General features: G+C 35.4%; 4 protein-coding genes and 1 pseudogene across 4 annotated transcripts in view; 2 read left to right on the top strand and 3 right to left on the bottom strand.

Moving 5' to 3' along the window:
• The first annotated feature begins 26,159 nt into the window (after positions 1-26,159).
• Positions 26,160-27,764, top strand: LOC107648487 (protein FAR1-RELATED SEQUENCE 5-like; annotated as a pseudogene).
• A 6,823-nt stretch (positions 27,765-34,587) lies between these two features.
• LOC107647603 (protein FAR1-RELATED SEQUENCE 5-like) lies at positions 34,588-37,105 on the bottom strand. Its single transcript, XM_088491090.1, has 3 exons — positions 37,081-37,105; positions 35,042-35,588; positions 34,588-34,801 (listed from the first exon to the last, which is right to left on the bottom strand). Exons 1-3 carry the CDS (start codon positions 37,103-37,105, stop codon positions 34,588-34,590), a joined length of 786 nt encoding a protein of 261 aa, XP_088347216.1.
• Positions 37,106-49,619: 12,514 nt separating this feature from the next.
• LOC107605308 (hydroquinone glucosyltransferase) lies at positions 49,620-51,274 on the bottom strand. The gene has a single exon (XM_016307148.3). It carries the CDS (start codon positions 51,174-51,176, stop codon positions 49,749-49,751), a length of 1,428 nt encoding a protein of 475 aa, XP_016162634.1. The 5' UTR covers positions 51,177-51,274; the 3' UTR covers positions 49,620-49,748.
• Positions 51,275-54,226: 2,952 nt separating this feature from the next.
• Positions 54,227-55,036, bottom strand: LOC107647604 (uncharacterized). Its single transcript, XM_016351672.1, has one exon. The coding sequence runs from the start codon at positions 55,034-55,036 to the stop codon at positions 54,227-54,229; it is 810 nt and encodes a 269-aa protein (XP_016207158.1).
• A 16,298-nt stretch (positions 55,037-71,334) lies between these two features.
• Positions 71,335-72,089, top strand: part of LOC148562958 (uncharacterized) — a 1,108-nt gene continuing 353 nt past the window's right edge. The window contains exons 1-3 of the mRNA XM_088491089.1: positions 71,335-71,705; positions 71,873-71,960; positions 72,056-72,089. The exon at positions 72,056-72,089 is cut by the window's right edge and continues 353 nt beyond it. Of these exons, the coding sequence (XP_088347215.1) occupies positions 71,335-71,705; positions 71,873-71,960; positions 72,056-72,089 (493 nt within the window). The remainder of the gene's footprint in view (positions 71,706-71,872; positions 71,961-72,055) is intronic.

The following is a 72,089-nucleotide window of genomic DNA, read 5'->3' as shown; positions in this document are numbered from 1 at the left end:
CATGAGGATTAAGCTTTGGAAATTTCCGCATGGGCGCGTGCGCGCCCCTTGCGCGCCCGCGCGGATAGGGCAACGTGAAGCCAAAGCCAAGAGCCAAGCCACGAGCCGGCTTGAGAAGCGGCTAAGCCAGGATCTTCATGAGGCGCGCACGCGTACATCACGCCTCCGCGCACATTACAAGACGTCTCAACGGCGCGTGCGCGTACCTTGCGCGTGCGCGCCGATTTGCGAAAATGATTTTTAATGAAGTCACGTGACTTAGGCGTGGAGGCAGTTAAGGATCCCACTTTTGGAGAAGCACCTTGGCGGGAAAAGCTTAAGAAGACCAAAGGAGCAAGGGTTAAGGGACTTTTGGAGTTCATTTCTTCTAGATCTAGATATTTTTCTTTTTTTGGAGAGAAGAGAGAGTTAGTAACACTTTTTGGGAGAAGAAGAGGGAGATTCCAAGCTTCACTAGGGTTCATCCTCTTCTAATTTCTGAATTTTCAATGACCTTTTGGTGAGATCCACTACAATTCTCACTCCACTTTGTTCATGCCATAGATTTTCTTCTCCAATTTCAAGTAGTAGATACAATTGATCAATTCTCATAGATTTAGAATTCAACTTTGTAATTTTGGATTTCATCTCTATTTTGGATTTTCATTGCTACTCTTTGAGACATGTTGTTAGATCTTTGTGTTGCAATACTTTCAATTTGACTTTTCTTCTCATTTTACTATGCCTTTCCTTCTTGCTCATCACATGTTTGATAAAATGACAACACTAGCTATGGAGTAGAATTCTCACACTTGGCATAGGGTTTAGTCTTTGGAAGAAGTTGAATAGTGTATCAATAGTTGGTTTGGAATTAGGGATTGCTAGTTAGCTTGGAGTGCACTAAAGCTAGGTTCCCATAAGGTGAAGCTAGGACTTGTGACTCAAGTTAATTACTTTCATTTGACATTCCTCTATACCTAGGGGATAACTAAATGGAGCAAGGCCTAATTGTTGTCAACATTGAATGGACTATAAGGATAGGATTTCCAACGCCAACCCTAAGCCAAGTCTTTTGATAATTGATTGGTTGTTTCTCATCGCTTTGCTAAAACCTTCAAAGAATTCCAACAAAGTTTACTAAATCAATAAGATGCACACTTTGGCAATTCCAAGGGAGAACGACTCGGGAGACTAGTACTCTCGGATATAGATTGTAGATTTGTTTGATGAAGGATTTGCGTCGGTTTAGACTATACTACGATTGATCAATTGATAATTTCTATACCGGCAAAAATCTATTTGTTAAAATGGCGCCGTTGCCGGGGAGTTGCTTAGTGTGCCATGTTATTGTTTTGGATTAAGTGTGTATATATGTACATAGTTGCACTTCATTGTAAATTGCTCAATTGATTAACTTCTCATCGTTGCAATGAATTCCATTTCCCCTTCATTGCATGACGCGTTCACAACCGAATCCGAGCTTAGCCCCTTTTGATCCGGAAATAGAACGAACTTTGTTTCATATTAGGCAAGCCCGGAGGCGGCTAAGATTTGGAAAGGGTGAAGAGGTCTTCACCACCTCAACCACCTTACTACAAGTGAACATTGAACCGTCACTCAAAGAAGGCATTAATCATACTCCCATCAACCTCACTAACAATTCTTCTTTTGTTTTAGGTACTAATACTATGGATGCTCTAAGGAGAGTTACCATCAAGGAAGCGGGTGCACCGGATTATGTCCTTCAACCCCTCCATGTAACTCACCCCAATTTAAATGCGAATTTTGAATTGAAGACCGCTTTGATTAACCTCCTACCCAAGTTTCACGGGCTTCCCGCACAAGACCCTATTCGACATCTCAAGGACTTTCACCGCATATGCTCAACTACTAGACGGGAAGGTTCCGATGAAGTTGCTATATGGTTGTTTGCTTTCCCTTTCTCTCTTGAGGACAAGGCCAAAGAATGGTTCTACACTCTCTCTAGTGAAGTTACCTCCGATTGGGACCTACTTAGAAGGGGATTCTTGGATAAATTCTTGCCCCCGGAAAAGATGGATAGGCTAAGGAAAGAAATGTCTTGTATTGTGCAAGGTGAGACGGAACCACTATATGAGTATTGGGAACGGTTTCGCAAACTACTAGATGCGTGCCCTAATCACATGCTCGACACTCAAGTATTGCTCGGATACATATGTCAAGGGATGCGAGAGCAAGATAGAACCCTCTTGGACACTTCTAGCAATGGTTCCTTGTCCAAATATAAAACCGCGGAGGAGGCATGGCAACTCATTATTGACTTAGCCGAATCCAATCAACATATGAGGCGAAGAGTCAACCGTCCAAGGACCGTGAACGAAGTATCAACTAGTAGTGAAGCCACCGCTTTAACTCAATCCTTGAATGAAATGACATCCGTTTTGAGGCAACTCCAATTGAATCAACAACAACCTCCACCATCTCAACAACACAACCAACAACAATTGGTCCCTCAAAGAGTATGTGGTATTTGCTCTTGCTACTCTCACTACACGGATGAATGCCCAAACCTTCAAGAAGACAACACTTTGGCGGCCACCCATAATTTCTATGACCGCCCCAATCAAGGGTACTACCAAGGAGGTAATCCTAACCAAGGACACCCTTATCAAGGAGGAGGCTACAACCAAGGTAGTGGACACAATAATCAAAATTGGAAAGACAATCATCAACAAGGGAATAGGGATAACAACAACAATGGAGGAGGTCAAAGATGGAACAACAACTCGCAAAATTTCTCACAAAACCGACCATACAACTTCCAAAATCAACCATACAACCAACAAAATTCACAAAGAAACTACCAAACATACCAACCACCACATCAAAGACCACCACCCAATCAATCACAAGCTCCCCAACTCACATATGCAACCACCCCCTCCAATCAAGACGAAACACTCCGGACCATCATCCAAGGCCAAAAGGAATTACAAAACACACTTGCTTCCGGCCTCACCGGCCTCACCTCTACACTACAAGCTCTTCTTGCACGTATGGACACACCATCGACCCCCATTCCTCAACCCCCAATCCAAAGTGCCATTCCCTCTCAACCTCAACCAAATCCAAAAGGGGGCATCAATGCCATCACCCTTAGATCCGGTACACAACTAAAAGAGAAGGAAGCAAAGGACCCAAGTCCTATCACAACCGCCCAAGGGGAAGAAAGAATAGATATAGAAGAGGTAGTGGGAGAGGAGGTAGTGGAAGAGGAGGTAGTGGAAGAGGAGACACCACAAGCCATAGTTGAGGATGAAGCCCAACCAACAAGGGAGACACCCAAGGCCAAAAGAACCTTGGAAGAAGAAATTGCTCAACCACTTCCATTTCCAACACTTGCAAAGAAAGCTAAAAAGCGCATGGAACTCGACCCCAAAATGGTAGAAATGTTCAAGAAAGTTGAGGTAACCATCCCCCTCTTTGATGCCATCCATCAAGTTCCTAGATATGCTAAATTCCTCAAAGATTTATGCATAAACAAGGATAGAATTCTTGAATTGGAAACCATCCCATTGGGGAGTTCTATTTCCGCTTTGATGGGAACATTACCGGAGAAGTGTGATGACCCGGGCCCTTGTATGGTCACTTGCACCGTCAATGGAGTTCAATTTAGAGATTGTATGTGTGACCTCGGAGCATGTGTTAGCATCATGCCGCTCTCCGTTTATCGGGTATTGAACTTGCCCCCACTAAAAAGGTCGACGGCAAGATTTGTCCTAGCGGATAAGAGCATAATAACCGTAGCGGGTGTTGCGGAAGATGTATTGGTGAATATAAAGGGGTTGGTGTTTTCGATTGACTTCTATGTCCTTGAAATGCCGTCAAGCGAAACCGAGAGAGCATCCTCTATCCTACTTGGAAGGCCCTTCTTGAGAACTTCTAGATTTAAGCTTGATGCTTATTCGGGGAACTACTCATTTGAAATTGATGAAAGAATTGTAAGCTTTAGCCTAGAGGAAGCAATGAAGCATCCACCGGAGAACCATTCTCTATTTCGGTGTGACCCAATCGATAACATAGTAGCCGAAGTGCATCTTGCAAGATTAGATGAGAAGTACATGGTCAAAGAGGCAAATGAAGAGTCAAGCGAACTACATACCACACATCATACAAGCCATCCGGAGACTCAAACTTCAAGGAATGACAAGAAGATGGAATTGAAGCCACTACCACCTCACTTAAGGTATTCATACCTTGATGAAGCCCAAAAGCTACCCGTGATAATTGCACAAGAGTTAACTCCTCAACAAGAAGAAAAATTGCTGAATGTATTGAGGAAAAACAAAAGGGCAATTGGGTGGAGTTTGGCGGATCTAGTGGGAATAAGCCCCCAAGTATGCGAGCACCGCATATTTCTTGAAGAAGGAGCAAGACCGGTCCGACAACCTCAAAGGAGACTTAACCCAACCATTCTTGAGGTGGTAAAGAAAGAAGTCACTAAGCTACTTGAAGCGGACATCATCTATCCTATCTCGGATAGTGAATGGGTAAGCCCGGTCCAAGTAGTGCCAAAGAAATCCGGAGTGACGACAATAAAAAACGAAAGTGGTGAACTTATAGCAACAAGAGTGCAGAATTCTTGGAGAGTATGCATAGACTACCGAAGATTGAATGCGGCCACAAGAAAAGACCATTTTCCACTACCATTTATCGATCAAATGCTTGATCGATTAGCCGGTAAATCATACTATTGTTTTCTTGATGGCTACTCCGGATACTTCCAAATTCATATTGCTCTAGAAGACCAAGAAAAAAACCACATTTACTTGCCCCTTTGGAACGTATGCTTACAAGCGTATGCCATTTGGCCTATGCAATACACCGGCAACGTTTCAAAGATGCATGATGAGCCTATTTGCGGACTTTCTAGAGCAATCGATGGAAGTTTTCATGGATGATTTTAGCGTGTATGGTGAGTCATTTGAGCATTGTTTAGGTAACCTTGAAAAAGTCTTAGAAAGATGCACCAAAACAAACCTTGTTCTAAATTTTGAAAAATGTCATTTCATGGTCAAACAAGGCATTGTTTTGGGACACATAGTATCAAAGGAAGGCATCTCCGTAGATCCGGCAAAGATAAATGTCATATCTAGTTTACCTTACCCCTCCTCCGAGAGGGAAGTCCGCTCTTTTCTTGGACATGCAGGATTCTACCGGAGATTCATTAAGGACTTTAGCAAGGTGGCCTTACCTCTTTCTCGATTACTACAAAAAGACACCGAATTTGAGATGAGCAAGGAATGTATGGAAGCATATGACAAACTCAAGGTAGCATTGACACAAGCCCCTATTGTACGAGGACCCAATTGGACTCAACCCTTTGAAATCATGTGTGATGCTTTGAATTATGCGATAGGAGCCGCGTTAGCACAACGCGAGGGTAAGACCCCCTATGTCATAGCCTATGCTTCCAAAACATTAGACGGAGCCCAATCCAACTACACTACCACCGAAAAGGAACTCCTAGCTATTGTTTTTGCTTTGGACAAGTTCCGAGCCTATCTTCTTGGTTCCAAGGTAGTAGTGTACTCGGATCACGCGGCACTAAAATACTTGTTGGCAAAAAAGGAATCAAAACCGAGATTAATTCGTTGGGTTCTCTTATTACAAGAATTTGACTTGGAAATCAAAGATAGGAGCGGTTCCCAAAACCTAGTGGCGGACCATTTAAGTCGCCTCGAACACACAAACGGCGACACCACTCCTATCAATGATTCCTTTCCTTTAGATGCCTTGCATGCAATCTCGGAAGTGGTTCCTTGGTATGCCCCAATAGCAAACTATTTGGTTTCACACACTTTCCCTCCCAATCTCAACAAACACCAAAAGGATAAGCTGAAAAGCGAATCCAAATACTATATTTGGGATGATCCCTATTTGTGGAGGTGTGGAGCGGACCAAATAGTGCGCCGGTGCATACCTCAAACTGAATTCCAAGCAATCTTGGACGCTTGCCATGCTTCCGAAGGAGGTGGCCACTATGGGCCCCAAAGAACGGCAAGAAAAATCCTTGATTGCGGATTTTGGTGGCCAACTCTTCTCAAAGATGCTTCTCTCTATTGCAAATCTTGTCCCCAATGTATTAGGTTTGGAGATATTTCCAAGAAGGACGAAATTCCCCAACAAAATATGCTTTTTTGCGAAATCTTTGACGTATGGGGAATCGACTTCATGGGACCATTTCCAAATTCCAATGGCTTTCTCTATATCTTGTTAGCCGTCGATTATGTGTCAAAATGGGTTGAGGCAATCCCCACCCGAACGAATGATGCTAATGTTGTGTATTCTTTTGTGAGGAACAACATCATTTGTCGCTTTGGCGCCCCAAGAGCAATCATAAGTGATCAAGGATCCTACTTTTGCAACAAAAGAATAGATGGCCTCATGAGAAAATATGGCATCATCCACAAAGTCGCCACGGCTTACCACCCTCAGACAAACGGCCAAGCCGAAGTCTCTAACCGGGAAATCAAGCATGTGTTGGAAAGAATTGTAAAGCCGAATAGGAAAGATTGGAGCACTAAACTCTCCGATGCCCTGTGAGCCTATCGAACGGCTTACAAGACACCCATTGGCATGAGCCCCTTCCGGCTTGTATATGGCAAAGCATGCCACCTACCGGTAGAGATTGAACATAAAGCTTATTGGGCCGTAAAGGAGTGTAATATGAGCTTGGGTGGGGCCGGAGTAGAGAGAAAGCTTCAATTGGCTGAATTAGAATGTATGAGATTGGAAGCTTATGACAACTCTCGACTCTATAAGGAAAAGTTGAAAGCCATCCATGACAAGAACATTAGGAGAAGAGAATTCCAACCCGGTGACCTAGTCCTTCTCTACAATTCAAGGTTGAGATTACTACCCGGAAAGCTTAGATCAAGGTGGGATGGACCCTACCAAGTGGAGAAAGTAGAACCTTATGGAGTCTATCACTTGCGCCACCCATCAAGCCCGGACATCTTCAAGGTAAACGGGCACCGTCTCAAATTGTATCATGGTGAGCAAAGAAAGAACGTCAAGGAATTTGAAGTGTTCCTCTTGAGGGATGCAACTCTTGAATAAACACTACAAGCTGCTGAAAGTCCAACTTAAGGATATTAAACAAAAGTGCTAGGTGGGAGACACCCCACCATGGTAAGATCTTCCTTTGAGACTTGTACATAGACACTTGACTTCATGTTTGTTAGTTAGATTTTAATGACAACTCCCCTTCATTTTGATTGACTTCATTTGCTATAGTGCTTAAGTGGCTGTATGGAAAAGGGGGGTTTGAAATGTTGAAAATGGTGTAACCACTTGCAAATTTAGAAAAATCCCGCCCCTCTGCGCGTGCGTGCACATGGCGCGTCCGCGCACATGAGCAAAATCTACCAATCGACGCGCAAGCGCATGGCGCGCGTCCGCGCCGATTGCTCTGCTGCCCCCTAGTACATTCTACAGAGAGTTAAGCCTCTCTCAAGCCTACACTAAGCCACCAGCCCAACACCTTTGCCGCGTGCGCGCACCTGGCGCGCACGCGTCCATCCAAAGCAAGCGCGGAATGCGCGCGCGCGCCACAGCCGCGCACGCGCCCTTTCACTCTGCACTCCTCTCTGGGCCATTTCACAGAGAGTTGAGCCCCCTCCAGGCCCCTCTCATGCCTGGGGCACAACTACGAGGACGCGCGCGCGCACTGTGCGCGCGCGCGCCAAAGCACGCTGCAGCCATCTCTGGTACTTCTCCCAGAGAGTTAGGCCACCCCTATGCCTCCCCTGTGCCCCCAGCCCAAGCGTATGGGCACGCACGCGACCTGTGCGCGCGCGCGCCCCTAGCTCACCTCGCTCCCTGCGCGAGCGCGTAGCGCGCGCGCACGCGCCGGTGATCGACGACTTAAAAAAATAAAAGGGACACACTTACCCCTTCATTCTCATTCCACCTCTCTTCTTCTTCCACATCCTTCTCCATCTCACAAGGTATTATACTAAGCTCCCTCTTAGTCCATTCATCTCTTGTAGTTCTCACTCACTTAGTTGCACCACCTTTAGGTAGACTTCCTTCTTCTTTTCTTCCTCTCTCCCTCCCCTCTCTAGTTACTTCCTTCTTTCTTCTTTGCTCTTCATGAGCACTTAGGTCTCAAACTCATTACATGAGTAGATGAATGGTGTTGCTTAATTTTCTTGCAATCAATATGCACTATAATCAATAATAATGGATTGTGGAAAGTTACATTGCTCTCATTTTCACACAATCACATACTACTTGAAGGATGCACACCAAGTGTTCGATGAAAGGCATATTTGAATTTTGGACTCATTGTGACTACCTTGCCTCTCACCAACCACTTTTGAGTGCATCCCCACTTTCCACAAACCATTCTTGCCATTTTCTTGGCTTGCCTCCCATTTATGGTCCCTAAGGGTGTATGCTTCTCATGCTTCTTCCTTGCATGCCTAAACTACCCTTGCACCACATGAAAATTATTTGCCTTGCGCTTCACACATTGTCCTAGTTACATGTTGCAGCTGTCATGTAACTAAGACACCCATATTCTATGGCATAACTTTTCATCACATAGAGCTCATGTATCTCCGCTTCTTTGGGTTTGATATTTTCCTTTCTTGCTTCCACAGGATGGTTATCAAAAAGGACAACGGGAAAGGCCCCAAGAAGCCAGCCTCCAATAAAGCCCGCCAAGAACTAACGGCCAAGCCCCTCCTAAAGAAGACTAAGGGCCCCGTTGACGTTCTAGAGAAGGACAACCCTCCAAAGGATTCGAACAAGTTTTCCAACCGCTACTGCGAACTTGTTTACTCCAGAATTATTGAAAGGAATTACCATCCGGAACCCCTCCTAGTCTTACCGGCTCACCTCAGTCCGATTGTGATGCCACACATTGACCGGAGGCATTGGAGATTCCTATTGAGGCAACCAACGGAGGCCAATCTCTCATGGGTGGTGGAATTCTACTCCAACTTCCACTCACCCCATCTCACATCAATATTTGTGCGCCGAAAACAAGTGTCGGTCACAGTGGAAGCCATCCGAGAAGTCCTTGGAATTGTACCGTCAACGGATGCGTATGACGCCTACCAAGAAGTCTTGGCTGCATGCGTTGACCGCACATTCGATTGGAGCGCGATCCTCCGCGTCATTGCTTTACCCGACGCATATTGGATTCGAGGAACCATAAAGCGAAGACCCAAGGGTCTAGATGTCCGCCACCTCACTCAAGAAGCTACGGCATGGGCCCAAATTCTAGCTCACTACGTGCTCCCAAGCACACATGGGTCATCCATCACCGCCGAGCTTGCCTTATTGATATGGTGCATCTTGACCGAGAAACCGGTCGACGTTCCGCATGCCATCCGCCAATCCATGGGGCGCATTCATGCCAAGGGAAATCTACCATTCCCCGCTTTAGTGACGGCATTAGTTGCGAAAGCCGGTGTCAACCGGGAGACTAAAGATAGGCGAACCTCAATACCGGTCGAGGGTGATATCATTCCGACCAAGAGATGCCTCAAGCCTCCGGAAGTCACCATGGACATTGAACTACCCACACCAACTGGCCACGCTACCACTTCATCTACATCACAAAAACCGGCCGCCCAACGCCTTGAAGACCTTCACAACAAAGTAGACCGTTATGAAAGGCGTAACCAACGCCGCTATGCTCATGTGAAGAGGCTTCTAAGCATGATCACCCCACCAATGGAGGAACCCGATATCTCCACCTCCACCGCAACTTCAAGCGGAGATAGCAATGGCATTGGAGATGTGGCACACTCGGAGCTCCACCACCCACTGCGCCTAACCTCTAGCACGGAGGACCGTGCTAAGTTTTAAGTGTGGGGAGGTCGACCGACCGATCTCCGTAGGTAACACCTAAATAAATCTGAATAAATTAGGATAGGTTGCATGATTAGGTTTTAGTTAGCAACATTCACATGATAAGTCCGCTTGGTTGGAACAATGAAATTCTCTCTTAGGAAAACCAACACTTTGGGGCAACCATGGCATTGCAAAATTTTAAATGCTTTGATGCAAAAGTTGCATGAAGAATTATATTTTGGAACATGGTTTTGAGCTAAGAACACAAGCTTGTGAGATTTGAGCCTAATGGTGTGGTTACATCTTATAACCACTTATTTTTCCTTCTTGTGTGCATTATTCTCTCTCTATGATTGTGATCTTTGATTTGTTTGATTCTTTGTGTCCATTATTTGGCGTATTCATGCATTTATATGATTGAGGCCATCATTTCATTAGCTCACTCACCCAAACGGCCGTACCTTCTATCCTCCGTTGTTAGCCAAACTTGAGCCTACGATTAACCCACTTTGTTCTTAATTTAGCACATTACAAGCCTTAAAGCGGAAAACAATAAAAGTCCTTATTTGGATCTTTGATTAGCTTAGGCTAGTGTGTGTGAGTATCATTCAAGTGTGGGAACCTTGGGGCACTGGGTGAATAGAAGGGTATTTTGTATTATTATTGGAATATTGGGAATTGGGTACATATTCATGAATTGATCGAATGTAAAATCTTATGCATTGACGCTCTCGTATATAGAAGAAAAAAAAATAAGAAAAACAAAAGAACAAAAGAAAACAAAAGAAAAGAAAAGAAAACAATATGGAAAGGAAAAGAAAAAAAATGAAAGTATAATAATATAGAAAAATAATTATTATTTTGGGTTTAACAAGTCCCCTTAATGTATCTAATGATGCGTTTAACAGCCGTAAGATGGGATTATTTTGGGTGAGATTGAAACATTGAGCATTGACAAACCCCAATTTGAGGGTCTATCTTGTGCTGATTTCAGGGGTTTTATCAATGATTCCACACACTTTCTATATGAAAATACAAGATTTTGCATTCCTTTCCTAGTTTTGCCTCATGAATGAAAACATGCTTATTTTGCACTAAAATAGACACATTTCTAATCTTCTCTTGATGCCATTCGATGCCGTGACTTGTGTGTTAAGTGGTTTCAGGATATAGAGTAGGAATGGACCGAAAGAGAGAAGGAAGACGGGTACAAAGGAAGGAAGCATGAGGATTAAGCTTTGGAAATTTCCGCATGGGCGCGTGCGCGCCCCTTGCGCGCCCGCGCGGATAGGGCAACGTGAAGCCAAAGCCAAGAGCCAAGCCACGAGTCGGCTTGAGAAGCGGCTAAGCCAGGATCTTCATGAGGCGCGCACGCGTACATCACGCCTCCGCGCACATTACAAGACATCTCAACGGCGCGTGCGCGTACCTTGCGCGTGCGCGCCGATTTGCGAAAATGATTTTTAATGAAGTCACGTGACTTAGGCGTGGAGGCAGTTAAGGATCCCACTTTTGGAGAAGCACCTTGGCGGGAAAAGCTTAAGAAGACCAAAGGAGCAAGGGTTAAGGGACTTTTGGAGTTCATTTCTTCTAGATCTAGATATTTTTCTTTTTTTGGAGAGAAGAGAGAGTTAGTTACACTTTTTGGGAGAAGAAGAGGGAGATTCCAAGCTTCACTAGGGTTCATCCTCTTCTAATTTCTGAATTTTCAATGACCTTTTGGTGAGATCCACTACAATTCTCACTCCACTTTGTTCATGCCATAGATTTTCTTCTCCAATTTCAAGTAGTAGATACAATTGATCAATTCTCATAGATTTAGAATTCAACTTTGTAATTTTGGATTTCATCTCTATTTTGGATTTTCATTGCTACTCTTTGAGACATGTTGTTAGATCTTTGTGTTGCAATACTTTCAATTTGACTTTTCTTCTCATTTTACTATGCCTTTCCTTCTTGCTCATCACATGTTTGATAAAATGACAACACTAGCTATGGAGTAGAATTCTCACACTTGGCATAGGGTTTAGTCTTTGGAAGAAGTTGAATAGTGTATCAATAGTTGGTTTGGAATTAGGGATTGCTAGTTGGCTTGGAGTGCACTAAAGCTAGGTTCCCATAAGGTGAAGCTAGGACTTGTGACTCAAGTTAATTACTTTCATTTGACCTTCCTCTATACCTAGGGGATAACTAAATGGAGCAAGGCCTAATTGTTGTCAACATTGAATGGACTATAAGGATAGGATTTCCAACGCCAACCCTAAGCCAAGTCTTTTGATAATTGATTGGTTGTTTCTCATCGCTTTGCTAAAACCTTCAAAGAATTCCAACAAAGTTTACTAAATCAATAAGATGCACACTTTGGCAATTCCAAGGGAGAACGACTCGGGAGACTAGTACTCTCGGATATAGATTGTAGATTTGTTTGATGAAGGATTTGCGTCGGTTTAGACTATACTACGATTGATCAATTGATAATTTCTATACCGGCAAAAATCTATTTGTCAAGCATACACCCACACTTTGGACAATATCCGGTCTAGAGGAGGTGATGTACATAAGTGAACCTATCATTCCTCTATACCTTGTTTCATCCACATCTTGGCCATCATCATCCTTTTCAAGTTTTGTGTTAGGATGCATTGGTGTACCCATTGGTTTGGAATTTTCTAGGCCAAACTTTTTGATAAGTTCTTTGGCATACTTTCCTTGGTGAATAAAAGTACCACTAGGAGTTTGTTTGATTTGGAGGCCAAGAAAGAAAGTTAGCTCTCCCATTAAACTCATTTCAAACTCACTAGTCATAAGTTTTCCAAACTCTTCACACAAGGATACATTGGCCGATCCGAATACAATGTCATTAACATAAACTTGAACAAGGAGTATATCATCATTAGATGCTTTAATAAATAAAGTAGTGTCGGTGGTACCCTTTGAAATTGATTTTCCAACAAGAAAGCACTAAGCCTTTCATACCAAGCTCTTGGAGCTTGTCTAAGACCATAAAGAGCCTTAGATAGTTTGAAGACATGATTTGGGAACTCTTTATGTTCAAAACCGGGGGGTTGAGCCACATATACTTCTCTATCAATAAAGCCATTAAGAAAAATACATTTAACATCCATTTGAAACATTTTGAAACCTTTATGGGTAGCATAGGCAAGGAGCAACCTAATTGCTTCCATTCTAGCTACCGGAGCAAAAGACTCATCAAAATCTATACCCTCTTCTTGATCGTAACCTTGGGCCACTAATCTAGCCTTGTTACGAACAACTTGTCCATCCTCACCAAGTTTATTTTTAAACACCCACTTAGTACCCGTAACTTTCTTACCATCCAGATGAGGTACTAGTGTCCAAACCTCATTCTTGTCGAATTGAGCAAGCTCTTCTTGCATTGCTTTGAGCCAAGATGGATCTTCAAGAGCTTGTTTGACATTGTTGGGCTCCATTTGTGACAAGAGGGCAAAATTGCTTGGTTCGGATTGCCTTTTGGTGGAGGATCTTGTTGTTACTCCTTGAGAGGGATCACCAATTATGAAGTCATGAGGATAACCCCTCATAGACTTCCATTCTCTAGGCTTCCTAAGTGGTGTTGAGCTTTGATGAGTTTCTGGTGGTCACACTGTTTCAGTTTCTCGTGTCTACTCAGGAGATAAAATGCAAATGTCTCCTTCAATCTGACGAGACAAAACTGGACTGGCAGATTCTTCATTTTGACCAGATTTGAGATTTTCTTTACTTGTTCCAGCCTTTTCACCATCTGAATCATTATCTATCACAACACTGGGAATTAAATTAGAATCACAAAAAGTAACATGTATGGATTCCTCTATGGTTCTATGCTCTTTAAGACAAACTCTATAGGCCTTGCTTGTGGTGGAATATCCTACAAACATTCCTTCATAGGATTTTGGATCAAACTTTCCAAGGTTTTCTTTATTGTTAAGTACAAAGCATTTGCATCCAAAAACATGAAAGTACTTAAGATTTGGAGGGGTTCCTTTCCATAGCTCATAAGGAGTTTTCTTCAATCCTTTTCTAATGATTGTCCTATTCAAAATGTAACAAGTTGTATTCACAGCTTCAGCCCATAAAAATTTAGGAATCTCATTCTCACAAAGTATAGCCCTAGTAATCTCTTGAAGGCTTCTATTCCTTCTCTCAACCACCCCATTTTGTTGGGGGGTTCTAGGGCATGAAAAGTTATGAGAAATTCCTAAGTCATCACAGAATTTTTCAAAATCTTGGTTTTCAAATTCTCTTCCATGATCACTTCTTAAATGGGCAATTTTTAAATCCTTTTCATTTTGAATTTTCTTGCAAAGAGTGGAAAAGGCATGGAAATCATCATTTTTATGAGCAAGGAAAAGAACCCAACCAAATCTAGAGTAATCATCTACCACCACAAGACCATAGTGTTTACCTCCTAAGCTTTGAGTTCTTGTTGGTCCAAAAAGATCAATATGTAACATCTCTAATGGCCTTTTGGTTGATATTCCATCTTTAGGTTTAAAAGAGGATTTTACTTGTTTGCCCAATTGGCAAGCATCACAAGTAAGATCCTTATCAAATTTGATTTTTGGAATTTCTCTAACTAGATTTTTCTTAACTAGCTTAGAAATTTGGTACATGCTTGCATGACCAAACTTTCTATGCCATAGCCATTTTTCATATTCAAGAGATGTAAAGCATGTCACATTTTGTTCTTTTAGGTCCTCAAGAGTCAATCCATACACATTATTGCATCTTTTAGCTTCAAATAAAATATCCCCAGTTTTCTCACAAACAACTAAACAAACAAACTTCCTAAAAATAACCTCAAAGCCTAAATCACACAATTGACTAACACTAAGTAAATTATGTTTCAAACCATGTACAAGAAGAACATCATTTATACAAGATGAAAAATTTTTACCAACTTTCCCAATAGCCACTATTTTTCCTTTTGCATCATCATCGAAAGTGACAAGTCCTCCATCATATTCATCAAGCTTAATGAAGAAGGTTGTCTTTCCGGTCATATGCCTAGAGCATCCGCTATCCATATACCACATATTTTCTTTCCGTTTGGATGCTAGGCACACCTACAAAACAAGCTTAAGTGACCTTAGGTATCCAAATTTTCTTGGATCCTTTCACGTTAAACCATCTCTTATGTCCTAAGCCATTGTAATAAAAAACAACTTTACAAACTTTATCACCAATCATTCTTTCACCAAAAAAACATTGAATAGGAAAGTGTCCATTTCGATTGCATAGTCTACAAAATCTTGGAGTTGCTGTTTTGTTAAAGTAGGTGGGATCTTGAAATCTTGTATCATTAGAGGATGAGGCAAAATTTTCAAAATGAGATTTTTCAGCAGATTTATAAAACCCCAATCCAGCCTTATCATAAAGAGGTTTTTGACTAGCCAAGATTTGATTCAGATTTTCAGAACTTTGAGTGAACTTGGCTAAGTCTTCCTTAAGCCTTTTAACCTCTTTAAGCAACTCTTCATTTCTTTTAAAACAATCTACATATGCAAGAATAGAATGATCATTTTCACAGCTCTTAATTTGGGCTTTTAACTGCTTATTTTCTTCAACAAGATCACAAGCAGTTTCGGCCTCCCTTACTTTTTCTTTAAGAAAACTGTTTTCGGCTTTAAGAATGGTGATTTGTTGTTCAAGTTCTTGATTTTCCAGCAGGAAGCATCTTATTTTTTCAGAAAGGTGGTCTATCATAAAATGAAGATCTTCAGTGTTAGGGTTATGAAAGACTACCTGATCTATGTGATCTGCCATGAGACAAGGTTGTGACTTGGTCTCGGATTCCTCATCATCATCATCCGAGTCATTTTCCAAATCTTCCCATGAAGCCATCAGTCCCTTCTTCTTTCCTCTTTTTGGCTTCTCTTCATTCTTTAACTTGGGACAATCAGATTTGAAATGCCCCATTTCCTTGCAGTTATAACAAGTTACTTTGCTAAGGTCTTTCTTCACTTTCCTTGAGCTGCTGCCTTTGCCTTTGAGCTTTACCATTTTCTTGAATTTTTTTGCAAACAACACAAATTCATTTTCAGATGAGTTATCACTGGATTCATCATCCAGAGGGTTAGTGACAGATGAAAAAGCTATTCCTTTCTTTTTTGAATCTTTTTTTAAGTAGGTGTTTTCAAAAGCAAGTAAACTTCCTCTCAAATCATCATAAGTCATAGAATCAAGACCACTACTCTCAGAGATAATTAAGGCTTTTGTTTCCCACTCTTTTGTGAGACATCTCAACACTCTTCTCACTAGCACAGATTCAGGATACTTGATTCCCATAGCATCCAAGCCAACAATGATGGTGTTGAAGCGCTCAAACAGCTCATCAATAGATTCTCCTTCCTTCATTGCAAACATTTCGTACTCTCTGTTTAACATATCTATCATGGTCTTTTTCACAATGGTTGTTCCTTCATGGGTAACTAGGAGTTTGTCCCAGATTTCCTTTGCTGTTGTGCAACGTGATACCCGTCGGTACTCCTCAAAGCTGATAGCACAGTTGAGCAGATTGATAGCTTTGGCGTTGAGCTCCACCTTTTTTCTATCTTCATCCGTCCAACTTGCTTCTGGTTTAAGAGAGACAACTTCTTCGGCACTTGTAACAATTGGATATTGAGGGCCTTCCAGGATGATCTTCCAAAGTCTGTAATCCACTGCTTGTACAAATATCTTCATCCTCTCCTTCCAATAGGTATAGCTTTTTCTATTGAAAAGAGGAGGTCTGTTGCTTGATTGACCTTCAGTCAGATTGTAGGACACCACATTTGAGCCACTGTTTTCTGCCATGAGGATCTTTACTCCAAGCTGCAAATCTTGATCTCTTTGAGACCAAGCTCTGATACCAATTGATAGTTTTCAGTGGCTAAGAGAAGGGGGGTTAAATCTTAGCCCCCCTTTTTTGCAAAGTAACACTTGCTGGTCTTTGAAATGACTTCAGGAGACTTTTGATTTTTGTCTCGTCCCTAGCCACGAGACTTTTATTTTTGTCTCGTCACTTGGCACGAGATATTTTTAGTTTTAGCTCCTGTGCAGTAGAAACAGAAATGGGGTAGATAAGAGAGAAAATTACACCCAGATATATCCTGGTTCAGCTGCTAAGTGCAGTGCAGCCTACATCCAGTCTCCATCACAACCATGATGGAATTTCACTATAATCTTCCTGATTACATACTGTAAAGTGCTAACCCAACTTACAAGGGGATCCCCACAGAATCATGAAACACAACATAGATGAACAAAGGAACTCTAAGGACATCTATGGCTTTTTCTTTTAATTTTGCACTCTCTGCCTTTTTCCGCTCTATGGATTTTTCATACAAACCTCACTGTTTGCCTTTTTTTTCCATGAGACTCAAGACATGACAAAATTAAACAGAAAAATTACAAAACAGAATACATTGAAGGAGAAGAAAATCTATTAGTTCAGGTAACTCTAAGAACCCTGTGCCTTGCACTCTCACACTTTCTCCTTGCTCCAAACCATGGCTGTTCTTTCTTTTTATAGAAGAGGGAAGCCTCCACCTTTGAAGTCAAAAACCAAGCCAACTTCTTCTTCTCCAAGAAACAGAACCGGTTTGGCCACAGAGAGAGAAGAGATAACCCATGCAAAATCCAACATGCAATTACCTCTAGTCCTTCCTTGGTCATCACTCTTCATCAATCCGAGCGCTCCATCCTTGGCTTGCTCTCCAAGATGGATTTCTGGCCCTTGATGCTTCATGATGGTGATGGCTTCTTCTGCTCCACTTTTGCTTCCTCTCTCACGTAGCCACTTTAGCTACCTTCTGTGATGAGTGAACCCAAAAGCAGTGACAAGCCATCTCTCCAAGGATCTTCTTCTCTGATGGCCGAATCTCTTTTTCCATTTTTGGTATGGAGAGGCTGAGATCTTATCACCATATCTTTGCTTTCATGGTTACAGATCGTAGCCACTACATTTTTTATGTTTTCTTGCCATCATTGTGATGGTCTTGTAGCTTGCCTTCCCTTCTTTTTGATGGCTCAAAGTCTCCATGGTTTGCTGTGTAAGGACCGAAGAAGAGAAGGAAAGTAATGAGAGAGAAGAAAGAAATTTGAACATCATTGAATTAGGAAAGAAAATAAAATTAATTGAAATGATTCTTCCCTTGTTGAGTAGCGTATAGCATTAGATGCTGCAATCAAATCAGATGTCCCTTTTTTTTCTCATTGTTCCCATGTAATAGATGATAATTGAATGAATTTGGGATCCATCACATGGTAAAAAGCTTAGATCCGTTGGAAGGCATAAGGCAAATAATAATATTTGCTTTCCTGATGAAATATTTTCGGATCATGTATTGGGGCTTATAGCAAAACACAGTTAACTTGGGCTTGTAGCAATTATAGTTCAATTTTGGCCCAAGATAACAACTAGCTTTAGCCAAATCAATTTGGTCATTGTGTTTCAAGGCTGAGCTACAAGTAACAAGTTTGGGCTTGGCAACTTTCTTTTATTTCGGCCCAAATCAATTCAGCCATAGTGATCAATGCTGAATATATTTCATCAAATTGGGCTAGCCAATATTTTTCGACCCAAACAGAACCTGCATTGCCAAAATTAATTCACTCAACATATATGAATTAATATTTTTATAATTAATCACATTAATAATGTTTAGTCATCACAAATATTAATTTAGAGTTTTCTAAACTCTTCAAAGCCCATGAGCATGTTAATGCTCACAAGCTCGGAAGTATTAACTCTTTGGACTTGGATTTTTGGAAATAAAACATTAAAATTCCAATAAAGGTTGAATATTTTTTCGTCTTCTAAAGTCATAAAAAAATGTGTTGTACCCTCCATCCTTTCAATTTTAAAGAACTTGTTTTTGGATCCGTGGTAGGATCCTTAAAAAAGATTGAATATCTTTTTATTTGGGTTACCTCAGAAAGAGTTAAACCCACAGTCTTAGGAGCTAAAAGGCATGGTGAAAGTAAAAAAAATAAAATAAAACTAATGGAGAATTAAAGGTCTAAAAAGAACACAGTAATTTAAAGTTGCGGATGATGGCTCAGCTGTTTGGATGGAGTTGAGAAGAGCACATCCAGTGTGCTTCAAGATGTTCATTTCAAAGTCAAAAAACAAAATTCGGATTTCAAGTCGAGAAAATAGAGTCTCATATATCCACAACCAGTCCAGAATATTCCTGACATGTTCGTTATATGGCATCAGCGGTCATTGAGACCCGAAACCGATAGACAGGACATACAAATTACCTAAGTCAGAGTTGAAAACAACCCCGGCCTTTAGGAGGTTATCTAACTCATCTTGAGTAATGGTGGATGGAGTCAACTTTACTTTCTTGGAAAGAGTAGATATCTGCTTTAAGATCAGTGCGCGAATTGGTTGAGAGCGCGGGGCAGGTCTCAAACGTTTGGAGGTGCTAGCATGTTCACGAATTGCAATCATCTTTTTTCTTGACATCTCGAGAAAATCTATAAGGGTACCACCACTACATTACAAAGAGGAAACCTCAAAATTTGCCTAAAAATTCAAAGAAAATTCACCAACTTCTAGAAAATCTAGAAAGGCAAGGAATAACTCAGAAATGGGGCAAACAAAACCTAAAATCAATACTGTTTGGATTGGAGAAAAAACTAAAATATTGGTATTCCTACTATATTCACAATAAGTGCAAAAGTAAAAGAATTAAAAAATGCAGGAAGAACATTTTCAACATACACACATTAATAGATGAAATTATGAAAAGTAAAGGAGAAAACTTTACTTAGTTTGTTGTTAGGAGACTTGACTGTTAATATTCGCAGAAAGCATCACTCGGCACTCGGAAGAAGGTAGAAAGGAAAATTGAGGGAGAGGAAGAAGAAAACATTTGGGAAGTTTCTCTTTGAGAAGAGGAATTGTTTTAGAAAATTAGGAAAGTGGAAATTAAAAGAGGATTTATTTAATTAATACTTAATGTAGCATTGATTGATAAGAAGAGAAGAATTAGAATAATGAAGTAGTGATTACACGAAATTGCCGAATTAGAGTATTGAGAGCAGTAAACGTTCAGAAAGCCATTATCCTAAAAAAAAGGCATAAAAAGAAAAAGAGCTTAGTAGATAAAGACGACACAAATTTTAACACCAAAAAATACTATTCATTTAAGTTTCAGAATATTTTACAGGTTACTTTTCTGGCCTAATTCTAACTCTACGTGAATTAGGATCTCCAATCTTTTCAATCTCTTAAGCTCGTATCCTTGGTACAAGATACAAACAGATTCATTGTCGTTACTTCTTAGTGACATATTTATTTATGGGAAATACTCACATAATGACATCTTTATATGAATATGACATTATGAACCCTTAGATGATTAACCAAATATCTTTAGTCAAATATATCAACCTATCCAATGGTTCATAATGCTATCTTCATGTGAAGATGTTATCATGGGAGTATCCACCTTTATTTATTCCCGTGAGTGAATTAGAACAGAATAAGAAAAGATGTTAAGGCCACCACCCCATCTAATGGATTGTTCTAACTTTATGATGTAAGTGACAATATTGGAGATATTCTTTCTTAATATTATCTTATCCCCGATTTCAATATTAAAAATATGATTTAATTAATGTGAAGGTTCTTATAGGGTCTTGTCAAATTTACAAATTACTCTTTATATTTTAAAAGTTTACAATTAAATTTTTATAATTAATGAAAACTTGTAATTAAATTTTTATCATTACAAAAACCTTGAAAGAATGGAATATTCTTAGATATAAGTTTATAGATATTTAATTTAAAAATTATATTTAATAAAAATTAGTATTGATCAACAAAATAAAAATTAGCATAAAGTATTATTTAGATTTTCAATATTTTGGTCAAGTCCTAATTCGATGGCTAATGTTTTAAACTCTTATTTTAATCCTAAAAAGTTTTAAACGTTATATTTCAGTCTTAAATTTAATACGAACAATTAAAATATTTAAAAGTCAATAATGTTTGATTTCAGTACGTAAGTAAAATGGACCGACTAATAATCACTAATGTAAAAAATTTTTTCTATGATTTTTGGAGCCTTGATAATTGATCAATAGAATTTGGGGATTTTTTACATGAAAGATATTAAAAAGAGAAAGTGTTACAAGAAGTTTTGATTATGTTTTTTTAACACAAAGAAAAAAATATGACTTAACAGTAATGTTGTTAACGTTCACATCACTCATTCCTTTATCTATTCACATAAATTTAATGATAGAACAATATTAAATCCGAGTTAATATTTAAAATGGCCCCTAAAATTTGACATTTGACGCAATTTAGCCCTTAAACTTTCAATTGATTCAAATTGTACCATGAAATTTTGACTCGTGCCTCAATTTGGCCCTTCCGACGTTTTTTGTCACCAGAAAGCTGACTTGGCAATTTTAAATGGCACATGGCACTGTAACAGTTAGATGACATGGCCAAAATTTTCAAGGCATCAATTTAACCCCTCACAATTTGAACATAAAACCTAGCATAGCCCCAATTCTCCCAAATCGTAGTAGTCTCACCAATCTTGAAGTATGATGCTGGGTTCAAAGTGACATCCCATGATAATTCTAATTGAAGAATGAGTGTAGACTCCCCTTCAAGCTAGGCATCCCATGATAATTCTAATTAATAAATTAGTGCAGACTCCCCTTCAAGCTACACGCATGCACACACACCAAAAAAGAAAATGTTAAAGAAGGTACTTTCGCTTCTCGTTTCTCTAATAAGACAACGAAATAAGATTGTCAAAAATATACAATTATAATGGTAATTTCACATACCTTTGCAACTTTTTCTGTAGTGCAACTTGCACAGACAAGTCCACTTTACCTTTGTTGGCTTTTTCAGAATACTTTATTGACATTCCTCGCATTACTCTGTTGTTTGCTCGGTTTCTTAATCTCCAATGAAACTTTGTTACCACTGGATTGGAAGGTTGCCCCTTTAGCCAAAATAGGCCGCACCAAATTCAAACCATCCAATTCACTCAATGGCTTCTTTTCCGTAGAACCTTCGAATGGAAATTCCTCCACCTCAACGTGTTTCCCCTTCTTATAATACGATTTCTCAATATTAAGAAAAGTAGCATCAAGATTAGCTATTCTTCCCATTATCTGAAACAACAAGTACCACAATGAATATAATTCATCAACAAGTATATACACAGAGCAAAATCAATGAATATAATTTTCTATACAAATCATTTTCTTCACCCAACCACCATACGAACGAGCTCTGCTCGAACTACCTAAGTCTTGGCTACTGCTCCCCAACTCTTGGAGAGACTACTACGATTTGGGAGAATTGGAGTTGCGCTAGGTTTTATGTTCAAATTGTGAGGGATTAAATTGATGCCTTGAAAATTTTGGTCACATCATCTAACCGTTACAGTGCCACGTGTCATTTAAAATTGCTATGTCAGCTTTCCGGTGAGGAAAAACGTCGGAAGGGCCAAATTGAGGCACGGGTCAAAATTTCAGGGTACAATTTGAGTTAATTGAAAGTTTAAGGGCTAAATTGTGTCGGGGTCAAATTTTAGGGGCCATTTTAAGTATTAACTCTATTAAATCCGTTTGAAAATTTTTAGGATAGAAATATGACTTTTAAAACAATTCAACTAGGTATCCTTTAAAAATTGTATAATATTCAGCCTTTTATTACAATAATTTAAAAAAATAAAACAAACACATCTAAAAATTATGAATAGATTTAGTGTCTTTTTAAAATTAAATACACATCCAAAATATAAAATAAATAAAACTGAAATTTAAAATTTAAAACTTAAATTTTAAATTTTTGTTTTAGATTTAGTATATTTAATTATTAATATATTACAATTTAAATACACATCTAAAAATCAAATTAATTAAAATTCAAAATTTTGATTATAAAATTCTAAAATAAACCTTAAACCATCTAATTATTAACTAATACCATACAAAATCCTGAAGGAAGCATAGCAGTCACATTTATCGCACATCATAAACCCAGAGGCGCACGCCGTTTGTGGTTCGTCATCCTCCGCCGCTGTTCATCCACGCCACCTTCCTCCTCGACGCCGACTTTCTCCTCCTCGGAGCTTATCCACAACGTCGCCTTCCTATTTCTCGGCGGTCATCTTCGTCGCCACCTTCCTCCTCCTCGTCGCTGTTCATTCGCATCAGCGTCGCCATTCGTCCGCGTCGAAAACATACCTAAGGTTTGGATGGGACTCTATTCATAGAGTTTTTCTTTGTGCATTCTCTTACACCATTGCTTTTCTTATTATTCTGTATAATATTCTTTTTTTTAATTAAAATGGCTCTATAGTATGTAAACCAACTACCTTATTATATTCCTTCTTATGAAAGAACTCAAGCTTAAGCAAGTCCAGTCCACCTCTTTTTAGCCTGAAGAGATTCTCATATATATTGCAATGTTAAATTATTTTTGCATGTCCAATTTCTGTATTTTAGAAGTGTTTACGTTCTTCACTGAATTTTGGATGTGTTTGTGTAAGTTTTAGTTGTTTACAAGGGAATATTATGTGAGTTTTACTGGTGCCTGATTGTTCTATTTTCATACTTGTGTTGAGGATTAATTTGTTTTTATTGGTGATTTTTGTTGACTATTAGTTATTGGGGGATGCTCCCATAAAGTTGCAGAAAATGTCTTTTTGTAAAGACGCCTACGTGTCGTCATATTATTGGACGTTTTAAGTGAATCGATTTTTTTTTTAATTTTTTAACTAACCAAAATAAAATCGATCTTTAATAACAATAATCAATATTCTAAAAACTGGCTGGACCGGCCAGGCTAACCGGTTCAACCGGAAACCGGCGTGAAAAATGGTTTGGTCTACTTTCCAAACTCACCCATTCCCCTTAACACCCACCCATTCTCCTTAGCACCCACCCACCCCCCAATTCGTGAATCCATATCACTATCCCCTGAACTCTGTACCCAAGTCAAACCCACCCTACCAAAACCCTAAGTTCTCCCTGCAACGGTTCTGCCGCGGTGCCGCCGCCGTCGTTGCTGTCGGCTCCTCTGCTTCCTCTCTTGTAGTTCAGCGTGCTCCTTCCCCCTGTCCCCGTCCTCCTTGGATTCTCTCGAACTTGGAGCAGCTCGTTGCTGTGTCACCACTCGCCGCTGTGTCGCCACTCGCTGTCATCACGCCGGGCGCCGTCCATGTCGCCGTCGAAGGTTAGCGGCAGTGCCTTCACTTCTTCGATTCTTCTCTTCCTTTTATGCTATGTTGTTGATTTTTGAATGTGAAGCTGTGAATGAATTAATGGAAAATCAAATAATTGATTTTGTGCAGTTGCTCTTTTTTTAATTTCTGAAATTTTTGTTGAAATTTTCTTGCTACTGCTAAAAATAGAAATAAAATCATTATTGAAATTTTTGTTTAGCTTTATTGATTTCAGGTTTAGTGTGATTAGGGATTACTTGTTACTGTTTTGTAACGATTGTTGCTGAATGTTAAAAATGGAAATCAAATCAAGTGTTGTTTGTTGCTGAAGGATAATTTTTCTTACTTAATGCTGAATGCTGTTGTTAGTATTAATTTTGCTGCTGTTATTAATTTAGCTGAGTTTTTTCGTTGCCTAATTGCCATGCTATTGTTGTATCTTGCTATGTTATACTTCTAGTTTCTAGTAGTTTTTGTTCAAGTTTTTCCTTATTGATGTATATTGTTTTAAGCAATTGTGAAGTTGAGAGGAAGAAGTTTGGAATCAGTCCTAGAAAATAGGTTGTTAGTTATTTTGGTTGTTGATCAAGATTTTTATGTCACTAAATGATCAATGGGAGAAAGTTGTGGAAGGTCATATTTTAAGTTCTGTTATTTTGACTGAGAATTACTACATCTACATACAATATAGCCAAAGATTAGTGAGTAGTTTTTAGCTGTGTGGATTTCATTTCTCCCCTTTAAAAACTTTAGCAATATAAATATAGTTAAGTATCTAACAACTCTCCAAAAAGAAGAAAGAAGAAAGAAGAAAAAAAGAAGGTAGTTTTAAGTTTTAAGTAGTCAAGTTGCTTAGTTAAATGGTATTCGTTGAGATTGAAGTGAACTAGCAACACTGAAATTTATGACATTATGTTGAATTGAAAACCTTAGGTATGTAGGTCATGAACAGGGAATAAATTCTCGGTCTTGTGCTGAATAAATTAGCACATAGATGGTTAGTTCTAGTGGCAAGGTTGTTTCTAGATTTGTTCTTTCCAATTGTATTAACTTGTGATGTTATAGAACTTCCTACCAAAACTTGTCATAAAATTTGAAAATAAGCATCGAAAAGAACCAAATCCTGAGTCTTGACATATCAATTAGATATGGCACTGAAAACTATACATATTTTGGTATGAGAACTTTTTTTTTCAAATAATCGTTTAGTCTTTATATGAGCTTGATTTCCATAAAAGACTATTTTGTCATAGCATATATGACCATAGAATAAGCCATGGTGAGTTTCAATGAGTTTATATGTTAAATGGTTAAATTTTTTTAACATTTATTTATTTAAGGCGGATAAAATATTAATGCATTTGGCCCAACCTCTTGGAATTTGACATGGCAGAAGGCAGTCTATGCTAGGTATGATAAATGATACAACTAAAATATAGATATGTAAAATAAAAAATTTGTATAAACTATGAAAAGAATTGAATAGTTATATTGAGAATTATAAGTTTTTCTATCACAAAAAGATATAATAACATTTTCTCTTGACAAAGAGAGAATACACTTCTTTCTAAATACACAAGGGAATACCTCTCAAAAGGAAAAATCTCAAAGAAACTAAAATATTTCTGTTGTTCTTGTTGAATTGAATTGATGAAAAATAAAATGAGAAAGTTTAATTTACAAGCGAACTTCTATCAGGTAAACCACCCGTAACATGAGGTTACTAATCTTTCTCTTCTTCCGCCATCAAAATTTGATGGCTATTACTAAAAATTATTTTTCTCTTTTCATTGTTTAGTTTTCTTTTTTTTTTTTCTCTTTTTCATAAAATTAGCTTTACTAAATTTATAATCTTTCATTTAAAGCTAATTTTAGTAAATTTTATAAATCTATATTGATCATGTATCTAATAGACCATAATTGAAATTTTATAAATCATTATTGAAATTTTTGTTTAGCTTTATTGATTTCAAGTTTAGTGTGATTAGGGATTACTTGTAATTATAACAACGAGCATTAGTCAGTCACTTTCAAAGGTTTTAATAAATTAATACTAATAGCATTTAATCGAAAACTGTTATTTATTGCTCTTTGATTAATTCATCTCATTAGGGTACAATGGATGTTGACTCGGAACCACTCAATTCACAAGACAACGTCGAAGATTTCATGATGACTGGTGTGGAAGAAAATGTTAACTGCACTTGTGATTGCGGTGGCAGCAGTAGTAAGTGTGTGTCTATGACGGCCGATGATATTATAAACCAGACCTTTGAAATATCAGATGCAGCTTATAACTTGTATGTACGTTATGTGAGGTGTCCCGGGTTTGGAGTTCGCAAGGGTGATACAGCACATGAAAAAGATGGAACACATCGCAGAAGGAGGTTTTATTGCAGCAAGGAAGGAAAGAGAGTCGAGAAATACATATCTAGTTTGAGTAGGAAGAGGGAGCATAGAGCGCTGCTCGCACTGGTTGTGAAGCCATGCTTGCGGTGTATCTTGACACTAAAACTTCGACTTGGAGGGTTAAAAAATTAGTCAAGAAGCACAACCACGATCTTGTCCCACAATGCTTGGTACACCTAATTCCAAACCACCGAGGGTTGACTGAGCAACAAAAAGCTCAGGCGAATACCATGCATGATCATGGTCTTCCAACCTCTAAAATAATGGGACTAATGGTAGGCCAAGCCGGTGGTTATGCCAATGTCGGATTCACAAAGAAGGACCTAGATAATCACTTTCAAAGTCGTCGTGCAAAGCTCATTGGTGGGGATTCCAATGCGATGATTAGCTATCTACTTGGGAAAGCAGATGTCGACCCAATGGCCATGGCAAGGTACAGTGATATTGATGAAGGTTGGCTAGGAAATTTATTTTGGGCAGATGGCATTTGTAGGTCCGATTATCAGTGCTTTGGAGATGTGCTTGCATTCGATACAACCTACCGGAAGAATAAGTACAGAAGGCCGTTGGTAATCTTCTCAGGTTGTAACCATCACCGCCAAACATGTATATTTGATTTTCCTTTGGTAGAGGACGAACGGACGGCAACATATACGTGGTTGTTGCAAAACTGTCTAGAAGTCATGCTGAACAAGTCTTCCAGTGTTGTGGTCACAGACGGTGACAAAGCAATGAAGGCAGCAATTCGAGAAATCTTCCCAGATGCAACTCACCGATTATGTGGTTGGCACATTCAGAAGAATGTAACGGCAAACATAAAAAATAAAAAATTTTCCAACGACTTCAGAAGATGTTCGTATGCTCCATGGCATCCGGATGAATTTAAAGAATATTGGGAGAATATGATAAAAAAAATATGGGTTGGAGGAAAATGAATGGGTTCTAAATGAATACGAGAAGAGGAAAAGTTGGGCAAGCGCTTACTTGAGCAATAAATTCTGTGCTGGATTTAGAACAACATCAAAGTGTGAGGCGATAAACAACTTCATCAAGAGATTTATTTGCATTCGCCAAAGTCTTCTAGAGTTGGTCTAAAATCTTGAAGATGCTCTTAGGGACTATAGAAACAATGAATTAGTTTCTCAATTTAAGACGCTATATGGGGAGCCCGTTTGAACTACTGGGCTAGAAGCATTGGAGCTTTCTGCTGCCAATTTTTACACAAGGGAGATTCTTGGAGAAGTAAAATAGGAGATTCAAGGAGTGGTCACATTAGATGTAATATGTAATAGCCCAGACCACCCGCTAGCATGATATTGTCCGCTTTGGCACACAAGGCCTCACGGTTTTACCTTTGATGATAGGGATGATAGCCAAAGCCCCCCACACTCACTCGTCAAAACGCGTCATGCTAGGGAGAGGTATCCACACTCTAATAAGGCAAGCTTCGTTCCCCTTTCCAACCGATGTGGAACCTTACAATCCACCCCCCTAAGGGAGTCCAGCACCCTCGCTGGCATATCAATCCGGGCTCCGTTTCTGATACCATCTGTAACAGCTCAGACCACCCGCTAGCACGATATTGTCCGCTTTGGCACACAAGGACTCAAGGTTTTACCTTTGACGATAGGGATGATAGCCAAAACCCCCCACACTCACTCGTCAAAACGCGTCATGCTACGAAGAGGTATCCACACCCTTATAAGGCATGCTTCATTCCCCTCCCCAACTGATGTGGGGCCTTACAATCCACCTGCCTAAGGGAGCCCAGCGCCCTCGCTGACACATTGATCCGAGCTCCGGCTCTGATACCCATCTGTAATAGCACAGACCACCCGCTAGCACGATATTGTCCACTTTGGCACACAAGGCCTCACGGTTTTGCCAATTGTAAGGTCCCACATCGGTTGGAAAGGGGAACGGAGGATGCCTTATAAGGGTGTCGATACCTCTCCCTAGCATGACGCATTTTGACGAGTGAGTGTGGAGGGCTTCGGCTATCATCCTTATCGTAAAAGGTAAAACTGTGAGGCCTTGTGTGCCAAACCAGACAATATCATGCTAGCAGATGGTCTGGACTATTACAGATGGTATCAGAGCTGGAGTCTGGAACGATGTGGCAGCGAGGGCGTTGGGCTCTCTTAGGGGGTGGATTGTAAGGTTGCACATCGGTTGGGGAGGAGAATGAAGCATGCCTTATAAGGGTGTGGATACCTATCCCTAGCATGACGCGTTTTGACGAGTGAGTGTGGGGGGCTTCGGCTATCATCCCTATCGTCAAAGGTAAAACTGTGAGGCCTTGTGTGCCAAACCGGACAATATCGTGCTTGCGGGTGGTTTGGGCTGTTACAGATGGTATCAGAGCCGGAGCTCGGATCAATGTGCTAGCAAGGGCGCAGGGCTCCCTTAGGGGGTGGATTGTAAGGTCTCATATCGGTTGGGGAGGGGAACGAAGCATGCCTTATAAGGGTATAGATACCTCTCCCTAGCATGACGCGTTTTGACGAGTGAGTGTGGTGGACTTTGGCTATCATCCCTATCGTCAAAGGTAAAACCGTGAGGCCTTGTGTGCCAAAGCAGATAATATCGTGCTAGCGGGTGGTCTGGGCTGTTACAAGAACCATCTTGAGCTCCTAAGAATACCATCCACGTAGCTACCACTGACAATGCGCCAAAGCGCATTAAAAACTCTCTTTCTATGTCTTGCGTAGTGCCTCCAGCAGAACTTTCATCCAGATACTTCTTGGCATCCTTCGAACATCTTTTCAAAAGAAGACTATTTGGCAACTTCTGTAAACCTACCCTTTTTATTGCAAAAAATATGTGGCTGCAAGGAATGCCTTCACTACTCCATCGACTACATTCACACTCCATATGCTCAGTATTGCGACCATAAAGTACGTTATAAATATGTTGTCTCCTGTCACACTCCTTAACTTTTAACACAACAGTGGTTGATATGTTTTCCTCATTTATTATGTAAGGTCCCACATTAGTTGGGGAGGGGAACGAAGCATCCCTTATAAGGGTGTGGATACCTCTCTCTAGCATGACGCATTTTGACGAGTGAGTGTGGGGGCTTCGGCTATCATCCCTATCGTCAAAGGTAAAATTGTGAGGCCTTGTGTGCCAAAGTGGACAATATCGTCCTAGCGGGTGGTCTGGGCTGTTACAGATGGTATCAGAACTGGAGCCCGGATCGATGTGCCAGCGAGGGCGCTGGGCTCCCTTAGAGGCGTGGATTGTAAGGTCCCACATCGGTTGGGGAGGGGAACGAAGCATGCCTTACAAGGGTGTGGATACCTCTCCCTAGCATGACGCGTTTTGACGAGTGAGTGTGGAGGGCTTCGGCTATCATCCCTATCGTCAAAGGTAAAACCGTGAGGCCTTGTATGCCAAAGCGGACAATATCGTACTAGCAGATGGTCTGGACTGTTACAGATGGTATCAGAGTCGAAGCCCGGATCGATGTGCCAGCGAGGGCGCTGGGCTCCCTTAGGGATGGATTGTAAGGTCGCACATCGATTTGGGCTCTTACAATCCTTCTTTCTATGACACTATGAATGAAGTCTGTCGTTGGACCCAAACACTAGAAAAAAATCTGGCGTGAAAAGACAAACAAGAGATTCTCCCACGCCAGACTTTGTTGGTGACCCTTCGGTGGTCAAGACAAAAGGAGCACCCAAGGAAAAAAAGGAGAGGGGTAAACGGAGGTGCACTAAATGCAACAGTGCTGGTCATGTAAAGAATGAATGTCCTGTGAGAAATGACGGTGACGATTTGGGGGGATAAGACTGGTAGTGGCACCCAAGCTAGCTTTGGTACCGAAGAGGTCAGTAAGATACAATATTGCATTAGTTGTTACTTGAATTAAAATAAACTGGTAACCTCTATGTTGTAGTTAAACTTGATATAATTTTTGACTCCATGTATTATTTTTTCATAGGAGCTTCCCAAGGACTCTATGGCTTCTCAAGAGACATTAGTAGTGCCAAATACAGAAGTAAATGCACCTGTGCAGCAAGAGTTTGGGCTAGGTGATTCAGGATTGATTAATGGTCATGAGACTCCCATCCCACCGTATGGAAGTCATCAGTGGCTATTACAGGTATAAATAATAAGGGATGAATAATTGCATTGTTGAAACTTATTTTTTAATTTATTCTTTTAATTATTTACGTTATAATAATTCAAAATTTAATTTTGTAACAAATTTAATATAAAGTGTATCTAAAAGAATCACATATATAAAAACTTAAAAATAAATTATATCCGATCTTTTAAATAAAATAATAAAAATAAAATATAATAAAAAATCATGTAAAATAAAAAAGTCATATTCTTTATCATAAGATTAAGGTATATTAAAAATTAAAAAAAAAACAAATGTTGAACGTAACTTAGGGGTTTGTGACTCTTCTTTATATAATTCGAGACAATTATCTTATTTTATCCATCTTATCTATTAGTATAAAAGAAATATTTAATTTCAAATGTTGATTTGACTAAGTATTTATCTTTTAAGATTATTATATAACGAAGATTTAAAAACACAATTTAATTTAAATATTTTAAAATTAATATTAGATATAATTTTTTAAATATCTATCTTTTAGATATAATTTTACTTTTAAAATTTGTTATATGTAGTTACTTTAAAGCTGCTCATTTACTTTGCGCCAAAAATTAAAATCTTATTCAAAATCGCCTTTTAATTTTAGGAAATTTTCAGTTTTGGAGTGTCTTCTCCCTCGTATCACATCTAACTAGGTTACCTTGCCAAAAATTCAACCTTTTTTCAGAACCGCCTTCTGGTCGCCGGGTCACTTCTTGATCTCATTGTCCCACCACAACTTCCTTCTTCTTCTTTTTTTCCCTCTCTCTTTTCTCACCCTCTTTCAGCGATGTTCGCCTTCTCCCTTTCCAACTCGGAGCTCAGCCCAGCTCTTTCTCTTTGGCGTCATTGTCACCACACCTCCAGCAGTGGCAATAACATAGTACCAATGCATTCTTTTTCCCTTTCTCTACTTCAAGAACCCTAGTCATCACCTCAGGTTCTCTCTTTGTTCTGCTTTTCAGTCTATTTTCTTTAATTAGTTAGTTAGTTAGAATTTGCATGTTGTTAGTGGATTTAAGCAGTTAAGATAGGTTAGGATTAGTTTATTAGATCTTTGTTAAATTGCAAGTGTTGGATTATGACTGTTATGGATTGAATACTGCTGAAAATTGCTTGATTATGCGAAATTTCTGCATTGCACACCACATGTTTGATTGAATGTCTATCTGATGCTTTGCATTTGATTTATATGTTGTAGCTACTATAAAGATTAAATTGCTTTTTGTTAGGCACATTGTTCTTGGAAGAGGCACTTTTGGCTATATTTTGATGCTTGTTCAACTTACAATTCATTAGCACATTGATTTTGTTTTGTTTTGTCAACACCTATATGATTTCTATGTTCATAATTCTTGAATTTTGGGTGAATCCTCAATTTGTGTGCATTTAATTTGTTGTTTTCTACAAGTAAAGAACCTTTACCGAGAGAATGTTAACTACTAAAAAAATGAAAATAGCTAACAACTTTGAGTATGCTTTATTTTTGTTCTGGAAAAGAAGGATGGTATTTCAAAATTTATATAGGTTCCAATGAATAACATGTTATATTAGAAAAAGCATAATCCTGAGATAAACCTTTAGGCACTGGCATGACGACCAATGATCATTAAACCTTAAGGCAGTTGTAACAACTCAGACCACCCGCTAGCACGATATTGTCCGCTTTGGCACACAAGGCCTCACGGTTTTACCTTTGACGATAGGGATGATAGCCGAAGTCCCCCACACTCACTCGTCAAAATGCGTCATGCTAGGGAGAGGTATCCATACCCTTATAAGTTATGCTTTGTTCCCCTCCCTAACCGATGTGGGACCTTACAATGTCCCACAATCCACCCCCTAAGGGAGCCCAGCGCTCTTGCTGGCACATCGATCCGGGCTCCGACTCTGATACCATCTGTAACAGCCCAGACCACCCGCTAGCACGATATTGTCTGGTTTGGCACACAAGGCCTCACGGTTTTACCTTTAACGATAGGGATGATAGCCGAAGCCCCCACACTCACTCGACAAAACGCGTCATACTAGGGAGAGGTATCCACACCCTTAAAAGGCATACTTCGTTCTCCTCTCCAACCGATGTGGGACCTTACAGTAGTACTGATGTAAGCATGGTCTGAGTAAATTGGTGCCATCTTCATTTGTCCACTATAGACATTTCAACATAGAGCAATATTTGAGATGCCAAATTTCCAAGGTCCCATCCACGATCTGTAGCTTCTATCTATTTCTTTCCAGTAGCCCACCACTTGGCAATAACTACTGGATGCCCCTCATAATTTTTTGTTCCTGGAGTTTTGAGTTATCACAGATAAAGCACTGTCTTTGTGATGAAAAAAGATAAATTTTAATAACTATATTTATTTATTCCTCTGAGAAACTGCTTTTAGATGGGCTGTCTGCTTTGTTTCTAGTATATTTTATGTGGGTCCTTGTTTTCAAGTTTGGATATGGTCTTGCAGGGAAGATGATAAATGCTGGCTTTTTCCGGTCATCCTTTTTCTGTTCAAGTCGATACAAGCTCGTTTTGTCAATTGGCACATAGCAAATAGAGAAATCCAAGATTTTTCTCTCTTTTGTCCGGATCCAGATGATTTTTGGGCTCATGAACCTGGTTTATGATAGCAAATAGGAGGAACATAATGTGCATCAACCACAACAACCACAATGAATGTGTTCCTCCTCTAATGTGTTATGGTAGACCACAACACCCACCTTATCAATATAGTTACTGTCATCATCAACAGCGTTATCCACCACAACCACAGCCGCAGCAACAGGCTCCTCCTCCTCCTCCTTCTCCATGCTCATATTATGGTGATACTAATGGATGCACCATATCATGAGCTCTGCTACTTATTAATAGTTGCTTCTTAGTTCAATTCTAATTCTTCTAATGTTTTGGCGTATATCCTATGGTTTGCTCATATATCCTATGATTTGATTTTGACCTTTTTTTATGAAGAGAACTACCTAACTATGAATATGACATTATTTTGTATTTAAATTTTAAACTACATTTTAATCTATGACTTCTGCATTGTTTTATGGAAAATTTGTTGTGTGTGTCTGAAGTTTATGGTGACTTTTTGGTATGTACTTTATATATATTATTTTATTTATTTTGTGATATCTATTTGAAAGATAAAATATATTTTATTTGTATTTTTATTTTCTATTACCATTTTCAATGTTTTTTATTTTCAGTACTAAAAATAAAAATACAATCCTAAGATTCCCATAAGACATGGGAGTAAGAAAATAAATAGTAAAAAAATACATATAGAAGTAACGATTATGTAAATAATCAACAAATTCATTCTCATGATAACACCAAAAGAAAAATGAAACTAAAATTCAGAAAGCAAATTTTAGGATTATATACTTGAGATCCACTCTAATGTCTTAACCATTTTTAATAGTAGTAAATCCAGTTAGCAATGGAAGGTTGAACTTTCATTGATTACTTCACTCGTTGCAGCAAAGGAAATCATACATAACAGTTTAGAGCAAATCAATTGATGGAATCTGAGCTAAGGGAGAAAACATGAACATGGATTAGGAGCACAACATGCTCATACAAGTCTCATTATATATACAAAATAGATTAATCATTACTAGACACAAGAGTCAAAGCCTTGGATCATGTTTTACAAACTCAATAAAAAAAATAGAACAATTCAACTCTACCATGGCATTTGAATGCCTCTCTTGAGTAATAATATCATATTTCTGGCATAGCTCCACAAGAATCAACTCAGATAAAACCAGGCATTGACAGTAATTGGCTTTCTTCTTCTACCAATTAAAAGTGTCATTCATTCATAGCATAAATAAGAAAACAATACAATGAATTCCATTGCATGAGAACCCCACCAGACATCTAAAGCAGGAACAGAGAGCAAACACCCTAGGGTCAACAATTAGCAGAATACTACTAACATTGCACTTTGTATGCTTCGCATCGCAGTATTTTTGAATTGACGGTTCGTTTCTGTGTTTCGTCCAGGGAAAAATTATTTAAAGAGTGGCTAATTGAAAGTTCAATTGACTTTGTTCTTCTTTGCTTACCATCTTCTTTACATTGTCTACTATGTGCTGTATTTTCTTTGATAGGCTCTCGTTATACTCGTCAATGTGCTTGAGTATCAATTCAAGATGTCTTTTGTAGGTGGCAGACCTTTTTTTCTCTGCTGTCAACTGCTGATTTAATTCCCGAATTCTATCTCGTTTGCCCCGGAAAATAGTATCAGAAAACAAAGAGGTAAGTGGGGAAAAATAAGCTGAAAACATGTAAAAGAACCAATATTATCCTGAAAAACTTCATTCTGAAATAGCCTGATGCTAATCTCCAACATTTAGCTTAATAGTGACATCATGATCCATCCAATTTGTCATTTCTAATCAATCTGGCATGAAGTAACTGTGAAGATAACTAATTTAGTAATGCATAGCAATGGAAGAAGGAGAACTGACCGGATATTGTTCGTAGATGAAATCCCTTCTGCCACCTCCTGGACCAACAAGAGGGTGTCTGTGTTCCTTTACAAAACGTGTAACAACCCAGCTACCAGATCTTATTTTCCTTACCATTATCATTGCCTTGCAACCAACCCTTGTCTCAGCCCTTTGCCGTATAACATTTTCACGCTTGTCAGTCATCCTGTATCCCTCTTTGTTGCAGACAAAAATCCGCCCAATAGCAGAATTATCGATCCTTGATCGAGAGAGTTTACTAACACGTACAATGAATCCAACACTCGTGGCATATGCATTGTAGAATGCATGAGCCTCTGCTTCTAACTCAAACTCCTGTCCCACATAAGGTTCAACAGGTGAATTACTGTAAATTCTCGACCTTGGGCCTTTAAGATTAGCAGCCACTTTACCTGCTGTAAGTTCCTGTAAATTCTCGAAAGATTGCGACTTTGAATCTGGGAATTGATGAATTGTATTACCAAGAATATCCCTTCTTTCCAGGTTTGAGCATGATCGAGTGAGCTTGGGAGAATCCCAGAAGGCTGCAAATTATTTCACCGTTAGGCTTGAATTTGGGCTTGGACAGGATAAGGGGTTAGGGTTACAATTATTTTTTATAGGGACTTAACTATATTTTTAAATTATTAGGAATTTAAATATTCGCAAAATAAAAAATTAAGGATATATTTGTCTTTTTATAAAAAAATTTAAATATAATTTGGTTTATATTGTGTAAATTGATTGGAACAAACCGGATCTAATAATTATAATACGGACAATTAGATTTATTATTTTTGTTATAATAAATCGATTTTATTCTGGTTTATTAAAAATAGGTTATTAACCAGTTTAATAAAGATGTCCAATAATATTATGACACGTATACACGTCTTTAAAAAAAGAAATTTTTTGTGTTTTTATGTAAGTGGCCTCCTTAGTTATTTGGTGTGCAAGCTTGTGATTTGGGTTGTGTAAACGTATAATTTTGTAGGGGCCTGCTACACATACAAGCAATTAAGGCCTACAAGCCTTACAAGTTGGCCCAGCCCAGAAACAATCCACGCGCACTCAAGCCTTTAGAATGGAGCGTCAATCCCACGCGCCTCACACAACGGTTACGCTCTCCAAAACACGCTGATTATGGCGCACACTTCCTCTTCTCCCTCAAAGAAAACGCAAAGCGTCAAGTTTCAAGGAAGATTCGAAACAAATTACAATTCTGAAGAGATGTTCGAACTCGTCGTGAAGATTAGAAGAAATCAAGAACAAAGGATAGAACTCTCCATCAAAAATCGCCGGAAAAAGCGAAGAAATATTATTCAAGGTAAGTTACTGTTTTACTCATCTTGTAGATTTTCCACATTTTGAAATTGAAGAACTAGATTTTACTGTTCTTCTACGTTCTTCTAGGTTTTACTGTTCTTCTTGTTCTAGCTCTCATTTTACTGTTTTTAATGTTCTTCTTGTTTTAGATTTTACTGTTCTTCTAAGTTCTTCTAGGTTTTACTATTCTTCTAAGTTGTTCTAGGTTTTATTGTTCTTCTTAATCTAGTTCTTCTCGTAACAGATTTTTGGGAGTATATTGCGTAATTTGGTGGGTGTATATGGAGTAATTTGTTGGGTGTATATGGTTGATTGTTGGGTGTATATGGAGTAATTTGTTGGGTGTATATTTCTGAACTGATATAATGTAATATAATCAACTATTGTAACTGTTCTAATATTGCTTGTCCTTGGGTGTATATTGCTTGACCTTGTAATGTTGCTTGACCTTGTATATTTATGCATGTTTGAGTGAATTGAATATCATTTTGAACTGATCTAATTAAATTCTTATGAGAATCCGTATAGGTGTATGTGGTTGATCTATGGATGTATCTGACTGATATCTATGGGTGTATTTTTCATTTCAGAAAAAATGGCAAGCAAAAATCAAGCTGAAAAAATTGTAAGCACAAATATATGTCTTAGATCAAATTAGTTTTTCATAATAGAAATATATCTGACTCTAATTTTACTTTGTTTACAGCAAACCAAAGACCTTAAGTGTACAACCCATTTGTTGACTGAGAAATTCAAAAATATGAGCGAGGAAAAGAAAGCAATTGTTAGGGATTTGGGATTTGGTGACCTTATGCACATCCCGCCGCTAAGGGTGCATCACAAACTGTTAAAGGAGTTGGAAAACTCCTTTAAACTTGGGAAAAACACACTTGAAACCGGCTATGGTTCGTTTAGAGTAAGACCAAGCACAATAGGGGCTGCGCTTGGCCTCAACGCGTCAAGTAACTCATTACAGACATAGGTGTATATGAGCCATATTGGGGTGTTTTTCAAGTGATGTTTGGGTGTATTTCATGTGATTTTCATACTATGTTATTTTTCTTTTTGTAGGAGATCTATTCCCTTAGAAAGTCAATTATAAGAAACTTTCTGAAGACAACAAACACATTTTTAGAAGATTCCAAGGGAAGACTCTAAAAAATCTGACAGATGAGATGATGACTATTGCTGTTGATAATGAACAGGATCGTCTCATGTTCAAGAGGATTTTCATCCTCTATATACAGATGGCGTTCCTGTTACCAACCACAATCAACAGAATCTCCCCTGTGCACCTGGCACTAATTTTCAAGATGAACGGAATAAAAGAGGAAAACTAGAGAGCACATGTTCTGAATTTCATCATCAAGGCCATAAAGATTACAATCTGAAAAAGAAAAAGGCAATTGACGGCTGCCTGTTTGCCCTGATGATAGTTTACTTCCACCTATCAATAAATAAAGACAAGAAAGGAGAAGAGAGACCTCCACAGCCCTGGATTGCCAACTGGACTAGAGAGCAGTTGGTTGAAAGAATGAAAGCAGAAGTAGATGAACATATGATAAGTGAAAAGAATACCTTGGGTGTATTTTATTTACGTGAATGCTGTTAACTAACTTTTCTAATGTTTCAGGGAATTGTAAAAATGGCCGAAACATAGGAGAAATTAAAACAAATGAAGAAAAAAGATAAGAAAGAAAAAAACAAAAAAAAACAAAAAAAGGAAAGCAACTTCATCATCATCAGAGACTGAAACATCTGAAGCTGAAGTCTATTCTTCCTCTGATTCTAAGACAGAAGAAGAGTCAGAGGGACCAACAAGGAAACAACCCATCCGAACATCCAAAAAGTAAGTAATATACTTGGGTGTATTTTGTGTATTCAGTTGGGTGTATTTTGTGTATTCATTTGGGTATATTTGTGTATTCAGTTGGTTGTATTTTGTGTATTCATTTGGGTGTATTTTGTCCCTTTTAGTATGTTTATAAATAATGATTGTTTGCCTTCCAGAATGAAAACCAAAAAAAGAAAGAAGATTCGGGAGGATTCTGATTCAGAATCTGAATCAAATGATGAGTAATGTTCTGAAATTATTACTGCTTTTCTTTGGGTTTATTATCAAGATTTCATGTATTAACAGAGCGTCTCTTATTAACTTTTAGAAGCGAAGAATCATCACTAGTAGAGAAGCAAAAAACAAAGAAAAAGACTCAGAGAACACCATAAAAGTAAGCACTTCCTTGGATAGTATTTTCTGATCAATTTAATTTTGTATTTCTGATTCATACTTGTTTTTTCCCCCCAGGACACAATCCAAAAAGAAAAAGTCATTGTTGAGGATTCATCTCCTGAGTAAACTCAATCTTATCATGGGTACAGTACTTTGTAAGCTATATTACCGTCTATCATCAAAATTATATTTGTTAACATGTTTTTTTTATGCATGTACTATCAGATCTGAAATTGGAATTGAAGAATGAGATGAATTCTTAAGGGAAAAGAATGAAAAATCTGCTGCACAGGGGTATGTCTTGTTGGGGGTGTATATTTCAGATTTTAAGATGTTTTCTTTGCTAATAATTGTTTCTTGTTTGCCAGGGAGAAGGAAGCTGACCTGCGATCGACGGAAGGTCACTATGTCTCATCTGAAATGTAAGAAGCTTTATTTGATAAAATCTTGTTATCCTGATTTAATAGTATGGTATTTTTTATGAATAATATGTACTCTATTATGTTTAGAATACCGGACGTAAACTTAGGAAGTGATGATCCTTCATCTCAAGGACACACAGATCAAAGTAGCGTAAACAAACCGGTAGAGAGCATGTAATTTCTCTTTCTAATAACCATTGCTTTTATTCTTTTATTATCTTCTACTTCTAATTCTGTATATATTTTTTTTAGAAAAAAAAAGCCCTTTAATGTTTTATTCGAGAAAAAAAAGGCAGGAAAAAAAAGCAAAAACTGGAAGTATATAAATTCTCAAAAAACAAAGCATGTCTTTCTTTTGAATGCTTCGGGTGTATTTTTACTTTCTTAGGGTGTATTTTAGGTTGAGTTTGGTTAAAGAGTCAGCCAGTGAGCCAGCTGAAGAGAACATGATGGTTGTGCGGGTAGAGACACAGTCGCAAAGAGAAGCGCTTTCAATGTGAGTTTTTCAAGAAAATTTCAACCTTATAACCATTTTATTTTCGGGGGCTTTGTATGTTAACCTTTTATTTTTCTTCTTGTTTAGAGTTCCGATTCAAGTTTGTCTACCACTGTCCCAAACAACCACTGTGCCAGAAAATAAAGAAATCCCTGTGACAGAAAATGAACCAACCCCTGTGCCAGAAATTGAACCAACCCCTGAAAAGTCTCCAAGTGAAAAAAATAATGAAGGAACTACAAAAAGGTAAGGAATAGTCTTGGGGTGTATTTGGTTACAGTTTGGGTATATATTGCCCCTGTTGGGGTATATATGATCCTTGTTGGGGTGTATATTTTCACGATTGATCTCTGACTAGTTTTTTTTATAACATGATTAATTTTATGTAACCCTGCAGCACTCCTGAACCACCCCAAAAACCTGAAGAAAGCACACACACGCTTCCACCAGCTCCATCTAAAATGTAAGTTTATCAGAGTAAAATCAATGTTTCGTTATCATTCGTATATTCTTATTCTTATAATACGTTATACATGATCACGCAGTAATCCAGCCCCAGAAGACGCTGCTGCGCTGATGATGATGGCACGGACGGCATCGCACGTTCCTAAAAAAGGTCCGATGTCATCATTCAGCCTTGGCTTGACTGATTCAAGCCAAGAAGAAGCAGCAACACAGAAGGGGGCGGCAACGCAAGATGGAGAGAGGGCAAAAACTCTTGAAACCCCAAAATTGCTAGAACAATTAGAGGATCTGGTAGAAAAAATTGCAAGTGGTGGGGTGACAACAAAAGGAAAAAGTCCACAGATTCGAAAGGAGAGTGGCGGAGAGAGTTTCGAGAAGTTTGAAACTCCTGCGAGAACGAATGAAAATACGGGTGACATGAAAGAGAAATGCTACATCTAAGCCACACGAGTGAAGACATATGGAAATGGACTAACTAATGAGTATGACACCGTGTGCACACTCAATGCCCAAGATAGATACATTTTGTCAAAAGTCCACCTCGCATGACTCGCAGATGAAACACATATAGAAGCTGAGGTAATATTACAATAACATTAATATTTTTATCACCAAAATTAACTGCAATGTTGATTGATGTAAATTGATTTCGGTATCTTTTTCTAGATTGTCTCTGCCATGTGCCTCATCCTAAACCAGCAAAAGATTAAAAGGTTTCAAGAAGAAGTATACTGTCTCCCCCCTGATATTGTGGTAAGGGTTGCTTCAATGAATTTTGGATGTATTTTCTGCATTCTTTCGGGTGTATTTTCTGCCTTAAATTGGGTATATTTTATGTGTTCATTTGGGTGTATTTTCTATGTTCAATTGGGTGTAAGTTGTGTATTCATTTGGGTGTATTTTCTGCATTCGTTTGGATGTATTTTCTGTATTCATTTGGTGGTTCACAATTTTTGCAGAACATGGCCATTGCAAATCATCCAGAAGGGGTATTCTTACAGCCTAAAACCAATAAGTCATTCAGGGTGGAAGACTACCCAATGTTTATACCCTTCTTGGACCTTAAAAATTAGCATCGCATCGTTATATAAGTTTTCATTTCTAAAACTTCTTATTACCATTCTTTACTTTTGTGCCAAATAAACTAAAACAGTGTTCAATCTGGACATACTTCAGATTTTTGCACCTGTTTGCCATTCACAAAATTGGTGGTTATGGTTGGCTAATACAAGAAAGTGGAAATTTTATATACTCGACCCATATCACACGACATCTCCGTCCGATGAGAGAATGGCCCTAAATAAATTCATTGTAAGTTGGTTCTGTGTTTTGTATTTTAATAGTTGGGTGTATTTCTGTTCAATATAAGGTGTAAGTTTGTGCTCCTTTGGGTGTATCTCTTTATTAAATTTATTCATGTATTACTGATTTATTTTGTGTTTTAAGGGATATGTAATTTCACGAATTAGAGTATATGCTGGGGGGCACCTCTGAAGAGAAAGGACAAGGACAAGGAAATTGAACCGCCATACATTAACATCTCAGGCCAAAAGACAAGGTATAAATCTTTCAATCTGAAAATTAAACTTTCCTATATGTAATTTGTAATTTATTTTCTTGGTTTTTAGCTATGACTGTGCTATTTACGTAATGAAGTGGCTTGAGATAATTCAGCCCGAAAACATTAAAAGGTTGAAGTATGAGTGGGACAATTGGACCTAGGTAAATGTGTTTAAAACTAAATAACTCTGTATTACTTTACTCAATTAATATGGTTGATTAAACAGAATATTCTTTTTAACTGTAAGACGAGGTGGACCACTATAGAGTAGAATATGCTCTCCGGATTCTATTCAATGAAATGAATCAAGACAAAGCTGAAGCCATTAGGGGAGTAATGCAATAAAACTGTCCAAGCCATCCTCATTATTATTGAGTCCATATTATCAGATAAATTCTAATGATATTGACACTGAGTAATGTAACTGTTAGGTAGTCTTGTAACAAATTGAATACATGCTGTAAAAATTTGCCAATTATAATCCAGTTTATTGTAAAATTTCTTTCAATAATTAAACTCTCTCTGCTGTATTCAAAATATCTGAATTATAGGTACTATAATATGAAGAAAAACATCAAACCAAATATACACCCATAACCTGACATTTTACACCCGAAAAAAAGTTGAAAATACACCCAAACATCTATCCCCTGATGCTTTATCCCTAAAACCCTGAATCCTAAACCCTAAAACCCTAAACCCTAAACACTAAAACCTAAACCGTAAAACCCTAAAACCCTAAAACCCTAAACCCTAAAACCCTAGACCCTAAACCTAAAATCTTAAACCCTAAACCCTAAAAACCTAAACCCTAAACCCTAAACCAACCAACCTATACTATACACCCAAATCATTGATTTTTACACTCATAAGATCTCATTTTACACCCAAGGAAAGTTAAATATACACCAGACTTCTATCCACTAATGCTTTATCCCTAAACCCTAAAACCTAAACCCTAAACCGTAAAACCCTAAACCCTAAACCCTAAAACCCTAAACACTAAACCCTAAACCCTAAACCGTAGTAAAAAAAACAAAAAATATTTTATAACATAAACATCAGATTGTGAAATATATATATGTATGTAAAATGTGAAACACAAGAAAATTCAGAAATACACCCAAAAAACAGTGCTTTACACCCATATTCTGTAACTATACACCCAAAAAGTTATCCGCTGCTGCTGGTTCTCTGAACTGATAATTCATAACACGTCCTTGATATTAGCTGGAATTTGAACGCACCACTGATGCAGCATCAAAGAAGTTTAACTGGATATAATAAACTCACATATTAGCTAAACTATTAACGAGAAAATTAAACTCAATCACCACATATTTAAAGAACATCACTTTTACCTCATTTAAAGCTTTTGTTTTCTTCTTCTTTGAGGCATTTGCAATCTATTTGTCCAACTTTGAACCTAGCCTATTTTTTGGACGTCCTCTTGTTCGAATCCTTGGAGGGCTTTGAAGCTCGTTAACGAATTCCAAGTTGGCGTCTTCGTGAGATAAAGAAGATGTCCCCTTCCTTTTGGCTTTCAATGATTCCATCTCAACCATGACGTTATCGTACGCACAATGCAGAATTGCAGCCAGCTCCTCCGATTCTGATGCAAATTCGCAAATATTTTGTGAACAAAAAACCAATTCGTCAAACCTCTTACTTCTTGGCTCCAACAATGGCTTGTCGTGGCTGCTCTTGATGTGTGTGTGTTGCCTCTTTACCTTCTTGCTCCATCGTTCCAATATATATCTCGATGACACTTAGCTTACTCGTTCAAAGCTTAACACACTTAGTGCGTGACGGCACAATATCCCTCTTGACTCGAATAATAAGCATTGACATTTTACCTCGGCTGCTACTGAGTCATAAGTAACCACAAACTCGTTGAATATTGAGCTGGAAACTTGTTCTCCAACTTCGTATACTGAATAGCCTAGAGCAGAATTCGTTAATCTAGTGATGCAATTTGCCTTTCCTTTAAATTGTGCTTGGACTTCTCTAAACTTTTGATGAGTGTACACATCTTGAAACTGAGCTTCAATGGAGGATTTGGTTGCACACGGTATGACCGTATGAAAATATGCAGCATCTGATTCTCTCTCTGCTTGCTCCCTGCTTCCGAGGCAATTATCGTATTATTTGACAAATTGAATAAGCGAGCTATTCCGGGTAATAAACTTGTTAAAAAATGAATGCATGCTCTCACTCCTTTGTGTGCTTTTTATCCCTGCCCAAAAGTGGTGCTCCAAATAGATTGGAACCCATATATGACAGTTTTCATAGAAATTTACAGAATACACCCAAAAATAGACTATAAATATACCCGAAAAAACATGCAATTTACACCTCTGCTGCAGATTTTAAACAACATTACATGAAAGCCACTTGTTGTCCACAAGACCAAAATTCAGCAGAAAATCATTCCAATTCCTATCAAATGAATCTTTACTATGAGAGTTCCAAACAACTTGGCTCAATTCTTGTTCAATTTCAGCATGTCCCTTGTACCCATTTAATTTGCTTGGGATCTTCTTCGTGATGTGCCAAATACACCAACGGTGAATTGTTGTTGGCATACAAGCCTCTATAGCCCTTTTCATTGACGCGCATTGATCGGTGAGAAACCCTTTCGGAGCATTTTCCCCCATGCAACGAAGCCAACATTGAAATAACCATTTGAACGACTCAATTTCTTCATTTTTCATCAAAGCGCATCCAAGAAGTATTGACTGACCGTGGTGATTCACCCCGACGAAAGAACCACAAACCAAATTATATCTGAAACAAATTACAACATTGCAGAATGAAAATCATTACGTACACCCATATAATGAATTTATACACCCAAGGAAGATCCAATATACACCTCTGCAGTAGATTCATAGAACAAAATTAATTTAGCAGCATAAACAAGAACAGCATATTACCTGTTTGTATTGTACGTGGTGTCAAATGAAATAACATCTCTGAAATACTCAAAGGCAGCTCTGCTCCTTGCATCGGCCCAAAAAGCAAGCTTAATCGATTGATCATCCTCGAGTTCGAGCTCGAAAAAGAAATTCTGATTCTTCTCTTTCATTCTCAATAAATATTTTCCGAATTCCTTTGCATATTCTTGTTCCGAAACATCCCGCACTTCTCTTGTGATGTAATTCCTCACACCCTTTTTAATAAAATTTAACTCGTGGTGACCCCCAGCTGCCGCAACGAATGATTGGAATGTTTTGCTTGGTCTGATACCGGCTTCCTCGTTATTCTCTATTCTACGACGAACGGACATGCTTAGTTTCCTGTGCTGTTTGAGCATCTCTGCTTGAGTTAGACAGCAAGGGTGTGAATGATGCAGCACAACCTTTGAAATGATCCAAGCACCAACATCCTTCAATGTGTGTATATAAATTCTTGCAGGACAATTTAAACCAGCTGTGGAATTTGTCTTCTCGGTCGAAGATATTTTAGATTTCTATTTCCCTCTCTTCTACATGTGATCAATTGATTCTTAATTTCGTTTTCCTTTTTATTTGTGCTCCAAACTCTTGTAGAAAAACCTGCATCATTGGCATAGTCCTTGTAAAATTTTGCAGTATTTTCAAGGGTTTTAAAGGTCATTCCAACCTTGGGAACAAGCTGCTCATCAACAATAGAGAAGGACTGCAAAAATACATGTTTAAAACAAAAAAATATTATAAAATTTCTGTACCTCATAAAAAAATAATAATCAAAGTAAAATACACTCCAAGGACTCCTAATCTACACCCGTTACGACAACAAATCAACTAAAATAACAAGAAAAACCATAAACTGTAAATACACCTAAACTCCCCCTAAAATACACACAAACTTCCCTAAAAATACACCCAAAAAGTTCTGATCTACACCCAAGCGTCTGCTATAAATTGCAGATAATTAATCAAAACTAATACATTAGATTCAATCCACAGATTATGTTCACGCATTAATTTCACAGTCTATGTTCACGAATTATTCAGCTAGACAATCATAGACGAATAACTGCATCAAATTTAGATTAATCTTAATTAGCTGAATCTAAATCAAACCTCAGGAACTTCGTTCGATTCAAATTCAAAATTAACTTCGCCCTGATCTGACAATCTAAGGTTGAATCATCCATTATCTTTAAGGTTCATTCAGATTTTGATTTCAGAAACCAGAAAATCGAAATAAAATGAAGCTAGAGTTACAGTGAGAGAAACTGAGGTGAATGACGACGAACAAAGCAGTGATAAACGCAGAAGAAAGAACGATAAAAAATATAAGGGAAGAACGCAAGAAGGAGAACGAAAAACTTGGCAGGAGATTCGAAGAAGGTAACGAAATCTTTTGAAAATTGAAAATTATATTATTCGCACGTTAATTGATTTTGATTGATATAATGTTCTGTTATATAGCGCGTGAGTTGTACGTAACAATTGGAGCGCGTTTAGGGTGTTAGTAAGTTTCAGGACTTGTAACACTTGTAAATGTTAATCGCTTGTATGCTAAGATTAATCCAATTTTGTATGTGTAATATTATAAATTTTGGGACGTATAATAGGAATAAATTTGAAGTATCGTCTTCAAGTTCTTAAGGTGGAGTTATTACTACGACTACTAATTAGATAAGTAATTTATACAATATAATTGGTTATTCTATATATAGTGTTTTTGCTTGTTTATATAGTGTATTCAACTTGTTAATTGTTCATTTATTGTGCATAAATTACACTTGGTTATAGCACATAAAAAATTTTTCACACACTAACTAGATTGACTTGCAACACATCCAAAATAATATTCCATCTTTTAAATTGGTTCCTGCACACATCTAAAACTCATTCATTTGAACTAATAAACCTAGCTTTTATAATTATTAAGTAATATGATATAAGTAAGGAGAGTAAAAGAAGGGGTCTTGTACAAGAGAGCGAGGTAGAAGAAAATCGTATTATAGAGAGAGAAGGAATGTAAAAGAAGGAAACAATAACTAACTATAAAGTGGGTAGAAAGTTAGAGAAATTTTAGTTTTTAAAATTTAAATTAATCTTAATTATTAATGTGTATTTAAAAAATAGGAATATGTTTTAATTAAAAAATAATTAAATAATATTAAAAGTTGATTAAAGACTAAATTTTATTATACAAATAACATTTTTTTAAAATATTAAAAACTAAATTAAAAATGAATCTAAACGTTAAAGACTAAGATAATACTTTACCTAAAAATTAAGTTATGATTCCATATAAGGTGGAAGAATACAGTAGTATTAAGTGAATAATTTTTTTTAATAAATTTAATCAAGTTGATCTAATAACATATTGATTCAAAATATTTAAAAAAAAAACAACAACAAAAAAGATATTAAAAACCACTGACAACATTTAATTGACTCCAGATTGATGATATGATAAAATAATAATAGATATATCAGTATTTGAATAGCAAATAGAACCTAATTTTTTGAGTAGTAATTACATATATTTATAAATTTTGAATTAGTTTCTCTCACTTTTTATATAATTTTAATTGATTTTATATTTTTGTGATTCAACTGTGTAATTAGTAAATTATATGAATTTTGTCTAAAAATAATTGGTTTGATTTTTTTTTAATTGAAATGCAAGATACATCACAAGGAATTGTAGGATCATAATTTCCAATTCTCAATGATTTTAGAATAATTTTTTTCAAAAATTAGTGCAAAAAATATTCTTAGATACTGTTAATTAGGTCTTGATTTTTTCACACTAATCCAACCATAACTTGAACTATAAATATTTAAACTAGGCAATTTTGGTGTCATTAGAAACAAAGACAGAGTTTTAAAATAATATATATATGCCTAGAAAAATAATATATATACCTAGAAAAATACTGAGAATTGAGAATTATACCTCATGTACAAAAAGTTAATAATTAAATTAATTTTTAAAAAAAAAGATATTTTTTAAATTTGTTTATGAAAAATTTTATTAATTAAATTAATTTTTTAAATATTACGAATTAATCATATTTATCATTCGATTATTCCATTAACAATTTTCATCAATAATTAATAATATAAAATATTAATTGATAACATATATAACATCTAATATCTTTAATTGAACGTGGACCAAATATATTTTAAAATTTATCAATTTAGTCGCTAGATATATTGGGAATAGGTGATTAAAAAAAAGGACAAATAAGATAAGAATTGAAATTGAATAGAAAAGATAAATTGTAATTGAAATAGAAACAAAAAAAATAGGTTGAAATTAAATTAAAATAAAATTACTCTACTTTCTATCCAATTTCTTGATGAAATAAGAAAGGGACTCCTACTCCTCTACCTCCTACCTAATTCCCCGTGTAACAAGAGAAAGACTCACTCAACATCATTTGTTCACATAACGGTTTCATCACGAAATCAAAAAGTATTTTAGTATTTCTAATCACTCAATAATGCTACTACAATAGTTAAGGAGATATTTATAACTTCTTACTAGGTTAAAACAAAGAAAATCCTAAAATTTACAAACATAAAATCCAATATAATAATTAAATAAATAAAAATTAAAACACATCAAAATAAACCAATAACTATTGAATAATATTTGATTTCTTCATATCACGAACATTTGACGTATCAATAAGATTTATGTAATTGGAAAAAAGAACTAAACTAATAGATTTTTATAAATATATTTAGTCAATATTCAATTAGAGTTGCCAACTATTATGTACGTTGTCAATTAGTATTCATAACATGATTGTTAACAAAAATTGTTAACGAAGAGATTAAAAAATAAATATAATTAAATTTTCTCTTTGATAAATCAATTTAATTAAAAAAATTAAAGAATATCTTATCTCTAATAAACTAATTTAATTATTAACCCAAAATTTCACTTACTTGAGGTTTCGCGTGACGACCTGAACTCGCATTTGCGGACCATGTTTCCCGTGCCTGGTTAATTTGGTAAGTGAACTCGTATTTTTGGACTCCTTTGGCCTAATATATAGGTTTGTAGCTGAAAGGAAAATGGACTAGGAAGCAAAGGATGAAACATTTACCATTAGCTCAATTTTAAGTTTTTTTTTTTTATTAAAAACTCATTTCTCTCCAAAAAATTTTTTTTCTTTAAATTTTATGCATATTTTGTGAATTTTCTGTGACATTTAACTTTTTCAAATAGTGAGTTTCAACAGTTTCTTATTGAGTTTGAATTTGTAATTAAAAAACATCTCTTTAGAGAGTTAGGTTGACAAAAATATTGGTACATTATGTTAAGATTATTTTTAAAAGATACGACAGGTATAAGTAAACAAGAAAATTATTAAAACAAACTTAGCAAATTCAGAGATAAAGCTACGTTTAACTTGAAAGAGAAAAAGTAAAAAATTAAATATTATGTATATACTAAAAATTAGTTAATAAATTAATTTTTATATATTTATATATAAATATATATAATTTTTATTTTTAATATATATTTTATATTTTAATATATATATTCTATATTAATAATTAATTTTAGTAATTAATTTTAATATATACCTAATATAATTGAAGTAAAGTGTAAAACATAAAAGAAAAACAAATGCCAATGAGTTATAGTTCAAATAGCATAGTCTCCTCATACTCAATTAAAAAGTTGCGGATTCGAGTATCTTTGGTAAAAAAAAAAAAAAAAAAAAAAAAAAAAAAAAAAAAAAGCCAGGAATGAGGAACACTTTTTTTTTCTGGTAATCGGAATGAGGAACAATTTAACTTGAAAACAAATTTGACTTGTGTGGGCAACGTATCAAAGCAAGCTAAATATTTTTTTTTTTTGGTATTCGCAAGCTAAATATTATTACTGACATCAATATCAGTCCATTACCAAGAAAGAAAAAACAGAGAAAAAACCGACTATAGCTGGCCCATATTAAACAATGTATAACATGCACATCAACCGAACCTTAGAAGGCTTTATTAGTTTAAGAAAAAATATAGAATACTAATATACTATCTGTTAATTTATTGCTAATTTATTATATATATTCACAAAGACACTTTTATTAAACACAATTATAAATAAGAATTGGCATAAAAAAAATATATTTATTAAATATATCCACAAATACACTTTTATAAGTTTTATTAAACAAAATTATAAACAAGAATTTGTAAAAGTTGCCATAAATACTGTAACGCAGCGGAATTGTTTAATTTAATTGTTATCTTCAATCCCACTAAAGTTTTCCCACTTACTAGCCAATTGTGACAACGCATGCGTTGAAGAACCAGCATCTTTCTTCACTGCATCAGCAGCATAAGCTTTTAAATCCTCCATTCTTTTGCGCATTGCTTTTCCTTCTTCCTGCTCCATTAGACACTTTATCACCTTTGAAACTTCCTCCTTTTCAACAATACCATCTTCTCCAATATTCGGCCTCACCGCCACTTTGAGTCCATCAACTAACAACACAGCATTCATCCTCTGCTCTGCAAAGAGTGGCCATGTGATTATTGGAACTCCCACTTGCACACTTTCCAACACCGAGTTCCAACCACAATGACTCAAAAACCCACCAACTGAATCGTGACTAAGGATTTGTACTTGGGGTGCCCATGATGGCAAAACCAAACCTTTCTCTTTGGTTCTTTCTAGAAACCCACTTGGTAAAAATTTCAATGGATCCTCGTTCTTTTGGTTGTCTAAGTAAGCAGCACTAGATGAATCACTTGGTGCTCTAAGAACCCATAAAAACCTTTGACCACTCAATTCCAAACCCAAAGCTAGCTCATTGATTGCGCTTTGAGAGAGTGTTCCGCCGCTTCCGAAAGAAACATACAAAACAGAACTATGTGGCTGTTTATCCAACCATCTTAAACACTCTAATTCCTCATCACCATCATTGCTTGATGACCTTTTTTGTGTAATTGGTCCAACAGCATAAAAGCTGAAGCAACTTTTCTCCTTTGCAAGTGCTTTCATAGCAGCTGATTCCAATTCCAAGAAGCTGTTGATTATGAATCCATTTACATTACTCAATCCTTTGGAACGTTCTAGATAGAGTTTGTAAGCATCACTGGATCGATTTTGCATTGGAGATGGAAGATCTCGCCCGAAAACTGGTTCACAACCGGGTAAATAGATAGGATGTTGTAGGTCTTTGTACTCACCGGTAACTTGCTCATCAAGTTTTGGCAAATGCAAAGACAATGAGAGAGCCATAACTGTAGAAGGGAAGTAAATGTAGGACAAGAAATTGAACTCCTTAGCGAATGAAAGTGCTTCGAAGGCGAAAGCATCTGCGATCAAAGCTGCAAGTGGTTCCCTTAAGGTGAGGGATTTAAGGGTGTCACGAATTGATGGGAGAGAGAGGGTAACGGTTTTTTGAATAAGAACTCCAGGGTATGCTCCTTGGGGCAAGTCTTGTTTGTTGATTGAAGGGAGAAGGATGGAGTGAATGTTTGAAGGAAGAGTTTGAAGGTAGGATTTGGTTGAATCTGGGTGTGGCCCAAGTGAGGGAATCATGCAAGTGACATGAAAATTTGGGTGAAGCTCCAAGAATCTTTTGGAGAACTCAAGTATTGGAACTAGGTGGGTCAAGCCAGGACTTGTAACAATAGCTATGCGCGTTGTTTTTGCCATCAATTGGATTGTACGAGAAAAGCTATGGTTTTGATTTTGGTTCAGATATGTAAACTATATAGGGAAACTTTTCCTTGTAGTAGTTGACTAGTTGTGTCCAACTTCCACGTTGTGAAATGAGTTTCAATTAGGAGTTTGCTAACTAGTCTAAATTCTAAGCATACTTTTCAAACTATAAAAGTAGAAGAATAATTTAATTGAAAAAATAACACTCTTAAATTTTTAATAATAGGGTAAAGTTCTGTACTAGTCTAACGTTTAAGGTTAATTTTATTTGGTCCATAATGTTTTAATGGTTTTATTTTTATCTCAAAACGTTTAAAATAACATCGATGTATTATTAATAGGTGAATTATATAGTAAAGATGTAAGTTTACAGATTTTTCCTTTAATAGAATAAAAGAGAGATTAATAAAGGTAGGACCCACATTTTCAATAATAATAAAATAATAAAAAATAACTATAAAAAAATTATATTCTCTCTATACCACTCCAATCTGTACAGTAGAGTGTCCCTTATTAATAATGTTTTTGTTAAGACTAAATTTATTCAACTCTTTTTTTTCACTTTTACTCTTTCAATAAGTGCAAACCTCATTCTTCTATTTCTTTCTTCTTTTCTCTTTTACACTATTAATTCTTTAAGAGGGATTTGAAAAAAAATAAAAAAATAAAAAAATAGAGTTTAAACTTATTGAAAGGGTGAAAATAAAAATAAAATTGAATAAACATAACTTTAACAAAAATATTATTAAGAGTACATTAATTTTACTGTGCTTAATTTTATACGGATAAAAAAAATTAGTACAGAAATCCAAATAAAAGGAAAAAAAGTGTAGAGACCCAATTAAAAAAATTGGTACATGAATTCAATTAAAAAAAAATATAGAGACCTAATTAAAAATTTTGCGAAATTATAAAACCAACAGAGTAATTAAACCAAAATTAAAATAAAATTTATCCCAAACATTAAAAACAAAAACAATACTTTAAAATAATAATAACAATATAAAGTTCACTTTTTTTTTAATTAAGTTAGCAAAACCTTCTTTTCCTCTAAATATTTTTTTGTACATGGGAGATACCGTTCATTGAATATAATGCAGATGCGGAATGAGCATCAGGAAACATTTTGGAGTCTTCTCTTTATTCTTTCATTGTTTATTTCATTTTAAAATGAAATTATTAAACTTTCAAAGAGGCAGTTGCGCAATGACGTAACGCAATACGCACCTGAGCTGTTTTGATCTTAAAATTTTCACAGGCCACGTAAAACAAGCTAGATTGATTTTGTCATCTAATATATTTGACATAAAAAATGCAAGATGAATACCAAATTTCAACTAACACATGTATTGTTGGCAAAAATACAAAAAATTAATATTATTTTTTTGTAAAAGACAAACAAATTTTTTATTTGATAAATTTATTATGTATTTAATACAAAATTTTATAAAAATAATTAAATAATTATTTTGTTAGTAGTTTTATTAGTGAATGATGTTAGTGGTTTTGTTAGTGAATGATGTTAGTGGTTTTGTTAGTAGTTTTGTTAGTGGTTTCGATAGTGAATGATGTTAGTGGTTTTGTTAGTGAATGATGTTAGTGGTTTTGTTAGTAAATAATGTTAGTGAATAATATTAGTGATTTTGTTAGTGAATGATGTTAGTGGTTTTGTTAGTGGTGTTGTTAGTGGTTTTGTTATTAAATGATGTTAGTGGTATTTATATTTTGGTACATGATGTTTGCAGCCCCAGCGATGTATTTCGAGCATGCGACGGCAGCAGGGTATGCGTCTGGAAGAGAGGTACGTTCCGTACTTACAGATGGCCGGCTTATACCATCTTGCGAGGCTGAACGAGAGATGGTTCAGACTGGATGAGTCCCTGGTCAGTGCGTTCGTTGAGCGCTGGCGTCCAGAGACGCACACGTTTCATATGCCGTTCGGAGAGTGCACTATTACACTGCAGGATGTGGCGTACCAGTTAGGACTGCCAATCGATGGACATTATGTTAGTGGTTGCTTGATAGATTTTCAGACGTACATCTAGGGTGGTCGGCTAGCTTGGGTGTGGTCCCAAGAGTTGCTGGGTGTGTTACCTCCTACAAACCAAATCTAGAAGTTTGCAGTGAACTGCAGCTGGATCCAGGAGACCTTTGGAGAGCTTCTTGAGGGAGCCAATGAGCCCATAGTTATGAGGTATGCCCGGGCCTATATCATGATGCTGTTAGAGACTCAGCTATTTGCCGATAAGTCTGGCAACCGCATTCACATTAGGTGGCTCTCATACGTAGCTAGGCTTGAGGACATGGGTGGGTACAGCTAGGGATCAGCTGCTCTGTCGTGGTTATACCGGTGCATGTGCCGCATGGCGAACAGACATGTGGTCAAGTTAGCCGGACCATTACAGCTACTTCTGTCATAGATCTTCTGGCGCTTTCCTGGATTTAGACCCGCTGGATATGATACGTTCAGCTGGCCCTTGACCTCGAGGTACTATTAATTATTCTATCGTCTGCTATTATTTCATTATATCTACGTTTATACTATTATATTATTTGGTGTTATTTTCATTTCGTGATAACAGCGAGCAAGAAGGGATCTCGAGTTGCGATGTAGAGGCTCAGGATAGACCTCTTACAGGCTGGGGATGTAAGTATCTGACAAACTCCTTTTGATTATAATCTCTTTTAGACTAGCAAGTGTGCATGGCTAAACGAAGACAGTTTGTATTCGCAATTTATTTGGATGCCGTATAGCTCTCCTGACATTCTTTAGGTTGTGCATCCGGAGATCTTGGAGCCTCGGCATATGGCGTTATGGAGGTGTGTGACGGTGCTGATATATTTTGCCATTATAGAGTGGCACCAGATAGCCTAATCAACCATGTGCACCCATTTCCAAACTCAGAACACTTCCCAACGTACCTGCGATAATCAGACTCCACCACTTTGTACTGTACCCCGCGTCGGATGCTATACGTCTTCATGCTTAACACAGCCTCCTCTTTATCCTGAAATTGCTGACCAACCTGAAACTCTGTAAGACCTCAAGTACCCTGGGTATCTCTAACACTAAATCCAGTGGGTTCCGCAGGAACTCCCTCCTGTCTCATGGCATCCAAGTCCAACGATGAAAAGTGCGGAGAGTACTGCTGAGTCCCAGAGCTAGAACCACCGCCAGCCCCAGCTGGATTACTCGCTGCAATGTCATCGCCACTGTCATCAGCAATGAGGTCAGGCTCCACATCATCATCACCATCATCATCCAGCAATGCATCACCGATCTCAGCCGGTGCCCCACACTGTAAAGAAATCGACACCCTCTCCACGATACCAACCTTTCCGCCACCACTGCAGTTGAGATCAATGGCGAACGACGGGGACGCAACAGGCTCGTCCTGAGGTGCATTCACAGGCACCGACGAAGATGCACCAACGGGCCTCAAGCTAGAACCGACTACCGTGCCTAGAGTTTGAGTATTCCGGTTCGAACCTCCCGAGCTAGATACCACATTAACCAACTTTGCCAACAACTCAGGTGTCCTGACCTCGGAAAAATGCCAAAGACAATGGAACAGGACCTGCAAATCCTCGTCACTCCCTATAATGAAAGAATCATACTTCACGTCATCTCTAAGCACTGAGATCGAAATGCGATAGAATAACTTCTGAACCTGTTTCACGCCTTGCAGCCCAAGTTTCTGTATTATAGAATTCAAAAAGTCATCGAATCTCGTCGTAGGTCTCATAAAAATACTTAGAGGATCTTTATCAGTGAACTTCACACCAGAGCATGTTTTTCTCTTAATCGACCCTCTATAATGCACCAACACTACAAAACTCTCCTTACTAGCCATTTTTTCTCACTCAAATGAACTCAATTCATGTTCACACCATATTTATATATGTCTGGGACTTCCTAATTCGAAACAGCCAATTTCAAATTATATATACGTAATTCGAATCAGCTAGATTCGAACTGCCAATTCGAATTGCTCACCATAAAATTCGAATCAGGTTGATTCGAACTGCTCAAGCATAATTCTAATCAGAGTGATTCGAACTTTCCCATGTGTAATTCGAATCAGTATGATTCGAACTATCTAGCATGCATATTCCCTCATAATTCGAACTGCATTTATTCGAATTACCATTGTCTTTAATTCGAATTACGTTGATTCGAATTACATAAATACATGCTTTTGGTTAATCCATGTCTCATTTTTCCATTTGGTTGAATCATATAATATCTCATCCAAACTAGCTTAATACTACTATTTGCCCTCAAAATTCAATCTTTAAAATATTATTTTGAGAATACATATTTAGTGTTGGATATTTTTGTCGCATTTTAAAATTATGTGAGAATATTTTATCGATACCAATATTCAAATGCATTTTTATCAGCGATAAAATTATTTAAATGTATTTTTTTTATGATTTACCCTGTTATATATTTTATACATTTATATACATTATTTCATATAAGTGTTTGATAAGGTGATTAGTCATCAAAATAATTAAAAAATATATAGTAAAATATAGGATTTTTTACTTATTTAAATTTGAAAAAAATAATTAATAATATACTTGTCCTATTATAATTTACAACATTATTTACATAAATGTCCTAATTTTATTATTAGTAAATCACGCTAAGATCTGCACTTTTATTAAATAACATCTAAATCATATTAAGGAGAATTGATTTAATATATTTTAAATCTTTAATAAATCACGCCAGTATTTAAGAAATTTAATAGATGTACTAATAAAGTAGAAAAAATCGAAATTTTACGTAAAATTAAAAAAATAAATCAAATATATAAAACGTAATAAAATTTTAATAAGATTTAAATCGTAAAATCGTCAAATTTAATAAAAATAAGTGTAATAACCCGTGTCATCATGCACATGATAAAATTGAAATTATAATTTTAAATTATTCTATTAAAATTAATTTAAATTGTAATAATTTAATTAATAAATAAATAATATGATGTGTATTGTTTGTGTTTTTTTAAATATAATATTAAATATATTAACTCGAATGTAGCTATTAAGTATATAAAAATTATGTTTGAATTATGAATTTTTTAAATAAAATTATCCCGTTTAAAATATTTAAATTATGGTTTCAATCATAAATTATAATTATGATTTAAAAAAATTTTTTTGATATAATATTACATTTTTTTCTCCACTTTACTATTAATATATTGATATTGCAAGTCTAAATTACAGTATTTTACTTAATCTTGACTGAAAAAGAAAATAGTTACGTGTTTCTATCATTTAATTTATTTAATACACCATGTGCTAACACTAACGGTATTTTTTTTAAAAAATATATTGATAAAAATAGATATAATATAATTACAAATATAACATAAATAAATAAAATATCTATAACAATATATAATGGGAAAACCCATTTTTTGTGTCTAATTTTTCTTTCCATTTTTATCCTTTTTAATAACTTACTTCCAGTTACAGCATTCTACTACTTCATTTCCATCCACGTTCACCTTAATATAACTTCTCCACGTTAATTTCTCTCGCATCACGTTACTGCATCAGTTACAGAATTCTACTACTTAATTCCCACTACTGCATCAGTTAATTTCTCTCACATCAAGTTACTGCGTCAATTGTATTATTCCCAATTTTTTCTCTTAATCTCTCTCACTTCATTGGTTGCTCCATATCTCTCCATAATAGAAAAAATTTTCTTCATTTCTCCTCTATCTTCTCCTGCATTCTCCTGTTTTTATATGTTTCTTTGAGTAATTATAGTTGACAACATACCAATGGAAGATTCACGTTGAAGTGGTCGACGAACTTGGCAAGACTATGCCAGACAACGAAGACAAAATATGAGTGAAGAACAGAGGCACCAACACCTTGCCAGAAGGCGTGCCAGTTACCGAGGGAGTATTAGACGAGGAAAACAAATCGATGCATCAAGTGGACCAACTAACATGGCAACACCATTACCAGATATCACAAATATACCTCCTTAACAATACTCTATATTAGGTACTCTAAATTATACTTCTCATTAATAAATTTATATTGTTAGTTTATCATTTAATATGAATTATTTTTTACGATATATCTATGTTACTGGACTCTTAGTATGTACCAATTATATATAATTTATTTCTTTGAGCGTACCCTTAAATTATCAAATTACATTATTTTCATCTTAATAATGAATTTTTTTACATATACAGATATTCACAATAACACCAAAGCTGGTTCAAGTAATATACCAAACGATCCAAATATGGGTAGGAATCCTATATTTATATTTATTTAATTAATAATAATTTATTTTTCCTTAAATTTTAATTCAATAAATCTTTTATTATTGACCTAAATAATATTATTATATTATCTTAAATGTACTTTACATCATTATAATCTCAATTATTAAATAGTTTAATAATTTTTTAATATAATATCATACAAATATAAAATTTTTATAATTGTATTATTATAAAAAAATATATATATTCACTGTTTAATAATATATTTGTTATTAAATTTTTTGACTCTGTAACAAAAAAAACTTAATAGATAATTCTGGTATATTTTTTTAACCTTTTTTCTACAATTTAGTTCGCCATTTAATTTGAATTATTTCTACAATATCTCTATGTTACTGTACTCTACCGAATGTACTCTTAAATTCTCAGCCTACATTATTTTCATGTTAAGAATAAATTTTTTAAATATTTAGATACTCATAATAAAAGCGAAACTGATTCAAGTAATAGACCGAATGGTCCTGTATATTTATCTATAACAATATATAATGCCAAAACATGGAGGTTTGGTGTCCAATTTTCTATTTCCTATTTTAACCCTACTAACATAATTCAAAAATATTATACAGTTACTTATTTTACTAACAGTTACAAAAACTCACGCGTAACTTCTATTCAATTCCTTACTCCCACGATCTCTTTTTTTTTATTTTTTTATTTTGGTCTGATTCTTCTTTATCTTATGAACTCTTCTCTGTATCGCACAATTATTTAAATGAGTTTTTTTGACATCTTAAACTAGGTAAAGACGATGTCAAAAGATTTATTTTTGTGGCCATATATAAAATAAAAAAAAAATAATTAGAAGCCAACAAGTGTTTAATCAGTGGTGATAAATAGTTTTTTTGTATAGATCTTATTATATTCGGAGGTATTCATTTAAATTATGTTTTGTTTAATTCTATATTGGTCTTTGTTTGTATAGTGTTGTTTTAAGTATACCTGTGAGTACTGTACTCTGATGGTCTATCCAATAGTTTAGCCTCATTCTAATTATTCTATTAGAATTTTTTTTAATCATAAAAAATATATTTTTTTTATTTTTTTTATAATTTCATCTATTTTACTGGTTTTTTTTTTACCTCCTAATACACTTTGTTATATTTCTCTTGCTGCCATTATTTTTTTACCTTCAACGCTATCGATTTCATCACATCCATCGTTACAAATTTTATTTAGTTTTATTGCAGTTATTATGTTCACGTATAACTTCTACCTATATTTTTTTCTCTTTAATTTACTTTATCTAATTAATATTTTCATGGTTCTTTTACTTTTTTTTTTTTAATTTGTTCTCAATATTTCACATACAAAAGATAGTGTTCTATCTTTTTCTCTTACCAAGGAAGAACTAATTTTTTTCATATTATATGTATTTTTTTTAAATATGTCTGTATCTATCAATGATGAATTGAAAAAGTCTAATATTTTGTTAAATTTAAGGATTTTTAAATTACTTCATATGTGATAATATTATTTTTTTAATTTTTAAATTATTAATTATACAGAGTATTATATTTAAAATTTGAGTACATGAATATTTATTTTTAAATTAAACTAAAATAAATGAATTATATTACAAAAATATAATTTATTTTGACTTCTATAATATCATTTGTTTGGCATATGGCACTGGTTATTTGATTAACATATAAAAGATGTAACATATAAACAGTGATAATTAATTACGGTGGGGTGAAGAGACAGTGAAAGGAGAAGAAAAAAACGAGAAAGAACAAAGTAATATAATAACAGCGATTAGACAATAATAGGTATGTGTATAGAGAATAATAATAAGAGAAAGAATAGTGTTTGAATAGTAAGGGGATATAATAAAAATTATAAGTTAATAATTTAGAAAAATAATGAAATTAAAAATATTTAAAAAATTAAATATAAAATTAAAAAAGAAAAATAAAATATTTAAAAAATTAAAAAAATTTTAAAAATTAAATATAAAATTAAATGCTTTATGTCTTACTTTTTTTAGCGAAACTTCAACAACTCATGAAAGTTAACGGACTAGATGGTTATAAATCAAAGTGATAGACAAAATTAAAATTTGCAATAATAATACTTGGTGATAATTAATTACGGACGGTCGGGTGAAGAGAATATGGAAGGAAAAAGAAAAAACGAGAAAGGAGAACAATGACATACAGGTATGTGTATAGAAAATAATAGCAAGAGAAAGAATAGTGTTTGATATAGTAAGGGATATAATAAAAATATAAATTAATAATTTTGAAAAAATAATAAAATTAAAGATAATTAAAAAATTAAATATAAAATTAAAAAAAATATTTTTAACAATTGAAATTATGCATGAAGATAGAGAGTGCTTTGAATATAAATTTTTATCTCGGCTTCAAATTAAATACGAATTAAAAATAAATAATTAAACTTAATAACGTTTATAAATAGTTAATTTGTAAATAATGTTTCTAAATTTTTATTTTGATTTTATTACACGTCATTTTTAATTGAATAATCTTGAAGGGTTTATATATTTATTTTTATGGTCAATAAATCTAACAGTTTTCAAAGGCTAAAGAAGTTATTGATAAGAAGATGTATGATGAATTACGAAATATTTTTGTCAGATACACAATTTTTATAATCTCCTATTTTATTTATTAATTATTCTTATATTTTGATATTTAAAACGAAAAAAATAAGCATTCTCATTTATTCTATTTTTCACGATTTATAAAAAAATAAAGAACTCTTCGTTTTTAGATTTATATTTTGGCCTACCACTTAAAAAAGATGAAGACAAATATGAATATCTATGATATTTAAGTAAAAATTATCTTTTATAAATAACTAACATGTATTTTGATTTATATATACTTTTTTTGAATCAGTTATTGTCATTATTTTTTGAATAATATTTTAGTTTATAATAATTTTAATTTTAATAAAATATAATATAAATAAAATCACATCAACATTAAAATAAAAAATACTTATCTAATAAATTTAAAAAATGAATAATATATTAACAAAAAGATAATATTAATTTCTTAAAAATAATAGAAAAGCAGCTGAACGTGCCTGTTAAGCCGCTAGTATAAATAAATGCAAAACCAATATATTTACCAATGTCTTTGTTAAATTTTATAAATTAGAGAATAAATTATGTATTCGGTTGCTCGGTGATCACATAAATAATCAAGTAATTAGATTGTAAATTGATCTCATAGTATTTACATCTTATTTTTTTCTCCTTTTTGAATGAAACCGAGAATTAAGAGAGTAAGTAGTAATACATAAAGAAAAAAATTGCACCACAACACATAATTATTACCAAAAGAAATATTCATATTAAAATATTAAAATTTTACATACTGTAAATCATGAAGATCAATCATAATGTACTAATCACTTCTCTCTATTTTTGACCATGATATAAGTTTTTCTTTTTCAGTCAAGAGTCCAATAACATCTAATTAAACAAAAAAATGAATTAAAAATTACCAAATTAAGGATAAATGAGTGAATAATATAAGAAATTATAACTTCGTACGTGTATAAAATAAAGAGAATTTACTAATTTATTTTATATTAAACAATAAAATTAACAATAGTATATTAATAAAAGGATATACCTTTAAAAAAAGTCACAATACAATTTCAAATATTTTCATAAATAAACTGTTAAAATTTTTGTTATCAATAAAATGATGCTATTATACAATTTTTTGGCAAAATTTAAAATCAAAAGAAAAATAATTGTGTGTGAGTTAATATAAATTAATTATGTACCAAATAAGTAGAATCATTCATTTGTTTGTTTCAATATATCAGTATGAGCAAGCAAATTAAAATGATTATCCAAAATTTTACGATCATCGACAGTATGTACTATACGTGACTCCTTCTTAAAAGATATTTTGCACGTGTGTACAGTCAGAAGAAGATATATTCCGCTTGATTTCTCAATCTCAAAATTTGAGAAGACATAGACCTTCCTTTCTACTAATTTATTCTCAAATATTTTTATCAAATAATTTTTCATCGAACAATGAATTTTATCATACTACAAAATAAATTAAATATAAAAGCTATTAGCATTTACAAAGCTATTAAAAAGAATTGTCTTTGACTTGTGAAATGGTGTACTTATAAAATTAACTTAAAATATGAACTACAAATATTTATAAGAATTAATTTTGATGCACTGACAGTGTACAGTAGTTTTACACATGTACCTAATTACGTAATGACACATCAATAAAAATAAATATCTTTCACATTGACCGCGTGAATGGTCATCCAAAAAAACGGATGTGATTGCACGACTGTGTAAAACACTTTACACTGTTAGTGCATCGAAATTAAACTCTATTTATAAATTAAACTTAGCATTACTTGAAAAAATTTAGTAAATGAATCAACTAATCTTATCATCTATTAGAACTATTTCTATGTAAACCGTCTTGCTCTTGTCAAACTTGGATAGGACTTTCTATAGCCTTATAATTATTATCTTTATTTTTCATATTTTCTCTTTATATAATCTACTATAGGTGATACTATTGATAGGATCGTAGTCAATAATCATTAGGTATGAAAAAAAAATAAAATAAAGATTATATCAAAATTATAAATTTTTTAAATGATAAACATGAAAGAAAATTTACTATTGCTTATTATATATACTATGTCAATAATTTTAAAAATATACTAATAATACTAATAGTTTAAGGATAATTGTACTACAATTATAATAAATTTAGTTATTACTCTAAATAAATAAAATAAATAATATATTTGAAAACTAAAGAAAAAAATATTAGCGGTAATTATGTTTGAAATGTTTCTATGTTTTTTTTTATTTTTTTATTTGTCATTCTTTCACCGCAATGTTAGATCAAGAAAACTCTAAATTTATTGACTCCTTATAGATCAGAGGGAGAATGGAATTACCAACTCCTTATGGAAGCCTTCCCACTAGACACAGCTCAGCAAATTCAACAAATTTCTATCACAGAAGAGGAAGACTCGATTATATGGTGTAATAACAACTCAGGGGAGTACTCGGTAAAATCTGGGTATAGTATAGCATACCAATTCTTTCACCCTCCAGTGAATTCACTCCATCCCCGATATGCAGATTCAAAAATGTGGAAAGAAAAAGTCTAGGAGGCCAGCAACTTTTGTATTTTTTGGCCAGCACTTAACCATCAAAACAAAAGTGAGTGATCTCCCACCATTAGATGTAATTTCACACCATTAAAAACACTATTGATGGCCAATTGATGGTTACAAAATACTAAAATTGCTGGCCCCCTAGCATTCCTCATGTGGAAAACCTTATGAAAAATGAGAGTAACATCAAAGGTCAAATTATTTTCTTTGGAGATTAGCCCATGAAAGCATTGCAGTTAAAGCAAAATTGAACCAGAAATTACCACAAGTTAGCAGCCTTTGTCCCCGCTGTCAATCGGCGCCGGAGACACCGATGCATGCCATTGTCTTCTGCCCAGAAATTCTTCAAATTTGGAACAGCTCCCCAGTAGCTAGCACTATTCCCCGCGACCCTAACATAAAAGCTTGGGATTGGTGGAGTCAATTCATGGAAGCTGAGAAATCCAAACCCAATTTCAGAATCAGAAGTGCTCAGGTGGCTTACCTTCTATGGCAGATTTGGTTGGCGCGGAACGCTTTAGTCTTTGAGGACCAACGTCAGGAACCTGGAAAAATTCTGCCTCAGGCGATATTGTTGGAGGAAGAATACCGGCGACATCATTTTCTCAAACTACCTTCTCTATGAACAGCAGTAACTAGCGTTTTGAAACTTCTTTTTCTCTTAATTATTTTCTTTCTCACCTTTACCCATTAGATAATTTTTATTCAACATCTCGGTTGAAAAATTCCTTTGTCTTGACTTAATGTACTCTAGGAGAACATAATGTACTCCAAGTATAAAGTTCTTTTATGCAATAAAAAATATATCTTTGAAAAAAAAACTCTAAATTTAAAATATAATAATAAATATGTCATGTGATAGAAAAATAATAAGCTCTATATATATATATATATATATATATATATATTATTGCTACATAGGGAGCCGATACACAAAAATATGTTATTGTAATAAAATATCACACTATGAATAATTATATTTGTCAAGTAAATTTTTTTATACTCTATGTCCTCTTTTAATTTAATTATATATATATATATTTGCTTTTAACATTGTCCAAAATTAAATTGAGATAATGTCTAAAGTCTTAACACGGTAAATGGAATATAATTAATATATAATATTTTAATAATTAAATACCTAAAATAAGTTAATAAATAACAATAATATATATATATATATATTTGATATTGTCCAAAATTAAATTAAAATTATGTTCAAAGTCTTAATACCGTAATTGAGGTATAATTAATACCTAAAATTTTAATAATTAAATATCTAAAATAAGTTAATTAAATAACAACAATTAATATCTAAAATATTGAAAAGAAATTTTTAATAAATGTGAGAAATAAAAATAAAAAAATTAATAAATAATATTAGTGTTTAAATGAAAGAATTAATAAAGAATAATAATTATAAGTAAAAATAATATTTTTATTTTGGAAAAAAAATATATGAGAAATTGTTTAATAATCAATGACATGTACATGATAATAAATTGTTCAATAATTCGTACTATGCATGTGATAAGGTTGAAATTATAATTTAAAATTATTTTATTGAAATTAATTTGATTGTAGTAATTTGATTAATAAAAAAAGTAACATGTTATGCATTCATTTTTTTTAATCTAGTGTTATGTGCATCAACTCTAATATAGTTATTAATGATTTTTGTTAATCTACATTTTTTTTCTAAATTTATGATTTAAAATAACAATTGTAAATATTAATAATTAAACAAATTATTATATTATAATTATTTACGTTTTATTCCCAAAATTAAAAATATACTATTTATTTTTTATTTAATGGTTTTTTTATTTATACTACCAGTATATATTGATCGATTAGTCAATAATTTTTTTATTCATAGGATATATTTATTTATTTTGTTTAAATAATTTAAAATCTTTCCTTATTTAAGTATACATATATATTAAGTCATATATATTAATTATTTTTTTATTTTTTTGATTATAAATATTTTTTTTAGTCTACAATCATTCAATAATTTTGTTATTCCATTAATACCATCATACCCATAATAATATTCATAAATCATACTAATTTTTGTATTTATTTATATGTATATATATCAATTGTTTAGTTAATATTTTTTTATTTTTATAATATATTTATTTTGTTAAATAATTTTAAATACTTCTATATATATATATATATATATATATATATATATATATTAATTATTTTTTGATCATGATTAATTTTTTTTTGAGCCTACAATGATTTGATAATTTTTTTATTCTTTATTATTCATATGTGTAATTTTCATAAATTATAGTCATTTTTTATTTATCTATACATATATAATAATTTTGTTAAATAATTTTAAATATTTGTTTATTTATAAATATTAATTGTACATATAAAAATTTAAGTCACATATATTAATTATTTTTTGTTATGATTTTTTTATATATATGATTATTTTTTATTCTACAATCGAGTAATAATTTTTTATTTTTTATATCCATTCATATTCTCCGATCCCTTTTTATATGCGTGATTAACAATTTTTTTTTAAATAGTGATATTTTAAATTTTTTTCACGTATTTTTATATATTAGTAAGAAAATACTCTTTTTCCTTTTTCACGCCTTAATCTTAATTAATCAATCTTGTGTCCATACAATATAATTAAACTTTTAATCATTCTAATCTATTGATGAATTATATTTCTCTTAATAATTGCATTACTAATCTAAAATACAAAAAAAAAGGTGATACATATATCGAAAAAAGAAAACAAACTTAAAAAAAAAGAAAAAATTTCATATTAAAATGTTTAAAAATAACATATCCAAAAAGAATCGTCATAATATATAAATTGAGATAACAATTTAAATTTCTCTAAAACTAATTTAATCAAATAATACCAATATTAGAACTAAATTATTTAAATAATATTTAATCTATTCTAATCCTTAGATACGTATAGATTAGAGTCAATTTCGTAACACCCAACCCAAATAACATCATAAGATCGAACATTTAGAATCCGTACAAATTTAGACTATCTTGTTAAAATTATCAAACTAAATTGACTTTTATTCTCCTCAATGGCATTGCATTAATTCACCAGAAGGCCGATAGTTTCTGAAAAAAAAATCACAATATGTTATAAACTTATTTTTAATACAAAAAGCTTAAAAGAAGAAAATTTAAATATAGTACCAATCTTTGAATTGCATCTTCAATGTTGACACGAATTTTTCAAAACTGAACCTAAATTAAGAAAATTCAATCTGATTATATGCTTCACTTTAAATATTTTTGGACAAACGTAGAAAACATGGAGGGGATGTGATTTAAACTTGACCTACAAAATTCCTTAGAAACAATTGTCCAATCAAAGAAGAATAACAAATTAGAAAAAAATACTTTGATTCTTAGATTTAGACTCATTAATAAAAAAGAAATACTATATATAGCCTTTAGTAGTACAAAAATAATTATAGAAATCAATTATTGCAATATCAATTTATCACTATGAACGTTAGTATCATATTTATGACAATTAGAATTATAAATTTATGTTTAATTTTTTATATAATTATAATTAAGATATTTTTTTCTAAATTAGTATAATTATGCATTATTCATTAAATGCTAATTGTAATATAATTCTAATAAAGATATTTTTTATTATTCATATATTAATTTTGTTTAAATTATATAATTTTATCATATCATGATTAGAATCATTATCTTCTATTATAATAAGAGAAATTCCGAACAATAAATAAGAATATTATACCTGATATACACAGATTAAAATAGAAATATATGTCTTAAAATTTAGAAATATAAATTCTATTATATCTTCCTAAACAAATATAAACAACTCTACACTAATAGCCCGTACCATGTCGTATTTTTCAAGACTTATATTTAGGAACATATAGAATTTTAATAATAATACATGGGTAATTGAAATAGTTTATATACGGATTTTTTAAGTTATTATTATTATTATTATTATTATTATTATTATTATTATTATTATTATTATTGGATAATAAATAAGAATTAGAATTATATCAATATTTTTAAATTAATAAAATTAAAATGACTAAAAATATTTAAAATTAATGTGCGTTACTGATATCATAAAATTTGATCATTTTATGATTAGATTCAAATATTCTTATCATGATTACCACGACCGATGTAATTATTATTATTATTATTATTGATAATTGATAAGTAGTTTAATAATGCATTAAATATTGATTTGATATAATTATAATGAAAATATGTTCTTAAATTAGTATAATTATGTATTATTCATTAAATATTAATTATAATATAATTATAATAAAGATATTTTTTATAAAATAATTTATAATAGAGAATAGAAAAATTTATTTTGGAGGGAAAACGGAATCACGAGAAATCGATACCTCACCTTCATTAATTAGAAAAAAATCTAATTTTAGTATATTAAATAAATTTTGCAAAATCAATTTATTCATTTAAAATCGTAATATTCGAATATTTTAAAAGTTAAATCAAAATATTAGTTATTATATATAGTTATATACTAGTATCTACCCAAATCGGTGCGATCTATTAACAAACTTATGCAATTTTTCTTTAAAAAAATTGCATAAATTTAAAGCTCGATATGTGTGTAAAATTATAGAAACAAATTTTCACTGCGATTTCAGTATGCTTCTGCAACTTATTCTTTGTTATTAAATCACTCCCTTTGAAATCAATTTAGATTAACTCCCTGCTAAATTTAAATAAATATTGAGAATTTAAATTTCGTTTTATACGTACAATAATTTATTAATCAATTATTAATTTTAAATTTTTAAATATACTAAAAACTAGTTTTTTAGATAGGGAATGGGAGAGAATGAGAGAACGAGAGAATAAGACGGGGGGACACTAGGGGGTAGCAGTAGGGTCATGCAACCACATAAAAAGGATCCTAGGATTTGGAATCGAGAAGAATATCAGCGTTTGAAAAACGAATCTTTCTCTATGCTTGCAGATAATCTCTCGGAGGATATTTCGAGGAGAGAATTGTATTACTTGTTCTGTTGTACGGGAAGAATTAACGACATTTATCTATGCAGAAAACAGAAAAATGAAATTATCTATCTTTTTGCCTTTGTCCGATATACAACAAAAGGGGTGCTCTGAAAGCTATTGCAGAGATGAACCAATGAAAATTACGCGGTAAGGTGATCTCAGTGAGAGAAGCTAAGTTTAGAAGGCAATCGCAGGCGAGGGACCGGTTGGAGCTTGTTGCCCCACGACGTCAGCGGGAGGGAGGGATAGAGGAATGTCCAGAGGAAGGCCATCATGGGAAAGGGGTGGTAAGCGACCAAGTCATGGAGGGAACAGCAGGACGTATGCCAGCGGCAATACAACAGAGGAGCGAGTGTACGAAAAGGATTGAAGTGCCTATAGTGGAATAAAATATAGAGTGGTTGGTGAAGAGTCTGGTAGGGAGCACCTTGAAATCGCTGGACCTGCAGTCTTTGAGGAGAACAGTGTGCAAAAATCTGCCTGAGGTTGGGGACATTAGAGAGATCGTGCCGTCTAAAGTGCTGTTGGTTTTTGAAATGGTGACGCATGCAGACGAGGCTTTTACCTTTAAATTGGATTATTTGTTACAGTTCTTTCATAGAATCTGGAGGTGGGAAGAGTCGGAACGCTGTGCGTCTCGAAGAGTGTGGTTGGAGTGTTGCGGAGTGCCTTTACACCCCTGGTCGACTGAAACGTTCAAAGCCATAGGAAAACAATGGGGTGAAGTGCTTCAGTGTGATGTGCCGACAGGAGCATGTGCTTCTTTTAGGACTGGAAGGGTTCAAGTTGATACTGGCGTGTTTGACGCAATTAGAGAGTGGGTTCATATTTCTATTGGAAATACTGGGTGTGAAGTGTTTGTGAAGGAGATGGGTTCGGAGGCTTGTGGGGCAGAAAGTTCGGTGGGGAGCGAAGCGGTCTCTGCTGGGATTGATATTTGTGGCTCCAGAGCAATAGCCAAACGAAGGTGACGATGCAGTGTGATCCGGTGGCGGACTTGTTTGACATGGAGGCAAAGGTGGTCGACGATGAGAAGGATAGAATAATAAATCAAGATGTGTTGTTGAATGATACGAACGTTGATTTTTCAAAATTCAAACAGGATAGGAATGTAATAGATTTGGATAGTTGTACCAAGGATGATGGGGAAGCGGATTCTGAGGGATTTGGTGTGAATGAAAAGGTGGGGTCTGAAAATACAGTTATGCAGGAGTATGGTAGTGGTGGAGGAAGGGTTCTCGTAGGGTATGCTAGGCCTTATGATCTTTATCATATGAGCAATCACTTGGGCTACCCTACCGTGTTTGGCAAACTTGAGGGGTGTGAATTGGGCTTGGCTTCAAGTGGCCCAACCCCAAAAGAGAAGGAAAGTGGCATGTGGGCTAATCCAGGAGGGCGTTTGGTAAGTGTGGCAAATGATGGGCCTGCGCTGGGTTGGAGAGTGGCCGCACGGGTTGTTGGATCTCAATCCCAGACGGACGCGGGGCGGGCAGTAGGGAAGCAGCTCACGAATGCTGCTACAGTTTCGATGGGGGAGCGAATATGCGTGGCTTGCGAGTTTGGCCAGGAACTGATGATGGTGACGATGCGGACATGAGGAAGGAGCTGCTGAGTGAGCGAAGCCCATCGGGGGCTGGTTCCCGAGCTGATGTGGCTGGTCTGAAGGGATCTGCGCTGATAAAGGGAGGGGCTGTTGAGGGAGATCTCAGGGCGGTGAGGCTGGAGGGGGTGAGCGGCCTCGATATAATGACGATGCAGAAGCCGGTTGAACGGGCAGAGGACGACGAGGCTAGTCTTGCTTGTGACCATGGTCCGGTGAACCTGGCACGGGTGAGTGGGGAGGGGAGGGCTTCAGGAACAAACCGAGCAAGGGGGGCAGACATACCAGGAATGGCTAACAGTGAGGAAACTTTGGTGACAGGGGTTAGGTCCGATGTAGAGTTGGGGCGGCAGCCTGGGGGAGATGAGGACAGGTTGTCGTAGAAGGAGCAGTTGAAGGAGAATGAAGAAACTTGGGCTTTAGCAGTAGAGTCAGGGGCTGTTTTGTATGATGAGGATGAGGATATAATCAGAATTTTGCAAGCCCAGAATGAAGAAATAGCGGCCAAGAGAAAGCTCGCAAAACAGAAGGAAAAGGCAAGAAGGAGTCGCCCAAAGAATGAAAATAAGGTGAGTAAAAATTTGTTTCAATGATTGTCAGCTGTTAGAATGTTAGGGGGTTGAGGGGAGATGGAAAATTGAGCATGGTGAAATCTTTGAAGAAAAATTACAATTTGAACATGTTAGGTTTGATTGAAACGAAAAGAGAGGTGATAACTAAAGATGATGTGGCAAGAATCTAGGAAAATAGTACTTTTGGTTGGGAGTGTGTGGAGTTTGTAGGGGTGGCTGGGGGTTTATTGTTAATTTGGGATGAACTGGTGTTTAAAAGAAATAAATGTTATAAAGGAGAGAGATGGTTGTGCGTCGAGGGAGTGTTAACAAAGAACAACTTTTCTTGTGCTTTTTGTTTGGTGTATGGGGCGCATGGGAGGGAGGAAAAGCGGGTGGTGTGGGAAGAGTTGAGCTATATTGTGGGTTTATGTCAGGTTCCTTTCTGCTTGTTGCGGGACTTTACTGAGATTTTGCAAGTTGAGGATCGCAAAGGGGTGACTAGTTTGCCGGCATCAGCAGAGGAGTTTAAGAGTTGGGTACATGACATGCAGTTGATGGATTTACCGCTTACCGATAGGAAGTTCACGTGGTTCAGGGGTCGATCCTGTAGTCGGATTGATAGGGTTCTGGTCAGTGTTGAATGGGCAGAGGAGTTTCCTAATATTAGGCTAAAAGGTGGTCCGAGGGGTTTGTCAGATCACTACCCGTTGATTGTGGAAGACACCAGAGTAAGAGGGGGCCCTCAACCTTTCAGAAGTCTGGATTCCTGGTTTACGCATGATGGTTTTCTGAGGATGGTCAAAAATGAATGGAGAAGCTTGGACGATGCTCAGTTCACGTATAAATTGAAGGCCTTGACGGTACCGTTGCGGAAATGGCACAAGGATAACTTTAGCGACATGGATAAGAGACTAATGAGGTTTGATGATGAGATAAAAAAGCTTGACAACCTGGTTAGTGATGGAATCTATGATGGTACGACGGAGGCCAGAAGGAAGGCGTTGGTGAGCTTTTGTGAAAAGTGGTACGTGAGGAAGGAAATCCACTGGAAGCAGATGTCTCGGTCCCATCTTGCTAGGAACATGGATAAGAATACCAAGTACTTCCATCACGTTACCTCAACTAGAAGAAGGAATGACAGAATTGATGCTCTAATGATTCATGGACGGCTTGTGCGGAATCAGGCAAGAATAAAGGTGGCAAGTAGGGGGTTCTACAAGAATCTGTATCGGCAGGAATATGCTCTGAGGATTGGTGTTCGGGATGGTTTGTTAAAGAAGACTGATAGAGCTGAGGCTGAAGCCTTGGAGGTGTTGCTGTCTGTGGAGGAAATTAGGGATGCAGTGTGGGACTGTGAGTCGTCTAAGCCCCCAGATAGTGATGGGTACAATATGAACTTCATCAAGAAATGCTGGGAGGATATTGGTTAGGAGTTCACTACAGCAATGATGGGTTTTTTTCAAAGTGCTAGGCTACCATCGGATGCGAATGTCACGTGGGTGATGCTGGCCCCAAAATTTGTGGGTGCTAAGGAGATCAAGGACTTTAGGCCGATTAGTATGGTTGGGTGTGTATATAAGGTGATTTCGAAGGTTTTGGTGAGAAAAATGAGATCAGTTATGCCGGGTTTGGTAGGAGAGACTCAGACGGCGTTTGTGAAGGGCAGGAAAATTCATGACGGCGCGCTCATAGCCTGTGAGACGGTTCATTGGCTTAAGATGAAAAGAGAGAAAGCGGCTATTATCAAGTTGGATTTTCAAAAAGCTTATGATAGAGTCAGATGGAGCTTTGTGGAGATTGTGCTACAGAATATGGGGTTCGGACAAAGATGAAGGAATTGGGTGAAGGAGTGTGTCAGTACGGCCACTATGTCAGTCCTGGTTAACGGGTCACCACCCAAGCCGTTCAACATGGAGAGGGGCTAAGACAAGGGGATCCTCTTTCGCCATTTCTGTTTGTGCCTGTGGTCGATGTGTTGCATAGGATGGTAGGGGGAGATCATATTGAATTGTCACATCTCCAATTTGCGGATGATACCATCTTGTTTTGTCCTCCGGAGACAGAGACAATTGTGAATTTTAAGAGGCTGTTGTGATGTTTTGAGCTGATATCTGGCTGAGCATCAATTTTGACAAGTCGAATCTGATCTCGGTAAATTGTGAGCAGGAATGGGTAGATCATGTGTGTGGCATACTGGGAT

Source organism: Arachis ipaensis, chromosome B6 (genome assembly GCF_059453495.1).
Source record: "Arachis ipaensis isolate K30076 ecotype BB chromosome B6, ASM5945349v1, whole genome shotgun sequence".
Classification (NCBI taxonomy): Eukaryota; Viridiplantae; Streptophyta; class Magnoliopsida; order Fabales; family Fabaceae; genus Arachis; species Arachis ipaensis.
Note: the sequence above shows the minus strand (reverse complement) of the source record. Positions and strands in the feature narration are given on the sequence as shown.

Bases quoted from the DNA above. Each gene is read 5' to 3' on its own strand.
- LOC107647603 (XM_088491090.1), bottom strand. From the start codon at position 37,105: ATGGGTTGTACACTTAAGGTCTTTG. The intron at 35,589-37,080 runs GTTTGCTGTAAA...AATAATTTGCAG, and splicing joins TTGTACACTTAAGGTCTTTG to CCTTCTGGGATTCTCCCAAG. The intron at 34,802-35,041 runs CAGTTCTCCTTC...TATTTTCCGGGG, and splicing joins ATCTACGAACAATATCCGGT to CAAACGAGATAGAATTCGGG.
- LOC107605308 (XM_016307148.3), bottom strand. From the start codon at position 51,176: ATGGCAAAAACAACGCGCATAGCTATTGTTACAAGTCCTGGCTTGACC.
- LOC107647604 (XM_016351672.1), bottom strand. From the start codon at position 55,036: ATGGCTAGTAAGGAGAGTTTTGTAGTGTTGGTGCATTATAGAGGGTCG.